General features: G+C 46.2%; 2 protein-coding genes across 2 annotated transcripts in view; both read left to right on the top strand.

Annotated features, from left to right (window-relative positions):
• DDX47 (DEAD-box helicase 47) overlaps positions 1 to 3,114 on the top strand; it is a 14,003-nt gene extending 10,889 nt beyond the window's left edge. Inside the window, exon 12 of the mRNA XM_069581280.1 lies at positions 2,142 to 3,114. Within this exon, the coding sequence (XP_069437381.1) occupies positions 2,142 to 2,273 (132 nt within the window). The 3' untranslated portion in view covers positions 2,274 to 3,114. The remainder of the gene's footprint in view (positions 1 to 2,141) is intronic.
• A 38,559-nt stretch (positions 3,115 to 41,673) lies between these two features.
• Positions 41,674 to 62,715, top strand: GPRC5A (G protein-coupled receptor class C group 5 member A). Its single transcript, XM_069581278.1, has 5 exons — positions 41,674 to 41,843; positions 42,288 to 42,521; positions 56,172 to 57,100; positions 61,410 to 61,468; positions 61,769 to 62,715. Exons 3-5 carry the CDS (start codon positions 56,179 to 56,181, stop codon positions 61,859 to 61,861), a joined length of 1,074 nt encoding a protein of 357 aa, XP_069437379.1. The 5' UTR covers positions 41,674 to 41,843; positions 42,288 to 42,521; positions 56,172 to 56,178; the 3' UTR covers positions 61,862 to 62,715.
• The last annotated feature ends 8,624 nt before the right edge of the window (positions 62,716 to 71,339 follow it).

The following is a 71,339-nucleotide window of genomic DNA, read 5'->3' as shown; positions in this document are numbered from 1 at the left end:
TTTTCATCATTGCACAGGCTTTCTCTAGTTGCAGCGAGCTGAGGCTACTCTCTGGTTGCGATGCGAGGGCTTCTCATTGTGGCATTCTTCTCTTGTTGCTGAGCATCGGCTCTGTGGTGCACGAGCCTCAGTAGTTGTGATACATGGACTCCAGAACACAGGTTCAGTAGTTGTGGCACAGGGGGTTAGTTAGTTGCTCTGAAACTTGTGGGATCTTCCCGGACCAGGATCGAAACCATGTCTCCTGCACTGGCAGGCAGATTCTTCACCATGGAGCCACCAGGGAAACCCCTACAATGCCTTTTCTCACCAGCTTCTATGCAACTTAACTGCATGCAAGACACTTTATCGTGTTAATCCTCAATAAACGGTATTATTTTATTCCAAGTGTAAGATGAGTATACTAAGACATAGAGATGCAGGCAGTTTGCTTTTGACCCTGTAACTAAATGGTCAAATCAGGGTTTGGACTCAGTCTGATCACAGTGACTACATTCATTCCCAGCCACTGTTCGTGGTGGCAGGAACAGTGAGGCAGGAAAACCTTTGAACTTGAGATGAGAAGACGCAGCTGTGAACTGTGAGTCTGGACAAGGTGTCTGACCTCTCAGAGTCAGTCCCTCACCTGTAGATGAGGAAGAGTAGTTACCTTGGGGACAGGGTTTATGAGTATCTGATAAGCCGGGGTGGACAGTGTAGTTCCTGAGAGCAGCTGTAGGGGGAGCAGTGGAGACAGAAGGGTCTAGAGGAGAATGCTTGCCAGTGCCCTGTTACATCCCAGGAGTGCTGCTGTGAGGGAAGAGACTTAGTGCATGGGGCGCTTTCTGAGTAGCTGAGGTATGGGCTTGTTTTTCTGCCCACATGGAAGTCTTGGTGTTTTTGTTTATAAAAAATTTGATGTGTGTTGGAAAACATTTTTTAGAAAATACAGAAAGGATTAAAATAGTGAAACACATAAGCCCCCCCCCCCACAGAAAACAATTGATTACATTTGGCTGTGTTTCTTTAGCTATAATGAGACTTTATCCAATTTGTATATGACTTTATCTAAATGTGTATTGTTTTTTCTGTTTCAACTAATCTAGATTAATGTGATCACGTTTTTTTTCTTTTTCTTTCACATTTTAAACTCTATTCAAAAATCTTCATCTGGGCTGCATGTTAGCACTCATTTGATTCAGTTACCAAACTTGCCTAAACATAGCAGCAGGACTAATTTCTTAGAGTCACTGAAAGTTCCTTCACTACCTTCTGAATTGGCAAGGGAAGTCAGATTATGTGTTCTAGACAATTAGCAGCCGAGGAGGATGAATTCAGTTTTTTAAAAACAGTACCACTTGTAGGTTTTAGAGACTGTTACCTTAGATGCTAGCATCTTAAAATTCTCATGCCATCCCTTCTTAATGATTCTGTTATGAATATGTAACATGCTTTCCATTGATATGTGTTCATGCTTTTCCCAGTTTTATATCTTTTAGTTAATAACTTGTGTTGAGTATCCTACCTTGTACAGCTTTGCACACTTGTTTCCTTAGAATAAATTCCTAGAAGTGGAATCAATTGTTGAGTGGAGAATACACAGTTCAAATTCATACAGAATGGCCAGTTGCTCTCCAGGAAAGCTATAGCAGCTTACACAATGTATGTGACATTGTATATGGGACAGTGTCTATGCCTCCTCCCTGCCCTGACCAGTTCTAGGTATTACCATTCTCTCAAATCTTTGCTAGTCTGCCATATGAAAATGGTAGCTTCCTGTTTTTATTTTTTTATCTTTGATGACTAGTTAGATTAACAGTTTTGTATACTGGGATTTTGGTTTTATTTCTTTGCTAATGTGAGATGTTAGGAAATTACTTAGGGTTTTTTTTGTTTGTTTAAAATAAATGAATTTTCTAATTTATCAAGATTTTATTTATCTAGCTTGCCAGCTACACCAGGTTTCTTAGTTGCAGTGTGTGAGGTCTTTTAATAGTTCCCTGACCAGGGATCCAACCGAGCCCCCTGCACTGGAAGCAGGGACTCTTAGCCACTGGACCGCCAGGGAAGCCGAGGGTTTGATTTGATGGAGCGGAGACCAGGATGTGTTACCCTCAGTGACAGTAGTTCACGATCAACCCCATCCTTTCTGTTTGTTGCAGGAGTTAAGGGAGCACGGAGAGAAGAAGAAGCGCTCACGGGAAGATACTGGGGACAATGATGACACGGAGGGTGCGATCGGTGTCAGGAACAAGGTGGCTGGAGGAAAAATGAAGAAACGGAAAGGCCATTAATCTCTTTTGTAGAGACTTGGTTTCTGCCTTCTGCTCTGTGGAGAGGATTGGAGAGAACGGGACCTCTTCCTCAGGCCAGTCTGCCAGCGTTGCGTCCAGACGGCCCGGCTCCTACAGTACCGGGCCCCTTCCGAGTGTTCGAGCGTTGTTGCTGTGGGACGTTGTCACAGTGCTGATGTCGAGACTCAGACTGGCCTTCCACTGTGGTTACTGGTTCCTGACATGAGGAGCACGTGCTCTCCTGTCCCTTCACACAGACCTGTGCCTTTTTCAGCCGCAAGTCAAGGACTGGGCTAACGAAGCCCTCAGCCTGTAATTGTAGAGGAAAGGGATGTTTATATCTAAAAACAGCAGTACTAAGCAGTCTCAGCTTGTGCTTCATGACTCTGAATGGGAAATCATAAATTTAAATATAATTATAAAAAAAATTCAGACTCCTTCAAGACCTTTTTGTGTTAAAGACTTCATAGAAGGAGACTGCTGTGGGTGGACTTTCTCTGGTTGCGGCTAGCATGGACTGCTCTTCATTGCAGTGCACAGCTTTCTTGTTGCAGTGCCTTGCCTGTTGGGGGTCACTGGCTCGAGGTGCCCAGCTTCAGTAGTTTCACCTCACGGGCTCAGTAGTTGTGGCACATGGGCTTAGTTGCTCCAAGGCATGTGGAATCTTCCCGGACCAGGGATCAAACCTGTGTCCCCTGCATTGGCAGGCAGATTCCTAACCCACTGTGCCACCAGGGAAGTCTTCCATGTACATTTTAATGGAAAGTGCATGTTGTGTTTCTTGAAGTGTTTAGTAAGAAGTGAAAAGTAGATGTCAGTAAAATTCTCTGTGGGAATCAAATGTGGACCATTGATTGCAGGAAGATCTTTGTAAATATGGTGGGTGGGGTGCCCACCACTGGGGGCTAATTCTCCATTAGTGTATTTCCTGTTGGGACTCTCCAGAGCAGCTTAGATAATGGTAGCTCTGTCTCCCTCTGAGCCAGTGGATAGAAGCCAATGGATGATTGCTATTTCAACTCAGTGGAAGACTTTAGAAGCAGGCTGAATTTGAATCAGGTTGCGGGTGGTGGGATTCCCAGGTAGCTCAGATGGTAAAGAGTCTGCCTACAGTGCTGGAGACCCAGGTTTGATCCCTGGGTCAGTAAGATCCCCTGGGAAAGGAAATGGCAACCCACTCCAGTATTCTTGCTTTGAAAATCCCATTGGTGGAGGAACCTGACAGGCTATAGTCCATGGGGTCACAAAGAGTCAGACACGATTGAGCAACTTCACTTTGTGGGTGGTTCGTAAGAAGAGACTAATTATTCTGAAGAAATCTGAACTTTTTAAATAGGATCCCAAACCTAGGGTCTGTGGACCCCTCAGGTACATGCATATTTCTGCAGAGACTAAAAAGGGTAGAAACCTTCTAAAGCTTAGCTGCTTTCTCTGAAGTACTTTAGAGTATGCTTTGCTAGGTTGGGAAGATGGGCCACTAGGGAAGAAAGGTGGATGACGTGTCTTCAGGCATGTTGGTGGGTCCAGACCATAAACTAGAGTCTCAGACCGAACGAGTAGAGATATCCTTGTGAAGGGCAGCAGGCACAGAAATGAATGTGATCCAGGTGCAAATGAGGACGAAACCGTGGGTTTGTATCACTAATCAAGCTGTTCTTCATGCTCCCTGTCCACCAAGGCAAGATTGCGAAGTCTTGAGTCTCCTGGGGCTCTTGTAACAGTGAGTTTCCCTGGTGGCTCAGACAATAAAGACTCCGCCTGCAATGCAGGAGACCCAGTTCAACCCCTGGGTTGGGAAGATTCCCTGGAGAAGGAAATGGCAACCTACTCCAGTGTTTTTGCCTGGAGAATCCCATGGACAGAGAAGCCTACTTGGCTACAGTCCATGGGGTCACAGAGTACAATGTACATGTAACAAAGTACCACAGAGCGGGGCTTAAAAGAACAGCAGTTTGTTGGATCACAGTTCTGTAACCTAGAAGTCCAGGATCAAGGTGTCACCAGGGCTATGTTGGGTCTGAAACCTCCCGAGAAGGGTCTGTCCTTGCCTCTTCTAGCTTTTGGTGGTTGCTGGTGGTCCTTGGCTTGTGAAAACATAGCTCCAGTCTCTGCCCCCATCTTCACATAACCCTCCCTTCTGTGTGTCTGTGCTTTTTACGTGGGCTTCTTGTAAAGATGCAGTGGTTGAGTTTAGTTGTTTTTAGTTGCTAAGTTGTATCTGACTCTTTGTGACCCCATGAACTGCAGCACACTAGGCATCCCTGTCCCTCACTATCTCTCGGAGCTTGCTCAAACTGTCCATTGAGTCGTTGATGCCATCCAACCATCTCATCCTCTGTCACCCACTTCTCTTGCCCTCAATCTTTCCCAGCATTGGGGATTTAGGTCACACCCTACTCCAGTATGACCTCGTCTTGACTCATATTTACAAAGATCCTAGTTTCAAATAAGGTCACATTCTGGCATTCCATGTAGACATGGATTTTGAGGAGACACTTCAACCCAGTACAGACTGTCTTTCTGGACTGCTACATTTTGGGGGGTAGTTTAAGATTGTGTTGTGGAGTACAACTGGTAGGTAGAGTTAATTACAAAGAAAGTGGAGAAAAGACAGGAAGTAGCTTCCCCAGTGGCTCAGTGGTAAAAATCCGCCTGACAGTGCAGGAGACGTGGGTTCGATCCCAGGGTCAGGAAGATCCCCTGGAGGAGGGAATGGCTACTACTCCAGTATTCTTGCCTGGGAAAACTCATGGACAGAGGAGCCTGGCGGGCTATAGTCCATGGAGTTGCACAGTCAGATACTACTGAGTCTGCATGCACACAAGTCTTCAGAAATGGTAGGATGGCTAGAAGTACAGAAATTTACAATGATATCCTCTTAAATGTAAATTGTTTTTGCAGTCAAGGGCTCAAAGGTCTAGTTTTAGAAGTGGAGAAGGAGGTCTCTAGCCTTTCTTCTAGTTCCATCTTGGTGTAATTTCTTAGTTCTGCTTTCCTGATTTAGGACACTGAAGGCTTTAAAATAATCAACCATCTTCCTCCACCTCCCAGTTGCAATCAATTCCCACACCTAACTTATATGACTTAGAGGGATTATCTTGCAGTAGTCAGTGATGCTGCCCCAGAGAAAATTCTCCCTTATTTCTCATCTGAATCATAGAGCCACTTTATACAGTATTCATTGTATCATGATTTCATGATACTAACCAACCTGGTTTTACTTCCTTCCTCTGTGCTGAGCCAAAGTGAAATGAGGAAAGTATCTTTACCTTATGAAGGGAAGGGTCTTAGGATCCCAAACATAGGCTATGCTTTTCCCAGCAGTCATGTATGGATGTGAGAGTTGGACCATAAAGAAGGCTGAGTGCTGAAGAATTGATGCTTTCAAATAGTGGTGCTGGAGAAGACTCTTGAAAGTCCCTTGGACAGCAAGGAGATCAACCCTGAATGTTCATTGAAGTACTGATGCTGAGGCTGAAGTGCCAATACTTTGGCCACCTGATGTGAAGAGCCGACTCATTGGAAAAGATCCTGATGCTGGGAAAGATTAAGGGCAGGAGAAGGGGCGACAGAGGATGAGATCGCTGAATGGCATCACTGATTCAATGGACATGAGTTTGAGCAAACTCCAGCAGATAGTGAAGGACAGGGAAGCCTGGTGTGCAGCAGTCCATGGTGTCACAAAGAGTCAGACACAACTTAGAAGCTGAACAACAGCATAGGATCCCAGTGCTGGTGTTTCACCCAAGTAGGCAGTTCTAAGCTTAAAGCGGGCCCAGAATTCCAGGCTCTCTGGAATTTAAGGGCAGTCTGAGAGGATTCTAGAAGTTGCTGGGAGGGATCTAGACTCAGCTAGATTATTATTTTCTCAGTCCTTCAAAAATGTGATGAAGGACTTCCCTGGTGGTCCAGTGATTGAAAATCCACCTTCCAATGCAGGGGACAACAGGTTCGATCCCTAATCAGGGAAATAAAATACCACCTGCCACAGGGTAACCAGGCCCACATGCTGCAACGAAGACCCAGTGCAGCCAAGAAAAATGGATATCCCAGACTTGGCTGACTCAGTAGGAACATCCGGTTTATAGCCAGAGTATTTTCCAGGTAAGTTCCTACCTGCAGATCTAGCCCCAAATCCAAATCCGAGACTATGCCCCAGGTCCTTCACAGCCCTGGGGAATGAGACCAGAAAGAACTACGGACTGTGGAGTTGGTTACAGAAAATGAAGGCATCCATGTTATCAAAAGCAGGTAACAAAAATAACATCAAGCAAGTACGCTCCAAAGACTTGAATGCAGAATCAGAGAGTAGACAAGTTTTAATCCACATAGTTCTTAAGGTGAAATCCAGCCTTGGGGCCGATAGTAAATCAGGGTGTGAGTCACCCCTCTTTAGCTGGAATGACAAGAGACCCAGACCCTGGCACTAGAGACTCAAGGGCTGCCCACACCCACGTTCCTTTTCATGCCTCACCTGTCCCAGGTATGCACTAAAGACGCCAGCCAAAAATAACTGCAGAAACTTGAACTCTGAGAAATCATACTAACCAGCCTTACCTGGAGTGAAGAGCTGACTTGTGTCAAGTGGAAGAGAGATGGGGGAAAATATGGGCTCATGCATAGACTAGAATCTCTGGGAGGTGGACCTGATACCTGTTCATATTCTTGAAGTTTTTATCTGTTCATGGTCCACCCAGTACCTTCCCAAAGTGTCATCCTTCATTAACCCATGGGTGCCATCCAGGGACTGGAAGAAACTGGAGGGACACGGAGTACAGCAGAGTGTGGGAACACAGTCTCCATCAAGAGACTGTTCATAGCCCTGTGACCTTGCGGAGTTGCTGACCCTCGATTTCTTTCACTCGTTAACACGGAAATAAGAGCATTTCTCCCATCTGCCTCACAGAGTCTTAAAAAAAATTTTTTTTTAATTATTAAAATTTTATTTTGGCTGCGCTGGGTCTTTGTTAGGGTGCCCAGCCTTCTCTAGTTGCGGCATGTGGGCTCTCTGGTTGGAGGTCCGTATGCTTAGTTGTCCTGAGGCATGTGGGATCTTAGTTTCCTGGCCAGGGATTGAACCTACATCCCCCTGCATTGGAAGGTGGGTTCTTAACCACTGGACCACCAGGGAAGTCCTGCCTCACAGAGTCTTGAACCGGGTTTTATTTGTCCTTTAACTCTGTCCCCTTCCTCTCTCCTTTCCAGCGTCTGCTCTCTCGCAGCCACTGTGGCAGGTAGCAGGAAGACAATGCTGAAAAGTTGGGTGCTGTCTGGGCTGAACTCAGTCTTAATGTTGTATTGTGATTGTGCTCGCCCAGTGGGCAGGGACCACAGCCTTCTCGTGGATGTGATTCTTAACATCCTGCAGAGCCTGGCACACAGAAGTTTCAATATCTGTCATTTTCTGTAGCAGACTGTGTATCAGCAACTTCACACTTGTCTCTAGTTTCTTGAACAGTCTTAAAAGGTGGGTATTATTGTCCCCATTATAAGCTAAGGAGCTGGACTATCCAGTTGTGAGACCTTGGGCAAAGTATTCAACCTTTTCTTGTTTCAATTTCCTTATCTGAAGAAACACAGATAGTAATAAAGCTACTTTGTGAGGTTTAAATGAACTATATTGTGGCTCTTCCTTATAATGATTAGTAAGTGTTAGCCATTGTGATTGTCATTATTGTTGGTATTATTACAGATAAGGAGTGGATAAGCATTGATAGCTTGCCCATATAGCTCATAAGGGACCCAATTTGATGCCGTTTCTACTCTATCCTAAATACTTTGTGTATTATGTGTACATGTATGATTTCATATTATTCATTCAGCAAGTGCTTACTGATTGAAGATTGAATCATCGTTTATATTTTTTTCCTTTGAAAAAAATGTATTCCACCTAACAAAGAAGTATATGACACAAAAAGGCTTTCAAACCCATTTGCAGATCTGAACGTTCAGGTGGGAGGCTATGATATTTTCATTTTCACCAGTAGATGGCAGAAGGGAGAAAAATACCCCAGAATGGGAAGTTTTTTTCACTGTGGCCTGTTTAAAGGGCTCTTTGTCTGATATTTGGCCCGCAGTGATGAAGGGCTGGGGGTCAGGGTGGCTATGAGAACCACCTTCAGGTATTTGAAGGTGTCAGCCTTCATGAGGATCTACAAGGCTGACCCAGAAGTTGGGGACTGGGAGATAAAAATAAACTGAAATTCAGACGTTGTAAGAAGAAAAGTTGCATTCCTCTGTTATCTCTTGCTCACAGTCCCAGCCGGCATTCCCTCCTTTTCAGGCCACAGGCAGCTTTGTTCTTTTCCAAAGCCTGCCCTTCCCTCCTGGGATTTTGATAAAGTCCCTTGCCCTCCATTTATGCCCCCTGCAACCCCCACCCCGGTCTGTAACTTCAGAGTACTGGTCATCTTTCCACACACCACCCTGCGTATCCACTTGCCCCACTACATGCTTGTGTTTCTGAATGTAAACTCGCTAAGCCATGAATCCCTCTTCTGTTGTGTGTCTCTCAGTTGTGTCCGGGACTTTGAGACCCCATGGACTGTAGCCCGCCAGGCTCCTCTGTCCCTGGAATTTTCCAGGCAAGAATACTGCAGGGGGTCGCCATTTCCTCCTCCAGGGGATCTTCCTGACCCAGGGATTGCATCCGCATCTCTTGCTTCTCCCGCATTGGCAGGTTGGTTCTTTACCACTGTGCCACCTGGGAAGCCCCCTTTTACTGCATATCCGTCTAGTTCCTCATAGCTCAGTTGGTAAGTCATCTGCCTGCAATGCAGGAGACCTGGGTTTGATTCCTGGGTCGGGAAGATCCCCTGGGTCAGGAAGATCTCGTGGAGAAGGAAATGGCAACCCACTCCAGTATTCTTGCTGGAGAATCCCATGGACAGAGGAGCCTGGCAGGCTACAATCCACTGGACTGCAAGATTCGGATAGGACTTAGCGACTACACCACCACCACCAAGTTTTGTTAAGCCCTCACTCCTTTGTCCAATAAGCCTGTTGCTGGTTAGCTAGTGAGTCACTTGCTTGTCCATTCTGTCCTGAAAACATGTCTTTGAGCTCCAAGTGATGGGGAACTGTCTTTTCGGTTCCAAAAGAAGAGTGGTAGCAGCATGCAGGTGAGGTGTGCCAACTCCACTGTAACTGATTTCTCTGCTGGCTTTTCCCACGCATTCCTTTCAGGGGAGGAGTCCACAGGTGACTCCTGCCCAATATCCAGCCTCGTTGAAACTCCTCAACTCAAGCTGTTCCCTCCAGTGCCAGCTTCAAACCAACATCCTTATTGTGTTTTCTGGGTGGGTCAAGAGCATGGAGACCATGAGAAGATTTCTTATTCAACATGCTTCTATTTGTGTATTTGTAATGGCTTGTTTGTGGTTCTTTACATAAGGATTTGGAGAGCCTGCTGTGTGCTAGGCATGTGCTAGCTGCTTGGCATCTGTTATTTCAGTAACTGGACGTAATGAGTCATTTCTTGAGGAAACATAAAAGCTTTTTCAAGACATTTTAAAACCACAGTGTGGTCATTCCTTGTTCACTCCTTATTCTACATCTTCAGTGATTTTTTTAAAAGATTTTTTTAAAAAAATGTGGACTATTTGAAAGTCTTTACTGAATTTGTTACAGTATTCCTTCTGTTTAATGTTTTGGTTTTTTGGTTCTTAGCTCCCCAAACAGGCTTTAAACCTGCATCCCCGAAAAATCGTAACCACTTGCCACAAGGGAAGTCCCCATGATTTCTTAAATTCATCCAAGGATGTTCAGGAAATTAGCATGGTGAGCTTATACTGACAAAATGAAGTTGAGATTTGATCACATTCTAGTTAATCTGTGGCTTCTGTGTCCATTTCATTGATTTGAGTGGAATTCAAAGGGCTGAGGGTGAGGTAGGGAGTGCAAAAGATTCTCTCCTCCGTAGTTTTATATTTCAGCAAGTCTCTAGAAAATAAATAAATTTGACGTTTGGACTCTGCCATAGTATTCATGTGAAAGTGTTAGTTGCTCAGTCCTGTCTGACTCTGCAATCCCATGAACAGTAACCTGCCAGGCTCCTCTATCCATGGGATTCTCCAGGCAAGAATACTGGAGTGGGTTGCCATTCCTATCCTCCTGACCCAAGAATCAAACCCAGTTTTCCCACATTGCAGGCAAATTCTTTACCATCTGAGCCACCAGGGAAGCTCTAATATTCATGTGAAACCTCACCCTAAATCAGAACTTTAGGGTTGAGAGGACCTTGGTGACCAACCAGATTGTTCATTTTTTCCTCTGAGGATAATTAAAGGCAGTATGTGTACCTTTATATGTTTGTATATATTTTATAATGTGTAAGTTTATGTTTGGTTTATAATGTACTCATAGTTCAGTTCAGTTCAGTCGCTCAGTCATGTCCAACTCTTTGCGACCCCATGAATCGCAGCACGCCAGGCCTCCCTATCCATCACCATCTCCCGGAGTTCACTCAGACTCACGTCCAGCGAGTCAGTGATGCCAGCCATCTCATCCTCTGTTGTCCCCTTCTCCTGCCCTCAATCCCTCCCAACATCAGAGTCTTTTCCAATGAGTCAACTCTTCGTATGAGGTGGCCAAAGTACTAGAGTTTCAGCTTTAGCATCATTCCTTTCAAAGAAATCCCAGGGTTGATCTCCTTCAGAATGGACTGGTTGGATCTCCTTGCAGTCCAAGGGACTCTCAAGAGTCTTCTCCAACACCACAGTTCAAAAGCATCAATTCTTTGGCGCTCAGCTTTCTTCACTGTCCAACTCTCAGATCCATACATGACCACAGGAAAAACCATAGCCTTGACTAGACGGACCTTATTCGGCAAAGTAATGTCTCTGCTTTTGAATATACTATCTAGGTTGGTAATAACTTTTCTTCCAAGGAGTAAGTGTCTTTTAATTTCATGTCTGGGGAGGCCTTACAAATGTACTCACAAGGTTATAGCAATTTAAAAGGAGACACTATTTTTCAAAAAAGTTCTAATACCTGCCTAAGGGGAAAAAAAATCTTTTGTTTTTCAGGATAACAGCTTTTGACTGAAGTCTCCTTTTTTTCAAAAGTGTGGTAGAAGACGTTGAGGGACAAACATGTATTTTAGATGGCTCTGGTCAGTGTAATTTTCCTAACAAATGCCAGTATTGTCCCCAGCCAGGTTCTAGGTGCTATCTTGGGAGGAGTACAGATAAAGTCTTATTTCACAGCTCACCTCTTTAGTGTGTTTGTCTAGGTGAACTCCAACTGATGTGTGATCACCAAGGGCGGTCCGGAAGGAGGCCAAAAGCCCAGCCAGGACAAAGTTCAGGCCAGTATCTTATGTGGGGAAGAGAGCAGTGCCACCTCTGTGCTGGTTACCTGGGTAGGGTTCCAGAGGGAGGGGAGAGGAAGGAGAGTGTGTGTCTCCTGAGACTGATAGTCTGACATCGGCTTGGAGTTTATGGTACTGAGCAGCAGTGCAGTCATTTCCTGCCCCTTCTCCCCGACTCTGCGGACTCCCTGAGTCACCCACTAGCCAGTGGCCTGTGGCCAGGGGTTTCTTTTCCCTCTGACTTCGAGGAGTTGTGGGCAGCAGATACTGGAATTTTTACTTCTATTTATTTTTAAAAGTTCATCCTTTTTGGCCTTCCATTTCTGTATATTTTGATAATGCATATAAAGCATTATTTTAATGACAACTTGTATGTGTACAAGGATGAAAGTATTTAAAAATATGTCAAATAGGGGTGCATATTGGGAAAGTTTGAGACTTATTCTGATAATAGCCCTTTTAGAAATATTATGTTTCATTCTGAAATTAATTTTCAAACAAAACTCTGATATATCTTTATGGTTTAAAAAAATTATTTTGGGAACCTTCCTGGTGGTCTGAGTTCCCAGTGCAGGGGGCTGGGGTTCAGTCGCTGGTCAGAGAACTAGATTCCATATAACGAAATCAAAGATTGAAGATCACACAATGAAGATCCAGTACAGCCAAATAAAATTATTATTAAGAGCAGTTTTGATATGCAGATGACACCACCCTTATGGCAGAAAGCGAAGAGGAACTAAAAAGCCTCTTGATGAAAGTGAAAGAGGAGAGTGAAAAAGTTAGCTTAAAGCTCAACATTCAGAAAACTAAGATCATGGCATCTGGTCCCATCACTTTGTGGCAAATAGATGGGGAAATAGTGGAAACAGTGTCAGACTTTATTTTTGGGGGGCTCCAAAATCACTGCAGATGGTGACTGCAGCCATGAAATTAAAAGACGCTTACTCCTTGGGAGGAAAGTTATGACCAACCTAGATAGCATATTCAAAAGCAGAGACATTACTTTGGCAACAAAAGTCCATCTAGTCAAGGCTATGGTTTTTCCACTGGTCATGTATGGATGTGAGAGTTGGACTGTGAAGAAAGCTGAGTGCCGAAGAATTGATGCTTTTGAACTGTGGTATTGGAGAAGACTCTTGAGAGTCCCTTGGACTGCAAGGAGATCCAACCAGTCCATTCTGAAGGAATCAGCCCTGGGTGTTCTTTAGAAGGACTGATGCTGAAGCTGAAACTCCAATATTCTGGCCACCTCATGTGAAGAGTTGACTCATTGGAAAAGACTCTGATGCTGAGAGGGATTAGGGGCAGGAGCAGAAGGGGACGACCGAGGATGAGATGGCTGGATGGCATCACAACTCGCTGGACGTGAGTCTGAGTGAACTCTGGGAGTTGGTGATGGACAGGGAGGCCTGGAGTGCTGTGATTCATGGGGTCACAAACAGTTGGACACGACTGAGCAACTGAACTGAATTGAACTGTATTATTTAGTATAATAATACAAAAAATTATTTTTAAGAGCAGTTTTAAGTTCACAGCAAAATAGAGAGGAAGGTATAGAGATATGCTGCTGTCCCCATATGTGTATGCTACTGCTGCTGCTGCTAAGTCGCTTCAGTCGTGTCCAACTCTGGGCCACCCCATAGACGGCAGCCCACCAGGCTCTCCCATCCCTGGGATTCTCTAGGCAAGAATACTGGAGTGGGTTGCCATTTCCTTCTCCAATGCATGAAATAGCCTCCTCCATTATCAACATCCCCCACCGGAGTGGGACATACTTTACAATCAATGAACCCACATTGACTCATCATAAATTCCTGAAGTCCATAGTTTACCTTAGAAGTCACTCTTGGTATTATACCTGCTATGGGTTTGGACAAATGTATAATGACTTGTATCTGTCTACTACTGTAATATTTTATTTTCACTGCCCTATAAATCCTTGCTCCACCTGTTTGTCCCTCCCTGTGCCCTAAAAGCCTGGCAACCACTACTATTTTTACTGTCTCCATAGTTTTGCCCTTTTCAGGATGTCATATGGTTGGAATCATGCAGTGTGTGTGTGTGTGTATATATATATATATATGTATATATATATATATGTATATATATATATTGCTATTTAGTCACTAAGTTGTGTCTGACTCTTTGCAACTGCATGGACTGCTGCATGCCAGGCTTTCCTGTCCTTCACCATCTCCCGGAGCTTGCTAAAATTCATGTCTATTGAGTCAGTGGTGCCATCCAACCATCTCATCCTCTGTCATCCCCTTCTCCTCCTGCCTTTCATCTTTTCCAGCATTAGGGTCTTTTCCAAAGAGTCAGCTCTTCAAATCAGATGGCCAAAGTGTTGGAGCTTCAGTTTCAGCATCAGTCCTTCCAGTGAATATTCAAGGTTGATTTCCTTTACGATTGACTGGTTTGATGTCCTTGCTGTCTAAGTGACTCGTAAGAGTCTTCTCCAGCACCACAATTTGAAAGCATCAGTTCTTCAGTGCTCAGCCTTCTTTATGGTCCACCTCTCTAGCTGTTGAGATTAGCTCTCATGGCATGATAGCTCGTTTCTTAGGACTGAATAACATTCCATTGCCTGGATGTATCATAGTTAATCCACTCACCTATCGAAGGACATCTAGATTGCTTCCAAGTTTGGGGCATTATGTATAAAGGTGCTGTAAACATTCCTGGGCAGGTTTTTTCCCCTCCCACTTCTCCTTTAATGTGGTAAAATACACATAAAATTTACCATGTTAACTATTTTAAAGTATACAGTTAAGTAAGTAAGTAAAGTCACCCAGTCGTGTCCGACTCTTTGCGACCCCATGGACTGTAGCCTACCAGTCTCCTCCCTCCATGGGATTCTCTAGGCAAGAGTACTGGAGTGGGTTGCCATTTCCTTCTCCAGGGTATCTTCCCAACCCAGGGATCGAACCTGAGTCTCCCGCATTCCAGGCAGACACTTTAACCTCTGAGCCAACAGGGAAGCCCAAAGTATACAGTTAGGTGATATTATACACATTCACATTGTTGTACAACCACTACCACCATCTGTCCCCACAGCTCTTTCATCTTGCAAAAGTGAAACTCTACCCGTTAAACAACTCCACATTCTCCCCTCCCCTCAAACCACCACTATACTATTCATCCTTATGATCTTGTCTAAATACCTCATGTAAGTAGAATCTATACTATTTGTCATTTGGTTACTGGATTATTTCATTTAGCATAATGTCCTCAAGGTTGATCCATGTTCTAGCATATTGCAGAATTTCCTTAAAAAAAACAAAGACAAGATAATATTTCATGATATGTATAGACCACCTTTAGCTTATCGACTCATCTGTTAAGTGCGCACTTGGATTGCTTCCATGTTAGTCTGCTATGAACATGGGTATACAAATATCTCTTTGAGACCCAGCTTGCAATTCTTTCAGGTAGATATACCCAGAAGTGAAATTGCTGGATCATAGATAATTTTTAATTTTTTGAAAAAGCATTAAACTATTTTCCATAGCAGCTGTACCACTTTATATTTACACAAACAGTGCACAAGCATTCCAATTTCTACATCCTCAGCAAAACCTATTGTTTCTGGTTTTTTGTTTCTTTTTAAAAAATATTTATTTATCTGGCTGCATCTGGGTCTTAGCTGCAGCATGAAGGATCCTTTCTTGCAGTGCACAGACTCTCTACTTGGGCTTCAATAGCTGTGGCACATCGGCTTGGTTGCTCCTCAGTTTGTGGGACCTCAGATCCCTGAGCAGGGATCGAGCCCCAGTCCCCTGCATTGGAAGGCAGATTCTCAACCACTGGACCACCAAGGAAATCCCTAACTATTTTCTTATCATTGTACTGTAACTTGATCCATTTTTAGTCTTCCTTTCTTTCTGCCTCTTTCCTTCCTTTTTTTAAAAAAAATACGTTTATAACTACCATTTCCCCCCAAAGCACCACTTTTGCCGCTTTCCATAAGTTTTAGTAAATTGTGTTTTCATTTTCACTCGCCTGCAACTACTTTCTAATTTTCCTTGTGATTTCTTCCTTGATCCATTGGTTGTTTAAAAATGTGTCATTTGGTTTCTCCACAATTTCATCAATTTCTAGCTTTCCTTTTGTTACCAGTTTCTAACTTTATCTGGTTACGGTCAGATACCATACTGAGCCTGAATCTGTGGCCTGGCTTGCACGGTGTCTTGCCTGCTCTTGAGAATGATGTGTGTGCTGTTGGGTAGGGTGCTCCGTATACTATGTATGTTAGAGTTAATTGGTTTATTTTAAGTCCTCTATTTCCTTGCATTTGTCTGGTGGTTCTATCCATTATTATGAGTGGGGTATTGAAGTTGCCAGTATTTTTTAGAACTATTTCTCTCTCAAGTTCTGCCAGCTTTTGCTTCACTTATTTTGATGGTCTATCATTTGGCATATGAATGTTTACACTTGTTACATCATCTTGCTGTACTGAACATTTTATAACATATAATGCTTTTCTTTGTAAACTTATTTGATTTAAAATCTATTTGGCTGATATTAGTATAGCATCTCTGCTCTCTTTTGATTACTCTTTGGATGGAATGTCTATCTTTTTATTTTCGATCTCTGTGTCTTTGGAGCTCAAGTGTGTCTCTTGTAGACAGCATATGGTTGGCTCATGTGCTTTTATCCATTCTGCTAATCTCTGTCCTTGGAGGGCTTAACCCATTTACATTTAAAGTAATTACTCATAAGGAGGGACTTCTGTTATTTTGCTATTTGTTTTCAGTATGCTTTAGGGGTTTTTTTTTGGTCCCTTATTTCCAGATTGCTGTCTTCTTTTGTGCTTAGTTGATTTTTTGTAGTGAAGTGTTTGCTTTCCCTTCTCATTTCCTTTTAGCTATTGTCTTTTTGGTTACCATGAGAATTACATTTAAAATTCTGAAGTTATAACAGTCTAATTTGAATTTATACCAGCTTAATTTCAATAACATAAAAAATTCTGCTTCTTTAAAGTTCTGTCCCCAGTCCTTTCTGTTGTTGATGTCACAAAATTACACCTTTATATGTTGTGTGCCCCAAAACATGAGCTAATAATTCTTTAAAATGCATTTGTTTCTTAAATTATGTAGAAAGCAAGATTTGAAGTTACAAACCAAAGTTATAGCAATAATAGCTCTTAAACAATTTTTTTCTTTAAATGTATTAGTCTCAACTCATGTAGAAAATAAAAAGTACAATTACAAAACATTGTTATAATAGTACTAGCTTTTATAATTTTCCATGTATTTACTTTCATTGGTGTCCTGATTTCTCCGTATGGCTTCTAGCTACTATCTAGTGTCCTTTCATTCACCTTATAGGAGTCTCTTAAACATTTCTTGCAGGGCAGGTCTACTGGCCACAAAGTCCCTTAGCTATTGTTTATCTGGGAATGTCTTAGTTTCTCCCTCACTTTTGAAGGACAGTTGCCACATATAGGATTCGTAGCTGACATGTTGTTGTTGTTTTAGCATTTTGAATATGTCTATCAGTCCTCTGTGTTCTGGCCTCCAGAGTTTCTGATGAGAACTATGCTGTTACGTCAGTTTAGTCATGTCCAACTCTGTGCAACCCCATAGACAGCAGCCCACCAGGCTCCCCTGTCCCTGGGATTCTCCAGGCAAGAACACAGGAGTGGGTTGCCATTGATCATCTTATTTTATTGAGGATCAATAATATTGATAATCTTACTGTATGTGATGATTCATGTCTCTCTTGATGCTTTCAACTTTGCCTTCAACTTTTAAAAGTTTGATTATAGGGGCTTCCCTGTGGTCCAGTAGTTAAGAATTTGCCTGCCCATGCAGGCAACACAGATTCAATCCCTGGTCTGAAAAGATCCCACATGCTGCAGAGCAATGAAATAGTTGTGCACCACAACTATTGAGCCTCTGTTCTACAGCCAGGAAATCACAGCTATTGAGCCCACGTGATGCGACTACAGAAGCCTGAACAGCCTAGAGCCCATGCTACACAAGAGAAGCCACTTCAATGAGAAGCTTGGTATTACAGCTAGCACCTAGAGAGTATCCCAGCGCAGTCAAAAATAAATGAATAAATACAATTATTTTTAAAAATGAAGAAATAAAGACTTTCATAGTCAAACTCTGAGGAAATTTGTTGCCAGTACATCTGGGGGTGATGAGGAAAGGAAACTGTTTATTATACATGTATGCCCTTAAGTAAGTAACTTTTGAGTTTTGAACAATGTGAATACATTTACCTATAAACAAATAAAAATAAGTGATATGTAAATATTAATATAACTTATTGAATGAATATTCTCAGTTACCTAGGTACTGTGGAGTACATAAATAATTAATCCTGAGATTTCCCTAGTGGTTCAGTAGCTTAGACTCTGCGCTTCCAATGCAGGGGCTTTGAGTTCAATCCCTGGTCAGGGAATTATTGTAAATACCACATGCTGCTACTCAGAGTTTGAACACTGAAACTAAAGATCCTGCACACTGCAACAAAGATTAATGATCCTTTGCAATTAAGATCCAGCACAGCCAAATAAATAATAATAATAATAAAATCCAGTTACTCCCAGTGCTTACACTTAAGAGGATTACAGCCTGCTGCTACTAAGTCGCTTCAGTCGTGTCCGACTCCGTGCGACCTCATAGATGGCAGCCCACCAGGCTCCCCAGTCCCTGGGATTCTCCAGGCAAGAATACTGGAGTGGGTTGCCATTTCCTTCTCCAATGCATGAAAGTGAAAAGTGAAAGTGAAGTCGCTCAGTCGTGTCTGACTCTTAGTGACCCCATGGACTACAGCCTACCAGGCCTTTCCATCCGTGGGATTTTCCAGGCAAGAGTACTGGAGTGGGGTGCCATTGCCTTCTCCCAGATTACAGCCTAGTGAGAGTAAAAAGATAAGTATGCAAGTTACTATAATACAGTGGATGCAGTGATAATTGTCTATATCAAAGAGAGATGAAAAACTACAGAGGCAAATGTCTCCCAAATGGCTTATTGTTAATTATATGAAAGTGAAAGTTAGTCGTTCAGTCATGTCCGACTCTTTGTGACCCCATAGACTGTAGCCCACTAGGCTTCTCTGTCTGTGGAATTCTCCAGGCAAGAATACTGGACTGGGTTGCCATTTCCTTCTCCAGGGAATATTCCCAACCCAGGAATTGAACCTGGGTCTCTTGCATTGTAGACAGATTCTTTACCATCTGAGCTACCAGGGAAGCCCTAGTTAGAAGTGGGTTAGTTATATGATCCATTTGCCAATGGTTTGGGACATTTACCTTTGGTTGATTAGCAGATTTAGGAGCTTAGGCTGATTTGGTTCTGTTCCAGACACCCCTTCCCCTCACTCCACCTCCTACCCTACCTCATCCTTCACCTTTCTAGTCTGGTAATTTGTGTAGCCATACCATAATTCAGTTTTAGAACACTTACAACCCCCAGAGATTTCCTTATGGTCATTTGCCTATTGTTTCTATCAGTTTGCCTTTCCTTGTAAATTTTTTAAAGAGGAAAAAATTCTGAATTCGTATTGTTATTTTCAACTCAGTTTGTCCTGCAGGCAGCCTCTTCTTTTGCCACACCTTGTGAGTCAGGATAGGTTTGGCTGATGTTGAACCTGAACCTGGGATTGTCGCCATGTTAAATGGTGCGTGACCCTCCCACTTGCCTTTGGAAGAGCTGCCTGAGTGGGTGCTAATACTATTCATTCATCTCCACCTCCAGCTCTCTGTTAATTCAGCTTGGAGTGGCCTGGCTCATTTTCCTCTTCATCACCTGACTTTGGAAAAATAAAATGAGTTTCTCCTTTGTAAGTTAGAAGCCAAAACAAATACAATGATGCCTCATTAAAGTTTTCGGATTTAACTTTTATCAGATGCCAAAGCAGAGCACTAACCCAAGTCACTAGCTGCAGGGGATGCAGTGGGATTATGGAAGCTGGGAAATTCTGGAAACAGATGGCACCAGAGCCTGTCTGAGTCCACCCCGATGGTTGAGAGGTAAGTATGGAGAGCAGCTTTGGCTCACTTCTGCACTGTGGAACTGCCAATTTCTGATGACAGTCCCTTCTTTTCACCTCTTGTTTTTCAAATTAGCAAACATCAAGTGGAGAATTCAGGTGAGTTGCCTTAAACCTCTAGCAAGGTGGAGCAGAGAACAACCTCGACTGCCCTGGGCCACACCGCTGCCTGTGAGAGGTGAACGGAGTCCCGGGAGGACCTAAGGCGGTGATGGAAACCACGAGTCCTCTATGCTTCAGTGACACGGCTATGCTACGTGTGGGTTATGTCACACTGGGTGTTTAAGCTCTATGCACTGCTGTGCCTTTCTTTCTTATAAAATGGGGGTGGCTGGACTTCCCTGGTGGTACAGTGGCTAAGAATTCACCTGCCAATGCAGGAGATGTGGGTTTGATCCCTGGGTTGGGAAGATCCCCTGAAAAAGGAAATGGCAACCCACTCCAGTATTCTTGCCTGGGAAATCCCATGGACAGAGGAGCCTGGCAGGCTACAGTCCATGGGGTTGCAAAGAGTCGGACATGACTTAGCAAATAAACAACAACTAACCAAAAATAGACACCAATAAATATTAATGATAATGATGACCCCATAGACTGTAGCCTACCAGGCTCCTCTGTCCATGGGATTCTGCAGGCAAGAATACTGGGGTGGGGTGCCATTTCCCTATCCAGGGATCGAACTCGGGTGTCCTGCATTGCAGGCAGATTTTTCACCGTCTGAGCCACAAGGGAAGCCCAAGAACAGACACCAGTAAATGTTAATGATGATGATGGTTTCTGTTTCTGGGTCCTGAGCAGTTAGTTTCTAAGTGCACTCTGGCCTATGCTCTTCTTTTTATTTTATTTTTTTCAATTTTATAATGTACTTTATTTATTTATTTTTAATATAAATTTATTTTAATTGGAGGCTAATTACTTTACAATATTGTATTGGTTTTGCCATACAACAACATGAATCTGCCATGGGTGTACGCATGTTCCTCATCCTGCACCCCCTCCCACCTCCCTCCCCATCCCATCCCTCTGGGTCATCCCAGTGCACCAGCCCCAAGCACCCTGTATCCTGCATCGAACCTGGACTGGCGATTCATTTCATATATGATGTTATACATGTTTCAATGCCATTCTCCCAAATCATCCCACCCTTGCCCTCTCCCACAGAGTCCAAAAGACTGTTCTATAATCTGCGTCTCTTATGCTGTCTTGCATGCAGGGTTATCATTACCATCTTTCTAAATTCCATATATATGCAGTAGTATACTGTATTGGTGTTTTTCTTTCTGGCTTACTTCACTCTGTATAATAGGCTCCAGTTTCATCCGCCTCGTTTCTTCTTTTTATTTTAATTAAAATTTTATTTTTTATTTAAAAATATTTATCTATCTGTTTTATTTAGTTGGCTGTGTCTGGTCTTAGTTGTGGCACACAGGATCTTCTTTGCCACATGGGACCTTTTTAGTTTCACGTTCAGATTCTTAGTTGCAGCATGCAGGATCTTAGTTCCCCAACCAGGGATTGAACCTGGGCCCTTTGTAGTGAGAGCATAGAATCTTAACCACTGGTTCTCCAGGGAATTCCCTCCTTTCTGTCTCTTGTTACATGGATGGTCAGTGGTGCAGGTCTGTGAGCACAGCGGTGCTGGGCCTCAGCAGTGTGCCCAGAACATTTGGTCTCTTGGAGAACTTTCGGCCCAGTGACTGCCTTCCTGCAGCCCTCCCTACGTGGTTCTGCCCACTCCAGGCCTGCAGTGGTGCCCAAACCCCCTCTGCCCTCCTGTCCACCAGTCTCAGTGGGTCGGCACCCTGGCGAGTTGTTTCCTGCCTGCCCAGCAGTTGTGGACCAACTCTGGTCCGATCAGCCTGGTGAACTTCACCACCCAATGGGCTGCAATTACAGCTTCTCCAACGAGATCAGAAGCCCAGCCTTTGGCGGGGAGCTCCCCTCCACATTTGTCTTTCCTTGGGTATTCTCCTTCAGCCTTGAGGTACACTCTAGAGGGTCTTTTTACAACTTATAGTTGCACTCCTGTCATAGCTTCATAATTCTTAAAAAAAAAAAAAATCTTCTGGCCATGATGCGCAGCATGTGGGATCTTAGTTCCCTGACCAGGGATTGAACTTGCACCCTCTGTGTTGGCAGTGCGGAGACTTAACCACTGAACCACCAGGAAGTTCCCATAAATCTTTATGGTAAACATTTCCTGTTGACATCGGTTTTTGCCTCCTAACGGGACCTAGGTTGATATACATACATCTCTTTGACAGGGAGCTAAAATGCAGAGCCTTCTCTTTTACAACAGAGGTTCTTTGTCTCCTGACATCTTGTTTGATCTCCCAGACTAGGATTCCTTTCATCCATGAATTGCAAATATTCAGTTATGGTCTTGAAGGCATCTTCGTACCTGGCCCTCATTCTGCTCCTGTTGTTCAACAGCTGTCTCAGCTAGATTGCCTTCACCAGCTTATCTTACCTTTCAAAGTTTATTTACATATTTCTGTAATGATTGGAAGATAAATTCTGTGTGGCAGTGAAAGTCTCTAGCCAGTTAAATGATACCACAATTTTCCTTTCTGTGAAAGATCAGCCTGACTCCATGATGCAAGTAGTGAGAAGCAAGGTGTTGAGGGAATGCCCTGGTGGTTCAGCGCTTAGGGCTCTGCACTTTCCCGGCCGAAGGTCTGGGTTCACTCCCTGGCGAAAGAGAAAGAAACAACGTTTGAATGCTAGAGAGCGGTTTCAATCAGAAGTAGCTACACTGCCTGTATCACAGATGGTTGTGAGAAGTAAGTGAGGTATTCTAGGTAAAACACTCAGCCCAGTTCTTGCACCTTGTATTGTGAGTTAACCTCCTCCTTTATTCATTCATTCAGCTCATCCTTAATAAGCAGCTCCCTCATACCAGGTGCTTTTATCAGCATGGAGATATAAGGCTGAACAAGATTCACTTTTGCCCACAAAGAGTGGCTAGTCCAGTCTACTGTTGATAATTTTTATTTAGTTATGGTTGTGCTGGGTCGCTGTTGCTGAGCAGGGGCTCTAGGGTTCGTTGGCTCAATAGCTGTGGCTCCTGGGCTCTAGAGCACAGGCTCAGTAGTTGTGGTGCATGAGCTTAGTTGGGCTTCCCTGGTAGCTTAGCTGCTGAAGAATCCGCCTGCAAGGCAGGAGACCCTGGTTTGATTCCTGGGTTGAGAAGATCCCCTGGAGAAGGGATAGACTACCCACTCTACTATTCTTGGGCTTCCCTGGTGGTTCAGATTGTAAAGAATCCACCCGCAAGGCAGGAGACCTGGGTTCAATCCCTGGGTTGTGAAGATCCCTGGGAAAAGGGCATAGCAACCCACTCTAGCATTCTTGCCTGGTGAATCCCCTGGACAGAGAGCCTGGTGGGCTGCAGTCCATGGGGTCACAAAGAGTTGAGCTGATTGACTAAGCATGCACGCGCTTAGTTGCTCCTTGGCCTGTGAGATCTTCCTGGATTAGGGATTGAGTCCATGTCCCCTGCTTCGGCAGGGGGATTCTTTACCACTGAGCCGCCAAGGAAAGCCAGTCTACAGTTTAATATGCACCAAAGTCTACGGAATAATTCCTCTCTCATACTCTCCCGAAGTAAAGACAAAATGGATTTTCTAGTGAATGGAATATAATGAATAAATTAATTCAGTCACAAAATATACAATGTGGATGTAAAGTCACATGTCTAGAGGAAATTTTCTACTGTGTTAGTTTGACAGGAAGGCTGACAAGCTCGGGTTATTGTTGGACTGTATTCTTTTTCTGTAATTAGCCATATGTGTGCTCACTCAGTCTTGTCTGACTCTTTGCGACCCCATAGACTCCAGATGGGGAAGGGGGGATAGGAGTCTGGAATGGTAAGCAGGGGCCAGAGCATGGCTTTGTAAGCTGTGCAAGGTTGTTTGAATTTTATCCTGGAGTGAATGAAGAGGTGTTGCAGATTTTAAACACGGGAGGGTGGACCAGATTTGGGATTTAGGAAGGTCTCTATACTGAAGATCTCCAGAGTGGCAGAGACTTGAAGGAAGAGAACTAGAGACAGAGATCAATAGGAAGCTGTGTGGCCCAGGAGAGGGACCTGGCTTAAGGTGACGGTTTCAGGGACGGAGAGAGGTGGCCCTGATAAAGGAGACGGTGCTGGTGAGTGACAGGGCAGGGGCTGAAGCTGCTGACTAATTACACAGGAATTTCCTGCCAGGAAATTAACTTTTTCCGCTTGTTTATTTAGGCACCAGTTAAAAGGGTACAATTTGATAGAAGCAGATGAGTAGCTACAAGTAACTGGGTAGAGATAGTTTAGCTAGGAGGGATAGGTCCCATTTCCACTGCTTATGCCTGCAATTACTGATCATTAATTGATGTATCCTCCCACCTCCATGCCTACCCCGCCACCAGGGAAACCAAGCAAGCTAAGTATGATTCTCTCTGAAAGAGAGTTTTTTTCCCCAGCTGTACTGGAAGAGTCACACCCTATCTTTCGTAACTGCCTCGTCTGTCCTCCTATGGGTCAGACTGGGAGTGTTTATTTGCTTTTTCTGGTTTATTTGGTGTGTAAAACACTAGGGAGATCTGATTAGCTACTCTGCTGGGGCATCCTTGGCCTTTCAGGTGCTGTGTTTCTCAAATATTCTTTGGGGACACATGTTGGCTGTGTAGCCCACAGTTCTTAGAAGTTCTGGGAACAGCTGGCAACAGGGGACTCCGGTGGCTGCAAAGGGGACCTTGGGCGAAGAATGAGCCTGGTGGTGTCTCATCCACTGAATTAGGGGATGCTGAAGTTCTAAGATTATGCTTCATTTTATTTTTATTTATTGATATTTATTTGGCTGTGTTGGGTCTTGGTTGTAGCAGCACACTGGATCTTCATTGCGTCATGAGATATCTTTGGTGATGGTGCCTGGGCTCCAGAGCTCATAAGATTAGTAGTTTCCGTACATGGGCTTAGTTGCCCCGTGGTATGTGGGATCTCAGTTTCCCAACCAGGGATTGAACCCACATCCCCTGTGTGGGCAGGTGGATTCTTAACCACTGGACCACCAGGGAAGTCCTAAGATTATGTTTTAAATGACTGACCTCTGACAGGACCCATGCTAACCTCTTGTCCAGGAACACCCCATGCTTGCTCCCGATTCCACATGGGACCTTGAATGAAAAAGTCCACAGCTCATGTCTCAGATCTGCGAGAGCCTCTCCTCACTCTTTTAGCCACTGTGGGTCACTCCCCCAGACCTCCATCCCCCCAACCTTTAAAGAACCCCAGAGGAAGAACCATATACCGGCAGTTTCTCACACCCTGTGTAAGTTCTTCATCCAACAGGGTACTACTCTAAGCATCTCCCAGCTTTACTGGAAGTCCCCTGAGGGCTGATGGTTTTCCATCCCTCGTCCCCACAGCACCTCTCAGAGTTTCCAGGCAATCACTGTGGATGGACAGATCTAGAAGTCTGGAGGAGGTGTTAGCCCCAACCTACAGACTGGGAAGCCGAGGAGGAAAGGGTTAAGCTACCTGCTCAAAGTTGTAAAGGCTGGCCTGGGTTCAGGAGCTGAGCAGAAGGATCCCAGGTAAACAGCTCCCTTCCATGTGTTGTTTCATCTTTCCAGAACCCTGGGCAGCCAGGCCTGGGTTCTCAGTTTGGGGATGTCCATGCCCTGATATGGCTGGCACTTCACAGGTGTAGGCAGAGCAGACTCCAAATGGGGACAATATTTAGCAACTATAGCAAAGGAGAAAAGGAAAGATACAAGCATCTGAATGCAGAGTTCCAAAGAATAGCAAGAAGAGATAAGAAAGCCTTCCTCAGGGATCAATGCAAAGAAATAGAGGAAAACAGCAGAATGGGAAAGACTAGAGATCTCTTCAAGAAAATTAGAGATACCAAGGGAACATTTCATGCAAAGACATCCTGGAATGTGAAGTCAAGTGGGCCTTAGAAATCATCGCTACGAACAAAGCTAGTGGAGATGATGGAATTCCAGTTGAGTTATTTCAAATCTTGAAAGATGATGCTGTGAAAGTGCTGTACTCAATATGCCAGCAGATTTGGAAAACTCAGCAGTGGCCACAGGACTCGAAAAGGTCAGTTTTCATTCCAATCCCAAAGAAAGGCAATGCCAAAGAATGCTCAAACTATCGCACAATTGCACTCATCTCATATGCTAGTAAAGTAATGCTCAAAATTCTCCAAGCCAGGCTTCAACAATATGTGAACTGTGAACTTCCTGATGTTCAAGCTGGTTTTAGAAAAGGCAGAGGAACCAGAGATCAAATTGCCAACATCTGCTAGATTCATCGAAAAAGCAAGAGAGTTCCAGAAAAACATCTATTTTTGCTTTCTTGACTATGCCAAAGCCTTTGACTGTGAGGATCACAATAAACTGTGGAAAATTCTGAGAGAGATAGGAATACCAGACCACCTGACCTGCCTCTTGAGAAATCTGTATGCAGGTCAGGAAGCAACAGTTAGAATTGGACATGGAACAACAGACTGGTTCCAAATAGGAAAAGGAGTACGTCAAGGCTGTATATTGTCACCCTGCTTATTTAACTTATATGCAGAGTACATCATGAGAAATGCTGGACTGGAAGAAACACAAGCTGGAATCAAGATTGCCGGGAGAAATATCAATAACCTCAGATATGCAGATGACACCACCCTTATGGCAGAAAGCGAAGAGGAGCTAAAAAGCCTCTTGATGAAAGTGAAAGAAGAGAGTGAAAAAGTTGGCTTAAAGCTCAACATTCAGAAAACTAAGATCATGGCATCCGGTCTCATCACTTCATGGGAAATAGATGGGGAAACAGTGGAAACAGTGTCAGACTTTATTTTTTGGGGCTCCAAAATCACTGCAGATGGTGACTGCAGCCATGAAATTAAAAGATGCTTACTCCTTGGAAGAAAAGTTATGACCAACCTAGATAGTATATTCAAAAGCAGAGACATTACTTTGCCGACTAAGGTCCGCCTAGTCAAGGCTATGGTTCTTCCTGTGGCCATGTATGGATGTGAGAGTTGGACTGTGAAGAAGGCTGAGCGCCAAAGAATTGGTGCATTTGAAGTGTGGTGTTGGAGAAGACTCTTGAGAGTCCCTTGGACTGCAAGGAGATCCAACCAGTCCATTCTGAAGGAATCAGCCCTGGGATTTCTTTGGAAGGAATGATGCTAAAGCTGAAACTCCAGTACTTTGGCCACCTCATGCGAAGAGTTGACTCATTGGAAAAGACTCTGACGGATTGGGGGCAGGAGGAGAAGGGGACGACAGAGGATAAGATGGCTGGATGGCATCACTGACTCGATGGACACAAGTCTGAGTGAACTCCGGGAGTTGGTGATGGACAGGGAGGCCTGGCATGCTGCAGTTCATGGGGTCGCAAAGAGTCGGACACGACTGAGCGACTGAACTGAACTGAGGAGAGGAGGGGACTTCCCTGGGGTCCTGTGGTTAAGACTCTGTGATTCCAATGCAGGGAGCATTTGACAGCAAACTAGCATTTCAAAGTAAGACTCTGACTGATGCTCATGGTCCACCTCCAGGTAGATGACAGGGTTCTTTCTGGCAGGAGATTTGGGGGTTAGGTGGGCCTTCCTGACACAGTTCATGTCAAAGGCTGGCTTTCACTTAGCCAGAGATGGGAGTAGACTTGAATTGGATTATAAAATGCTCAGGCTCGGGAACACTTGCTGTAAAGTGCCCTCCACCCCAGCCGAGATGTTTGCAATGCAAATTGCTTTTCTCACTCCGGGAAACGGGGCAGGGCCCATGGATGCTTTGACTATGTGTTACTGCCATTGAAGAGTGGAAGACTGGGCGTTTAGTGCTCAGCACCCACGGGTGTTAGATTAGCTAGTGTGAGTGAGTGTTTCCAAGGAGGAGATGCCCCTCTGGGGGGGCAAAACACACTGTGTCTTCTTTGTTACGTCTGGTCTTAGCTTATTCTTCAGCTCGTAAGTCACTTCTATTTTTTAAATTGGAGTATAAATGCTTTACAATGTTGTGTTAGTTTCTGCTGTACAACAACATGAATCAGCTCTACTCATACTTATGTCCCCTCCCTGTTGAACCTCCCTCCCTCCCCCCAACACCCCCACCCCTCCAGGTCATCACGGAGCACCGAGCTCAGCTGCCTGTGCTGCACAGCAGCTTCCCTGAGCTGCCCATTTCACACACAGCGGTGTGTTTATGTCAGTGCTACTGTCCCAAGTCCACCCACCCCTCGCCTTCTTCCTCCCCATGCCCACATGTCCATTCTCTGTGTCTGCCTCTCTGTTCCTGCTCTGTGACTAGGCTCATCTGTACAATTTTTCTAGATTCCACATGTGTGTGTTGATATATAAGATTTGCTTTTCTCTTTCTGACTTACTTCACTCTGTATGATAGACTCTAGGGCCATCCATGTCTCTACAAATGACCCATTTTCATTCCTTTATATTTCAGCTCATAAGTCACTTCTGTGAAGCCTTTCCTGCCTTCATCCCTCCAGGAGAAATCACCCTCTTTCTTTTGAATTCCCAATTATTTACTTCTTTGCATTTAACCCACTGTCTCATAAATCATATGCTTAGATGTCTATCTCTCAGTAGACTGTGAAAGCCTTAAGGACCAGGACTTACTTGACTTCTGTCCTTAACTCCAGAGCCTGGTTCCAGATAAGACAATAAACGTTGATTAAATGCATGCATGAATGAACTGAATGGCTAAACAGTGTGTTTGCTGACTTAAATTACAATATGTACGCGAGTGTGTCTGTGTGTGTATTTGTGTGTATGTACTTAAAATCGCTTAGCTTGATGACTCCTTTCACTCAAGGCAGTCTACCAAGGACACAAACTAAACAGTGATTTCTGAGGAGTAACAGTGCTTGGTAGCAGTGGTAAAGAACCTGCCTGCCAGTGCAGGAGACTCCAAGAGATGTGGATTTGATTCCTGGGTCAGGAAGATCCCCTGGAGAAGGGCATGGCAACCCACTCCAGTATTCTTGCCTGGGAAATCCCATGGACAGAGGAGCCTGGTGGGCTGCAGTCCATGGGTCACACAGAGGTGGACATGACTGAAGTGACTTGGCCAGCACACATGCAACAGTCCAGAGGAATGAGGCTAAAGAAGAGATCAGTCAGTTTCCGGGCCTTCCAACTCAGTCAAGTGCCTTAGATGGAGTAGCTTGGATAACCAGTCCTTTTGTTCGAGAACAGATTGACGCTCCTCGAGCAGAGGGGAGAATGGAAGCGGGAGAGGGTACTTCTGTTCCCCAAGGTCATGGCATGCCTCCATGATAGATGGCAACAGAGAACAGGGACTTCATTTTTCTATGTGTTTACATATTAGTTCATATGTTACTAATATTAGAACATACTCGTTACATATATTTGTTCTTTTCACGAAGTATCTTAACATCTGGAGGCTTATAATAAATCTGTAAAGCAGTCATTCTGAATCATGAGCGAGTTGAAGGTCCTTGAAAATCTCAGAAAGGCATGAAACATCTCCACTGGAAGATGTCAAGAAACATTCATGAACTTTCTGCAGTTTCAAGTTCAGCAACCTCCTTTGTGTAGAGGTCTTTGTGTTGCAAGAATAATATAATCCCTTCACGCAGAAGGTGCTTAATGAGTACCATTGTGTTGTCAACTGAGTTGCTGTTGCTGCTGCTAAGTCACTTCAGTCGTGTCCAACGCTGTGCGACCCCATAGATGGCAGCCCACCAGGCTCCCCCATCCCTGGGATTCTTCAGGCAAAAACACTGGAGTGGGTTGCCATTTCCTTCTCCAATTCATGAAAGTGAAAAGTGAAAGTGAAGTCACTCAGTCGTGTCCGACTCTTAGCGACCCCATGGACTGCAGCCTTCCAGGCTTCTCCGTCCATGGGATTCACTCAGTCGTGTCCGACTCTTAGCGACCCCATGGACTGCAGCCTTCCAGGCTCCTCCGTCCATGGGATTTACCAGGCAAGAGTGCTGGAGTGGGGTGCCATTGCCTTCTCTGGTCAACTGAGTAATGATACTGAAACCATTAGATGTTGTTTAGTGGGACTCCAAAGAGCTCTGGTACCATAGTCCTTTATGTCTCAGCACAGAAAATAATTCAGCAAGAGGCTAAGTTCATTCGAGTATGACCTAAATCAAATCCCTTACAATTATACAGTAGAAGTGAAATAGATTCAAGGGTTTAGATCTGATAGACAGAGTGCCTGAAGAACTTGGGACAGAGGTTCATGATATTGTATAAGATGTAGGGATCAAGACCATCCCCAAGAAAAAGAAATACAAAGAGGCAAAATGGCTGTCTGGGGAGGCCTTACAAACAGCTGAGAAAAGAAGAGAAGCGAAAAGCAAAGGAGAAAAGGAAAGATATAAGCATCTGAATGCAGAGTTCCAAAGAATAGCAGGGAGAGATAAGAAAGCCTTCCTCAGTGATCAGTGAAAAGAAATAGAGGAAAACAATAGAATGAGAACGACTAGAGATCTCTTCAAGAAAATGAGAGATACCAAGGGAACATTCCATGCAAAATGGGCTCGATAAAGGACAGAAATGGTCTGGACCTAACAGAAGCAGAAGATATTAAGAAGAGGTGGCAAGAATACACAGAAGAACTGTACAAAAAAGATCTTCATGTCCCAGATAATCATGATGGTGTGATCACTCATCTAGAGCCAGACATCCTGGAATGTGAAGTCAAGTGGGCCTTAGAAAGCATAACTACAGACAAAACAAGTGGAGGTGATGGCATTCCAGTTGAGCTATTTCAAATCCTGAAAGATGATGCTGTGAAAGTGCTGCACTCAATATGCCAGCACATTTGGAAAACTCAGCAGTGGCCACAGGACTGGAAAAGGTCAGTTTTCATTCCAATCCCAAAGAAAGGCAATGCCAAAGAATGCTCACACTACTGCAAAACTTCACTCATCTCACACGCTAGCAAAGTAACGCTCAAAATTCTCCAAGCCAGGCTTCAACAATACGTGAACTGTGAACTTTCAGATATTCAAGCTGGTTTTAGAAAAGGCAGAGGAACCAGAGATCAAATTGCCAACATCCGTTTGATCATCAAAAAAGCAAGAGAGTTCCAGAAAAACAGCTACTTCTGCTTTATTGACTATGCCAAAGCCTTTGACTGTGTGGATCACAACAAAGTGTGGAAAATTCTTAAAGAGATGGGAATACCATACCACCTGACCTGCCTGCTGAGAAATCTGTATGCAGGTCAAGAAGCAACAGTTAGAACTGTACATGGAACAACAGACCAGTTCCAAATCAGGAAAGGAGTACATCAAGGCTGTATATTGTCACCCTGCTTATTTAACTTATATGCAGAGTACATCATGAGAAACACTGGGCTGGAAGAAGCACAAGCTGGAATCAAGATTTCTGGGAGAAATATCAATAACCTCAGATATGAAGATGACACCACCCTTATGGCAGAAAGTGAAGAAGAACTAAAGAGATTCCTGATGAAAGTGAAAGAGGAGAGTGAAAAAGTTGGCTTAAAAGTCAACATTCGGAAAACTAAGATCATGGCATCTGGTCCCATCACTTTATGGCAAATAGATGGGGAAACAATGGAAACAGTGAGAGGCTTTATTTTCCTGGACTCCAAAATCACTGCAAGGTGACTGCAGCCATGAAATTAAAAGACGCTTACTCCTTGGAAGAAAAGCTATGACCAACCTAGACAGCATATTAAAAAGCAGAGACATTACTTTGCCAACAAATGTCTGTCTAGTCAAAGCTATGGTTTTTCCAGTAGTCATGTATGGATGTGAGAGTTGGACTATAAAGAAAGCTGAGCGCCAAAGAATTGATGCTTTTGAACTGTGGTGTTGGAGAAGACTCTTGAGAGTCCCTTGGACTGCAAGGAGATCCAACCAGTCCATCCTAAAGGAAATCAGTCCTGAATATTCACTGGAAGGACTGATGCTGAAGCTAAAACTCCAATACTTTGGCCACCTGATGCGAAGAACTGACTCATTTGAAAAGACCCTGTTGCTGGGAAAGATTGAAGGCAGGAGGAAAAGGGGACGACAGAGAATGAGATGGTTGGATGGCATCACTGACTCGATGGACATGAGTTTGAGTAAGTTCCAGGAGTTGGTGATGGACAGGGAAGCCTGGTGTGCTGCAGTCCACGGGGTCACAAAGAGTCAGACACTACCAAGCGACTGAACTGAAATGAACTAAACTGAATTAGAATAGGATGCTTGTGAGGCTTATAAGCTGATGGAAGAGGGGGGTGCCCTGTCCTGAGAATTTACTGTGTTACAGTTTTATAATCAAAGGAAAAGTGGGGAGGGGGAAAAGAACTTCTTTGTCTTTCTTGAGTAGACATCATGCTTCCATCATCAGCTCCTCCTACAGGTTGGGCAGAGGAGTTTTCTTGTCCCTGGGTGGTCAATCTAGGTCCACAAATTATTGTTTTTTATGTGTTCGGAGAGTGTATCCTAGGGATTATTAACCTACTGAGCTCACTGGGTGAGATGTGGGTCTCATGCGTCCATTGTTTTATTGTTTTGGGGGCATGCCTCATGCTTCCGCTGCCTGGCTTTGTTGCTAAGCAAGCAGGCTTGGTTTTGTGGTTAAGCAAGCCTGCTTTCTTGAGTAATCATTAACTTGCAGGGGTCTCCCATATTTTTCTACTCAGCATCCCCTAGTGGGATTAACTGTTTAATCACCTACTTTGTCCTTCACTCTGTCCCTGTCAATACTGAGTCCAAGCTGGCTCTGTCAGTAAGTCTACAGACAAAGTGTTGAGGCAAGGAATAAAGACTTTATTTGGAAAGCTGGCAGACAGAGAAGATGGCAGACTAACATCTCAAAATCACCATCTTGTTGGGGCCTGGATGTTAGGTTCTTTTATAGAACAGAATTGAGGAGGAGGTGAGGAATTAAAGTAAAAACGCCATTAATCTTGCAAATATCTCACAGCAGGTTTCCTGAGGTGGGTCATTATGCATAGACAGTACCATTTTCATGAACGGAAGCGATGGGAAATGAAGGTTTAAGTAAAAGAAACAGATTCTTCCCTGTAACAATGCTTGCCGGCGGAACAGCCTTGCAAAAGAGGAACAGGTGACCCTGCACCTCATAACATGATTCAGTATCTCAAAGGAAGGCACCTCCCATCTATCAAACTAAACCAAACCGCTCACTGCCTTCCTTAACTGGCTGACGAATACTTTTGTATTTACAAAGGCAGACTCAGCTTTGGCGGAAGTTCTGTTTCCACTGAAGTGTCCCAGGGCTAAATGACCCATTAAACCATATCTGTCTGGTATCCCTTGCCAAGAATGTGTTTATCAGCTTCTTCCTGGGAGGGAAAAAGGATCGAGAGAAGGCCTATAAAGCAATGAATGCTGGGCCTGGCATCGCATGGTTCTCAACAGATGTCAGGTTAAGACAGAGAACAAAGACTACCTTGGTGGTCCAGTGGCTAAGACTCCACACTCCCAATGCAGGGGGGCCTGGGTTCGATCCCTTGTTGGGGAACTAGATCCCACATGCTGCAACTAAGAGCTTACATGCCACAATTAAAGACCCTGCAATGAAGATCAAAGATCCTGTGTGTTGCAGACCCAGCACAGTCAAATAAATGATAGAAGAAAAACAAAACAAAACAGAAAACAAACAAAACAAAGAGTTCAGAACACAGAGGAAAAATGGGGAAGGATGTGGAATCAGTGGAGAGAGGAGGGGACAGGAGACCCAGGGTCGGGAGCATCCCCTTCTTTGTGTCTTCCAGAACCCTTAAAGTTACAGGCGAGCTGCAGCTAGGAAATGAGTTCCCTGATGAATACTCAGTTAGGCCTCTCAGAATGTATAGAAATACAGCAAGGGCACCAAATCCTAATCACAGAAAACAAGTGGTGAATGGAGGCGTTTGCTACGAGGTGCCAGCCTGGCCCCAGTGAAGTCAATTTGTCAGTTCTTTTCACCTGGGAAAGAGAGAGGAGGGGAGGAGCCACAGCTCCTGCCAAAGCTAAAAAAAGCAAGCTGTTTAAGGCCTCAGGGCAGGACCAGCTGCAAATGAACTCAGCAGGGCGAGGCCGCCAGGGCTCTCAGGGAAAACATGGCAGTTACCCGGCCCTGAGGTCCCTGGAGAGTCAGCCACACATGGGCCGAGGGGGCCAAGGCAGGCGATTCCCTGCAAACGGCCTGACTGTGGAGTGAGGAGGGCCTGGGTGTGTGGACATGGCTCCACATTCTGAAGGTTGACCGATGCGCAGGCCACTTGCCTCTCCAAACCTCCGTCTGTTGTTCTCTTCCTAAGCTGGGTCCGACTCTCTGCATCCCCATAGACTACAGGCTTCTCTGTCCTTCACTATTTCCTGGAGCTTTCTCAAACTCATGTCCATTGAGTCTGTGATGCCATCCCACCATCTCATCCTCTGTTGTCCCCTTCTCCTGCCCTCTATTTTTCCCAGCATCAGGGTCTTTTTCAATGAGTCAGCTTTTTGCATCAGGTGGCCAAAATATTGGAGCTTCAGCTTCGGCATCAGTCCTTCCAGTGAATATTCAGTGTTGATTTCCCTTAGGATTGACTGGTTTGATCTCTTCAGTTTCCTCATCCATAAATTGAGGATAATAACATCTGTACTGGAGAGTTTCTGGAAACATAAAACATGAGACAGAAGACACAAGTGCTGTGGAAACTAGACTCTGGATGCCAGGTGTCACAATTGTGGAAAAGAAAGTGAACTGGTCGTCCGAGTCTGCTCAGATAGCCTTTGCAAAACACGGCTGATGGGGAAGCTTAACAGAGGTTTATTTTCTCATGCTTCTTGAGGCTGGAAGTCTGGATCAAAGTGCTGGCAAGGTCGTTTCATTCTGAGGTCGACTCACCATCTCACTGTGTGCTCACATGACGTTTTTAAAAATTTTAATATTTATTTTTATTTATTTGACTGTGTTGGGTCTTAGTTGAAGCACATGGGATCTTCGATCTTCCCTGCGGCATGTGAGATCTTTAGTTCTGGCATGCAAACTCTAACTTCTGGTGTGTGGAATCTGGTTCTCTGACCAGGGATCAAACTTGGGCCCCCTGCATAAGGAGGCCCTTGGCCTTTCTGAACTTCAGTCCTCTTATTGGTCAAGCTTATTCCCACCTAGAGCTGCTAACCACTGAAACTGCATGCATCATGGGCCAGTCATACTATGCCGTTTTCCTCACCCCCAATGATTAACTAATAGTTCGACATTGCAAAGTGTGCATATATACCTAGACAGCATATTAAAAAGCAGAGACATCACTTTGCTTACAAAGGTCCGTATAGTCAAAGTTTTGGTTTTTCTGGTAATCATGTATGGCTATGAGAGTTGCACCATAAAGAGGGCTAAATGTCAAAGAATTGACGCTTTTGAACTGTGGTGCTGGAGAAGACGCTTGAGAGTCCCTTGAACTGCAAAGAGATCAAACCAGTCAATCCTAAAGGAAACCAAGGCTGAGTATTCGTTGGAAGGACTGATGCCAAAGCTGAAGCTCCAATACTTTGGCCACCTGCTGTGAAGAGCCAACTCATTGGAAAAGACCCTGATGTTGGGAAAGATTGAAGGCAAAAAGAGAAGAGGGCAGCAGAGGAGGAGATAGATGGATGGCATCGCTGACTCAATGGACATGAATCTGAGCAAACTGGGAGATAATGAAGGATAGGGGAGCCTGGTGTGCTGCATTTTGTGGGGTTACAAAGAATCGGATACGACTTAGCGACTGAACAACAACAATATCACATACATATAGTATTAATATGGAGGAGAGCCGTATTTCTTTACAATGAGAAAATAAAATTTCCTAAAGTTTCAATCCAGAAATCTTCCTCAAGGGACCCAAGACAAGCCTTGGTTCTGTGAAACTGACTAGTCACCCCAGAAATTCCTGGGGCCTTCATCTTTACCAAAATGAGGTCGGCTTGGTCTTCTCCCACTTTCCGTTAACTTCATCTTCTTTTCTCAATGCTTACCTTTGTTGGTGCCTGTTTATACTGTTCCCTCCCAAGGCCACACCTGTCGTTTTCCTGAAAAGATGTTTCAAGCAGCGGTGGTTTGGGGCGGCACCAGGGAAATAAGGAAGTGATGGCAGGCAGCAGTAGGTCCAATAGCAGTCTTGTTTTGCTCTGCACTTGCCTCGGGCCAGGGCGGCTTAGAGGTACCACGGGTGTGTGTCCCTGCTGGCGGGGTCCCCTGGGGTGTTGCCCAATGCCACCCCAGAGTCTTTCCATAGGAGTTTCGCTCTGGTTTAAGTCTGTGTTTTTCTTGGAATTAGCCACTGATTGAGCAGCATATGGGAAATATGAGTGTTTAGGTAACTGGACACGAGGGAGAGACCTGACAAGGGCCAGATACCGATGGACAATTTGTCTAGCTTCACGGTTTTGCTTGTCTTTCCTGCACAGACTCAGGAAGCTGCCTTCCTGTCTTCAGGGCTGGAAATCCACAAGTGAGTGCGTGCATGTTACTGAATTGCCAGTGCATCACACTAACTCCATGTGATGCTCCAGACAACACCACGAATTCAGTGAAATCAGCTTCCTTTGTTCAGATGAGGAAACAGATCCTGGAGCTGTTTATAAGATTCAGGGCAGATCTTCCCAACCCCAAGGGTCAAGTCATGGAAATTCATTCTAATGTGAGTCCCTCTCGTCACTGACTCCCTGCCCTGGGTTGTGAACAGCCAGAAAGAGAGACAGAGAGAGAAAGGAGAGAGGGAGGTCAGGGCAGATCCACTGGGCAGGTGCAAGGGAGCTGGAAGACGAGACTGGCAGCTGTATTACGTTTCGCGCCACTGAACCAGTTTGGGCACTTAAGAGGGTTCTCCACTCCAACTTTGGGGTCACTGGTGACACCTGTCTCATGTGGTAGCTTCAGCTCATAACTTTTCTTGGAATCAAGACCCTGAATATGAGCCCAATATTAAAGCCAGTTCCAGAGAAGGTGGGCAAGTGTGAGCTATAACCCCTGCATTTTTAATGGTTTGATCACAAGAGGCAGGGCTGGAGGTTGGCCAGCCCACTGGCCGCAAGCTTGGGTTCCCCAACAGGCTGCCTCCTGGGACCTCGAGTGTCGTGTCTCCTGAGTCACACGTGTTTACCCTCTGCACTCGCCACTTCTCCCCGCTTTGACCTCCTGGAGGTGGGAGGACGGAGCCAAGGCCACGTCAAGACAAAGACCTGGGTCTCCTGCTGCGCCAGGTGGGCTCCTCTCAGCATTTCACAGAACCTGCTGGATGATACACGCTCACCTTCATTCCAGGGTGTTTTGGTTTCCCAGGGCTGCGTAACAAAGGATGCCAGACCAGAGCAACAGAAGTTTGTTCGGGAGGCTGGAAGACTGAAGCCCAGGTGTGGGTGGGGCTGGTTCCTTCTGGAGCACTGAAGGAGAATCTTCTGGAGGCTGTCGTCCATCCTTGATGCTCCGTGGCAGGTGGCAGAGTAACCCCAGCCACTGCCTTCCTGTGGCTCCTCCGTGTCTCTGCCTCGTCGGTACCGGTGTATCTCTCCGTGTCCTCTTCCTTTTTTATTTTTTTCTCCAGGGCACAAGGTGGATCTTTGCTCCCTGTGCATGTGGGTTAAGTCTCTTTAGTCATGTCTGACTGTTTGCAACCCCATGGACCACAGCTCACCAAGCTTCTCTGTCCATGGGGATTCTCCAGGCAAGAATACTGGAGTGGGTTGCCATGCCCTCCTCCAGGGGATCTTCCCAACCCAGGGATCAAACTCATGTCTCTTATGTCTCCTGCGTTGGCAGGCCAATTCTTTACCGCTAGAACCACCTGGGGAGCCCCCTTAGTTCCCCGATCATGGATCAAACCTATGTCCCCTGCAGTGGAAGCATGGATTCTCCACCCCTGGGCTGCCAGGAAAGTCCCCTTGTCCTCTCCTTATAAGGACCCTGGTCACTGCACTGAGGACCCCAGCAGAGGCTGCCCGTCCCCGCCCCCTCAGGTGAGCCACCTGCTTCCTGCTGCAGTGCCTGTCTGCTTCGGGGATGAGTCTGGCCCTCCACTCGCCCTCTGGCCACTGTCTGCTTGTCTGGCTTCACCGCCTGCTGCCCACACTTGGTGCCCATGCTGCATCGCTGGGCAGGGCTGTCACAACCTTTGTGCCTTTGCAGATTCTGTCCCCTCAGCCTGAAAAGTCCTCCCCCTCACTCCTCCTCCTCCCTTTCCACCTGGAAAGCTTACTCATCCTTTAAGCCTCTCCCCTCCCCTACCTCTTGGGAGGGCTACTCTGCACGCTGTGGCGTTTTGTGCCCAGCCGTGGCCCTGTATGTTTCTTCGGTGACACAATAGCATGTGACACAATGCATACTTTGTGTTTCAAAGCTGTATTTTTTCTCAATTTATTTGTTTTTAATTGAAGGATAATTACAATATTGTGTTGGTTTCTGCCACACATCAACACGGGTCAGCCATAGGTATACCTATGTGTGTCCCCTTCCTCTTGAGCCTCCCACCCACCTCCCTCCCAATCCCACCCCTCTAGGTTGTCACAAAGCCTTGGTTTGAGTTCCCTGAGTCATACAGCAAATTCCCACTGGGCTATCTATTTTACATATGTTAGCATATAAGTTTCTATGCTTCTCTCTAATATGCATACTTTTGTTTCCTTATATCCATCTCACCTCTGGGTGGAGCTCGTTCAAGGCAGTTTTCTTATGAATCCCCAGCATGTTATACAGAAGATCATCCCTGGTGGCTAAATGGCTAAAAAAAAAAACAAAAAAAAACAAAAAACAAACAAAAAAAAACACCGTGGAGATTCCCTCCAGGGGTGGAGACTGAGTAGCATCTTTCTCTTACGTTTATTACATTCCCTGCGATGCGTGTGTAGTTGGCTCTCAGATGCTCCTTGTATGGTTTAGCAATTGGATGGAAAAGCCCGGTTAGCAGGAAGCTAGCAGGAGCTGAGGTTCAGTGATCCGTGCTGTTGCATGAGTGTCATTGACCCGAGGACACAGAATTCCCTGGGTTCCCCCCACCCCACCCTGCCCCAACTCAGATGATGCTGCTCCTCCTCCTCCTTCTTCTTTTGACCTTGCTGGGTGGCATGGGGGGATCTTAGTTCCCTGACCAGGATCAGGCCCATGCCCCCTGCAGTGGAAGTGAGGAGTCCTAACTGCTGGACCTCCAAGGAATTCCTCACATGCTTCTTGAATGGGATTTCATGGAGGTCAGCGGCGGTGGGGGCCGGGGTGGGGGCAGGGTTGGCAGTTGGCACCTTCCATCTTGCTGGTGAGGAAGGGTGAGCAGAGAAAAGGGCAGCCCCTGGGCTGAGGTTCTACAGCCCTGAACGCTGAGGGGGCCTTGGTGAGAGGGTCCGAGCACCAGGACACTAGGGAGAGCTGCCTGTGTGACCAGTTCTGTCCTGCAGTCAAGGGTGGGGTCCTGGCGGGGATGGTCGGCCGTGGGGTGGTGGTGGTGAGGGAGGGGTCAGCAGGGACTGTGTCCTTGTGCAAACCCAGGCCCATTCTCATGGAAAATGATCCCTGCCGGCCTTGGGGCTGAATGCAGGTCCTCTCCAACCTTGGGAACAAGCACCCTTATTGTGAGTCTCTCTCTCCTCTCATTTCCAGTCACGTGGGCTTCCCTTCTTGTCCCTCAACAATGCCACCGGTCACTTGAAGCTGGATAACACTCAGGAGCAGAACTCCATTTAGACTCCCTTTAGGTTTTTTTTCTCACTGATTTCTAAGGGCTTCAACCTTGCTCTCCTGACCATCAGCAAGTAAATTATTTCAGCTACTAGGTCTCTCCCTGTCTTCCTTGGGGACATCGCAAAATTAAGCAGCTAGTGACCTCTCCTCAGGCTCCCCCACCTTCCACAGAGCTGGACCGGCAAGGATTCTGGGGCAGGGCAAGGTGCCCAGAGCTCAGCATTTAAGGAGGCACCCACTCTCGGGGCTGAGTTAGTGCTACCTTAAATTTGTGCCCTGAGTGCCTCCTCTCAGTCCTGGATGGACGCTGGGCTGGCAATTGATAAGAGCTTTCCAGGTGGCACAGTGGTAGAGAATCTGCCTGGCAATGCAGAAGACTCAAGAGATGCATGTGGGTTTGATTCCTTGGTTGGGAAGATCCCCTGGAGGAGGAAATGGCAACCCACCCCAGTATTCTTGCCTGAAGAATCCCATGGACAGAGGAGGCTGGTGGGCTACAGTCCATGGGGTTGCAAAGAGACGAGACTGAGTGACTGGGTACACATGGGAAGAGAAAAGGAGGCTAGAAGAGAGAGTGTTGTGATTTCCCTGGTGGTCCAGAGGCTAAGACTCAGCACTCCCAATGCAGGGGGGCCAGGGTTTGATTTCTGGTCAGGGGACAAGATCCCATATGTCGCAACTAAGATCCAGTGCAGCCAAATAAATAAATAAATATGAAAAAAACAAGACACTGTGCATGCTAGTCGCTCAGTTATGTCCGACTCTTTGTGACCCAATAGACTATAGCCCGACAGGCTCCTCTGTCCATGAGATTTTTCCAGGCAAGAATACTGGAGTGGGCTGCCATTTCCTTCTCTAGAGGATCTTCCCAACCCAGGGATTGAACTCGGGCCTCCTGCATTGCAGACAGACTCTTTACCATCTGAGTCACCAGGGAAGATTCCAGAGAAATAAACACAAGACACTATTAGAGAAAAAAAAAAAGGGAGAACACTTAGAGGACTAGGGGGGCAATCTGCAGTAAACAGAAGTGTGGAGACTGATGGGCACCAGCGACCAAGGGCAGCGTTTCCAAACAGGCATGTCCACAAGGCTCCCCTGGAGGCAGCCCCAGGTCTGCCAGCCAGCCAGCCAGGAGCAACAGGAAAAAGAAAAAGCACTCACGCTTTTCTCATTAGTTTTCCCAGAATTTCTTGTGGGAGTTGGGGATCGCAGGATGTTGGGGATAGGGAACCCTCAAAGTCATGACCCCCCCCTCTGCTTTTACCCCCTCTGTCAACTTGATATCTTTTTCTTGGTGTCATGAACCTCATCCCAACCTTGGTGATCCAGACCCCTAAAATGCTGGTGCCCGAAGTTCCCTTAGAGACCACCAGCCCAGGGCTTTTGAGTACCGGAACTGGAGCTGGTTCAATTAGGCCAGGACTGAAAGTATAAAATATTGCACTTTTGAGAACATAGTTTGAAATAAGGCTGTAAAGCAGCTCATTAATACATTTTTTAAAAATGTCGATTACATGTTGAAATGACAATGTCTGGGATCTCTTGGGTTAAATAAAATACATCATTAAAATTAATTCCCCTCTTTTTATTTCTTTTAATGTGGCTGGCTGCTAGAAAGTTTAAATTATACCTGTGGCTGACCTTTGTGGCTTGAATGACATATACACATGACAAGGATGAGCCACTTCAACTTCCTCCTTTAACAGATGAGAAAACTGAGGTCCAGAGAGAAGACCTGCTTTAGCAGAGAGCACAGGCTAAAAAGCGCTGTCACTTCCAGTCCCTGACAATCACAGACACACACACATACACACACATTCACAAGCGCGTGTGCAGGCCTAGGAGCCTGGGAGAGGAGCCCGTGGACTTAGACCTTTGAGCTGCAGGCCTCAAGGGAAGTCTTCCAAGATGCTATATGTTGGCTGTGGTCTCTTGAGAGAGAAATAAAAACTTACAAAGCTGGAGTCACTGTCTCCAAAATACCAGCTTTAAAAAGCCTCTGGAGGGACTTCCCTGGGGGTTCAGTGGTTGAGACTTTGCCTTCCAGTGCAGCAGGTGTGGGTTCAATTCCTGGCCCAGGAGCTAAGATCCCACATGCCTCCTGGCAGGGGCAAAACAAAAAGCAAACCAGAAGCACTGTTGTAACAAATTCAATAAAAACTTAAAAAAACAAAACAAAACTGGAAAGTTGGGGTGCCAGGAGACGTGAGGAAAAAGTTGGGGAGTCCTAGACCTTCCCTGTTCAGTTCGCTTACATGCATAGTACCCCAGGTGTGCTGACCGGGTGTGCTAACTAACCAGCACCTTAAATGCACCCAGCTCCCTCTCTTACATGGCAGTGGGGTAGAGCCTTACCGGAGGCTGGCACCCAGGAGGCAGCCACTCAGGGATTGTTTGACGAGTCAATAAAAGCAGGTTTCAGTGGTGGAGCAGTGGGCAGTGGAGGGAGAGGGAACCAGACGGAAAGGCAAATTCCTTTATTTCATAATTTTATCTGGCATCCATTCTCTTCCACCTGCGTTGTCAAGGCTCTAAGAGGGGTTAGTGAGGAAATGAAGACCTAAGGACCTGTCCTCTCCCTCTCTCCGCCATCGGGCAGCACTGGTGGGTCTGGGGACAGTTCTGACTGGGGGAGTTGCCATGCAGAGCTGGATATTTCTCTTGGCCTCCCTCAGCCTTGACTGCCACAGCGGAGCACTCAGGCGCTGGCCAGTTCCTTTCCCTGGCCTGGCTTCCCAGGGTACCCAGGAATCACATGGGGCTTGCGAACTGTCCAGCCTGTGTCCTGGGCGGACTGGAGCGCCCGGCGGGAGGGCGGGGATGGCTCCCTCCTGGAGGTGACAGCTGGTCAAACGGATAGGGAGCATGTGCTCTCTGGCCCCTTCCTTTACCCTATGCCCTGGGACGTCCCGACGCACGCGGAGCGGAGTGGGTGCTCTGGGTCTCCCCTCCCACCACCACCACCACCCATTCCAAGGGTGACTGTGCCGCTGACGTCAGGCGGCTTTTGGCTCATGCCCTGGCCCGGGGACTTTATTTTCATAACAGCGTGCAGTGCCGTGGAACTGGAATGGGCGTGTCCTCTCCCCCTGACCCTCTCCCGCCCCTTGTCCCTCTGCTCACCCCCTCGCTCCCTCCTCCCTCTGCCGCCTTTATAACTGCTCGGCGCCGCGAGGGCGCGATCCCTGCCCACGGGCTCCCCCAGAACCTCTAGGGGCTACAGTGCTCCCTCCACGCGCGCGAAGCAGCGCCAAGTTCACGCGCCAAAGCCGAGGCATCAGGGTAAGTGAGGCGCACGGAGCCAGAGAGCGTTGGGTTCGGTGATTGAAATCCTCGGGGGTGGGGGTTGCGGAGTAGGGGGAGGGGCGCAGGGAGTGTTAGAAGCTACGGATGCAAGAGGAGAGAAACCCTGGTAATGAACTGCAGCTGGCTCAGAGGGGGAAAAAAAATCCCAGAAAAGGAATTCCTGTAGTTTAACTCAACTCAGATTTTTTTTTTTTTTTTACCCTCCCTGAACTTCCCAGGCTAAGAGGTAGAGAGCAAAAAGATAATCAGGATAAATAGTTCCTGCTCAGATACACTGAACAAACTGAGTAGCTGGAATCCTGGCCCGGCAGGTGAAAGTTCTGGGCTCGGTCTAGGGAAAGAGAAAAGAGGGAGGACGATCTTAGAGGCATGGCAGGGAACTGGCAGGGTGCGCAGCAGAAGGAGATGGTGACCCCTGCTAGTTTACCCAGATGCTGAGAAATGTCCGTCTATTTTGTCCTTTCATAAGTGTGCCCTTCTGAATTTTGCGAAGTAGATTCTAGAAGCCACCTCTTCTCGTGACATGAGCGTGGCCATCAACTCTGCAGCATTCTCCCATCTGCTGTCCCTTGAGTTACTCTGGACTCCTGGGTTGAACGTCCATTTGAGTATCCAGTAATAGCCCACCTTCAGGCACCAACCGGATGGGACTCAGCAATGACCCCCAACTGCCGGATATGGTCCCTTGAACCTCCCCGGGGTGGAAGGCAGGGAAAGCCAGCTCAGTTCAAGGAATTTGTAGGACTTTCCATTCCTGAGTTGTTTCCAGGCTGATGTTTGTACACGCCACTCCTGCTGAAGGGTTTGATTGAATCAGCCAGGGCTGTGGACTCATTCCTGAAGGGAATACTTGAGTTACTTGCGGCCCCTGGGAGGGGTGAGGATGGGAGTCAGAGCTCTGTCCTCTGGTCTTTGTGCTGGTACTGGGAAGGTCAACAGAGGTGTCATCTGGGAGACAGGCTCCTCGAGGTGTGGAGAGGTAGATAGGAACTTCAAGGGCACATAGGAATGAGTGGAACTCAGAGCGAGCTAACACTCTGGGAAGTGCTCTTAGCCTTGAGCTAGGAAGCCCGACTTCTCATCCCAGCTCTGCCGGCTTGTAGCTGTGAAAAGGCTGAGCTGGACCGTGAGTTCCTCCTAAGGGGTCTTGAAAGGGTCCTAAGCTCCCTCCCAGGGCCAGGGCCGAGAGCCCCTCTCTATCTATATATGTCTCTTTGAGCATCCTCTTTGGAGTATGCTTTTTTGTATTCTACTCCTTAGTGAGAATTGAAGGTAGCAGGATGTGAAGAAGAATTTTGTCTATGGTTTTATTCTCATTCTGGGGGTTTGTCGTCAGGTTCATTGTTTTTTAAAAATCTACAGATTGAGCTGAGGAAATGGGCAGGAAATGATGTGTTGGGCCCTTAAAAACAATGAATGGAAGAATAATTTTGCTTGAGGAGTCTTCGCATTTTCTGAGTAGTTTGGTGTGTTAGTTTCTGCTTATATTCCTATTTTGATTGCCTTGTGGTCAAAATATATGGCCTGTGCATTTCTTATTTTAGACTTTATTGTTATGATTATTTTTTGTGGTCTAAAATATGCTGTTTTGTAAATATTTCATGACCACTTCAATAGAAGAAATCATATAGAGAAGTTGGTAAACCAGATTCCTGGCCAAAAACATCCCACAGCCTGTTTTTGTAAATAAAGTTTTATTGGAACTCAGCCATGCTCATTTTGTCTATATGTCATCTATGGCTGCTTTCGGCTACAAACAAAAGGACTGCAAAGCCTAAACTACTTACTGTTTGGCCCTTTAGAGAAAATATTTGCTGATCACAGATATAGAGGATCTGAATTATATTATTAATCATAGAGATCTAATAAAATATAAAGATAGAGTATATTTTGATTAAAGTATCCATAGAACACTTTAAAAATTTACCTTATTGCTATTTATTTTTTTTCTATTTCATTTGCTGAGGAGTGATAAAGAAGTGTTAAAGTCACCTGTAACTGTAATCAATTTCTTTTGATTTCTTTTTGTATTCCTGGTAGCTTTTATGTTATGTATTTTGGTGGTATATTATTCACTGCATACAAATTTATGATGGTTATATCTTCAATGTGGAGCATTCTTAATTATTATAAAAAAGTTTTTATGTCAGCATAATAGCTTTTTGCCCTAACTAAACTTTGTGTGATAATAATAACTCAATTCTCATTTTTCTTACCTTGAACAAGCTATTGTTTAACTTTGTACCTGATACATAATACTTGCTAAATAAACCTATTTTTTTGCACTTATTTTTCCTTTCCTTTCCACTTTTCTGAATCCTGTTGTTTTAGGTGGGGTTCTTATAGGCATAATATGGTTTGATTTAGTCTTTTCAAAATAAAAAACTTTCCATTTACATTTATTGTAATAATAGTTGCTTGCTATTGTCATCTAATTTTGGCCACATAGTCTGCTCTCTCCATCTTCTCCCACATTAGATAATCTATATTGTATTTTTAGATACACTGAGTGTATGGTAGTACCATTCTCGGGGTTTAGAAATACAGGTTTGTAAGGAGAGATAAGTTTCAGACCATAAATATATCACCTTTATATGTGGAAATAAAACACTTGAAAGAAGGTGCCTTTGAGGTGGTATACCAGAAGAGGACTTCATCTTATCCACCTATTTTCTTGATGCTTTTCACACCCTTAAATTCTTGGCATAAGATATTTAGTAGTTTCATTCAAAATATTAAGTAAAAAAAAGTGGTTTCCTGTATTTTATGTTTCAGTAATTTATCGAAAGTTCACATGCATTGTTTAGAATAGAGGAATATGATAATACCCCCCAAAAGTGAAGAAATTGGGATGAACACTGTTCTTATTTTGGGTTGGCCAAAGAAGTTCATTCAGGTTTTTTTGTAAGATCTTATGAAAAACCCAAATGAACTTTCTGGCTGACTCAGTGCTTGTCTGACTCTGCCTGTGTGGGAATGATGATTTATTTTCTCCTAGGTACTACTCAGAAACTCAACTCAGTGATGTTACTCAGATGTTGTTCACATGCCGTTGCGATGATGCATCACTTTTGTGTCATCCAAATCCAGGTGGCTTACCTGGAAGAGGGGATCCTGGACATTTTGTTTTAGATACTTTCCATTTACAGCTAATCCTGCACCTAGTACAGAGGAACGTCTGTGGGACTCCACCCTCATCTTAGGACTCAGCCTAGACTAAAACACAAGGATTAGCACCACATATGCAGCTCCCAAAATCTTTCCATTACTCACACTTACTAATGAATAACTTGCTTTGAGTTTTATTCACACTCAGTGCAAATCATTTGCTCAACAACCACTGTGCAGAGTACATAGTGAGGGCAATGCCAACGAATAGATTTGCTCTATTTCCTTAAAAGTTTGCTATCTGATAGGTGAGTTGGCACTGATATTAATGTATACTGTATCAGGGGGCCCCAACCTCTGGCATCCAATGCCTGATCATCTGAGGTGGAACTGATGTAATAGTAATAGAAATAAAGTGTATAATAAATGTAATGAACTTGAATCATCCTGAAACCACCCCCCAACCACACATTGGTCCATGGAAAAATTGTCTTCCAAAAAACCAGCCCCTGATGCAAAAAGATTGGGGACCGCTGTAATATAAGACGTATCTATGGAAAGACTTGAGTGCTGAAAAATAGTTAATAGTTAATAACTACAATGAGATCACAGATTTAGAATGAGATGGGACTGATAACTAAAAAACCCTCAAGGTAGAGGTAAATTTGGAGTCAAATTTCTAAGAAACATGATACATGAATTGTGATTAGGGGGGGAAGGATCCTTCTGGCAAGGAGAATAATGCATGTGGTGAGGCAAAGAGCCACTTTGTCAGAGAAGGTCTTAGATGAGCCCCAGTTCCCTTCCAGAGAGAAAATACTCTTGGAAGTTTTTCATAGATGTGAGGATGGGAGTTAGGAAGGCTGGATAAAGTAAGTGGGAGGACTATTTGGAGAAAAGCCTCGAAGCTCAAATTGAGGCTGAATCTGTTTTAATAGACAAAAAGGAGATGATATGCTTTTTTTTAAAAAAGATGTTTTTGATGTGGACCATTTTTGAAGTCTTTATTGACTTTATTAAAATATTGCTTCGGTTTTATGTTTCAGTTTTTTTGGCCGAGAGTCATGTGGGATCTTAGCTTCCCGACCAGGAGTTGAACCTGCATCCCCTGCATTGGGAGGGGGAGTCCTAACCACTGTATCACTAGGGAAGTCCCCTGGCAGATCTGTTTTTTAAAAAACTCCTAAATCCAAAAGTCCATTTCAGGTCTTCTCTTCTTTGCTGTCCTGGGAGCATCTTACTCCATCAACCACCCTGGGAAGCTGCTCTTTGGCTCCTGGGAGACCAGCTGGGCTTATTTCTTGTACTAACGCTGGCAATCTCTTTTGAACAACCTCTGCTGATTCCTGCTTGGTTGAGACGATGTTCTAGGGTTCTGTCCTCGGCGCTCTCGCTGCCATATGTGCTCTCTGTATGATCTGGTATCCACAGCCTTCCAATGCCTGCTCTGACCCATCTGTGACCCCTCACTTGTGCTCATAGCCCAAACATCTCTTGAGCCTCAGACTCATATGTCTGAGCACAGGGAGGTCAGCACAACCTGGTGTCGTGGAGCCTGGCTTTTATTTATTTATTTTTTTGGTTGCACTGTATGGCTTGTGGGATCTCAGTTCCCTAACCTGGGACTGAACCTGGGCCATGGCAGTGAAAACCCAGAATACTAACCACTAGGCCACCAGGGAACTTCTAGGAGCCTGGGTTTCTAAAAGTCAGTGATCTTGGGCAAGTTATTTAATATCTCTGTACCTCTGTTTTCTGCACTGTAAAAAGGGGGCATAATCTGGCATGAACACACCCACACTACTATATATGAATCAGGAGATAACCAACAAGGACCTACTGTATAGCACAGGGGAACTCTCCTCAATACTCCGTGTTAACCCATATGAGAAAAGAATCTAACAAAGAATGAATATATGTATATGTACAACTGAATCACTTTGCTGTACACCTGAAACTAATGCATCACTGTACATCAAGTAGACTCCAATAAAATAAAAAACGGGGGCATAATAACAGAGCTGTTGCGAGGATTAAATGATGCCTCCCTGACCAGGGATCGAGGAATGGAATCCGTGCCTTCTGCAGTGAGAGCCGAGTCTTAACCGCTGGACTTCCAGGGAAATCCCTCCAATTCATCTTAGATTCAATAGATCTAAACTGGGCATCTCTTCCCACAAGCCTGTGTTTCTAAGCTCCATTGATTCTGCCTTCCTAAGAATCTCCCACCATTCCTTGCCCATCTCTCTGGCCTCATCTCCCTGGTTTCTTCTCTAAAGCCTTTTTTAAAAAAAAAAAAACAACAACAAAACATTAGGGAGAGTGGGTCACTCTTTCCCGTGTGCCCTCAAGATTCCCCAAACACTCTGTAACCCTTATTTGTGTGCCAGTGTGACTCTGTTGGTCGTCCTGGGGCAGCGGCCACACTCTGAGTCTGAGGGTCTGAGTGATTTGTATTCTTAACACAGCACCTGACACAAAGTAGACACTTAAATGTTGATTGACAGGAAGACTGACCAATTGCAGAACTGCTTACTTTGGAGACTTGTCAGATGTTGTTTAAATAGAGAGAGGCTTAAACAGACTTGTGGTTGCCAAAAGGGAAGTGGGGCTGGGGTAGGGATGAATTGGGAGTTTGGGGTTAGCAGATGCAAATTATTATATACAGAGTGGATAAACAAGATGGTCCTATTGTGTAGCATAAGGTACTGTATTTAATATCCTGTAATAAACCATAATGGAAAAGAATATGAAAAAGAATATAAATATGCATAACTGAATCACTTTGCTGTGCACTTGAAACTAACACAACATTGTAAATCAACTATACTTCAATTAAAAAATTAAAATAAAATAAATAGAGGCTGGAGTCAGGGAGAAAAGCTTCAGGGAGTGTAATAGTGATTTAGAGATGAAAACAAAAGATTAAATTCTAATTAAGACTATTCATAAAGGGATAATCTTCCTGTTACACTGAGTATGTAAATTCGTCTCTCCAAGAATCAGTCTTATCACCTACAAGAGGGGCTGTAGGAATATTAAATGATAAAATAGCTGTGCTGCTAAGTCGCTTCAGTCGTGTCCGACTCTGTGCGACCCCATAGAGGGCAGCCCACCAGGCTCCCCCGTCCCTGGGATTCTGCAGGCAAGAACACTGGAGTGGGTTGCCATTTCCTTCTCCAGTGCAGGAAAGTGAAAAGTGAAAGTGAAGTCGCTCAGTCGTACCCAACTCTCAGTGACCCCATGGACTGCAGCCTTCCAGGCTCCTCCGTCCATGGGATTTTCCAGGCAAGAGTACTGGAGTGGGGTGCCATTGCCTTCTCCGAAAATAGATGTAAAACCATGTTAATAAGTGAATACACATGGAAACATATAAACTCTCAGCATCGAGTCTGGCTCTTAAGGGGACTCCATATGTAACAGTAGTTGCCATTTACATTATTCATACTTATATTGTGACTATTGTTATTACTACTGATGGAATGTGGCAATTCCAGAATAGAGAGAAAATTAAAATGTTAGAAAATGGCCAATTTGCCTGGCTGGGATGGTGTGAAGACTTGGCTTGACTTAACAAACACTTGAGTTATTTTTTATCATTCCCCAGGCAGTTATCCTAAGAGGTCATTATCATCCTCTTCTTTTTATTGAAAGGTTTTTTTTTTTTTTTTTCTGTTTTTAGTTGATTAGTTGTAGTTGATTTACAATGTATTGTTAGTTTCAGGTGTACAGAAAAGGGAACCTGTTATATATATGCGTGCTAAGTTACTTTAGTTGTTACCCCATGGACTGTAGCCCACCAGGCTCCTCTGTCCATGGGATTCTCCAGGCAAGAATACTGGAGTGGGTTGCCATTTCCTCCTCCAGGGGATCTTCCTGACTCAGGGACCATATATATATATATATATATATATATATATATATATATATATATATATATACACACATAGGGGCCTCCCAGGTGATCCTGACCCAGGGATCCAACCTGCATCTCTTAAGTCTCCTGCTTTGGCAGGTGAGTTCTTTACCACTAGCAACACCTGGGAAACCCCTATGTATATATATGTGCTGTGCCAAGTCGCTTCAGTTGTGTCTGACTCTTTGTGACCCTGTGGACTGTAGCCTGCCAGGCTCCTCTGTCCATGGAATTCTCCAGGCAAGAATACTGGAGTGGGTTGCCATTTCCTCCTCCAAGGGATCTTCCTAACGCAGGGATCAAACCCTGCGCATTGCAGGCGGAGTCTTCACCATCTGATGTCTTCTTTTTAGATGACAGAATGAGATAAATCTCATATAAGGAGGAACGTAAGATCAGCTATGGGCAAAATTCAGGGCCATGGGTAATTCCTGCCCAGATTATCTGGGGAGAGTCGCATACAGCCAGCTAGGCAACCTACTAACTCTGGATGTAAGTAACTCCAGACACCCTCCCCACCTCTCTGGGAAAGGAGGAGTCTCAGAGGTTGGAAAGGAGCACCTGAGAGGCCCTTCACGTGCTGGCATTTGACCTTGCATCCCCGTCAGCGCCTGTGTCGGTCAGGGCCACTCCTGGGTCAGTCCTGACCCTGCAGCTCTGTCTGGCAGGCGAGTGCTCCCCTGGTGTCCTGCAGCGGTACTCAGACCCTTCAACCTCACCTCCAGCCCTGGTCTGCAGTTTGGTTAGGAGTTTGGGGCAGACATTCTTTTAATGACAGGAGATGGGGCAGGAAGCAGGATGAGGGGATGGGAGAAAGAGATTTGGGAATTGTCTACAAATTGTTCATCCCTCTGAGATGAACAGCAGAGCTGGACATGGGCTCAGAATGCCTAGTTTAGCACCCAGGTGCCTTTCTTAGAGGAGAGAACAGAGGCTCCAGGAGATGGTGTCCACACAGAGAGGCAGCTGAAACCCCTCTGTCCTAAAGATCGGAGTCAGTAGAGCCTAGGGACTCCCTCCCTCCCTGCTTCCCTCTCGTCTTTCCCCCCAACCCCCGCTTTGGTTTTTCTTTTCCCTATCTCTTTCCTCCGTCTTTCATTTTTTTAACCTTTTGGTCATGCACTGACTCATCTGAAAAGTGTTTAACAAGGGCTGTCGGGGTCTTGGCTGTGGGTGTTGGTGGATTACTGGATGGGCGTGGTTGGCTCAGCTGCTGTAATAAGTGAAGGGGGTCTCACCCTTATGACTCAACGTCCTTGCTCGTGTCTGGGGCTATGCTGAAACCTCACCATCTCCCTCCATAGTGCAGGGTTTAGTCATCAGAGAATTGGGTGGGAGTGAATGACTGGATTCCAGTAAAACCTCTGCTTGGATCTGCTTACTCAGGATCCAAGCTACCAGGAGGCACCTGGAATCACTTAGTAGCCCAGCTGTGGCCAGACTCCTACCTCAGACCCACCTGAGAAGGATGGGTGAGAGGGAGTTAGAGCTGGGGACGAACACAGTGGGGGCTTATGAGGAAACCCGCCCCACCCCACTGTCTCAAGAGTAGCTCTGCTCCCCACCAGATTCTACTTCTATCCACACGCTCACTCATCCATCCTGGTTAGGTGCTTGCCCTCCGCTGGTGGCTCAGCTGGTAGAGAATCCACCTGCAATGCCGGAGACCCCGGTTCTATTCCTGGGTCGGGAAGATCCACTGGAGAAGGAAACAGCTACCCACTCCACTATTCTTGGGCTTCCCTTGTGGCTCAGCTGGTAAAGAATCCACCTGCAATGTGGTTTGATCCCTGGGTTGGGAAGATCCTCTGGAGAAGGGAAAGGGTACCCACTGCAGTGTTCTGGCCTGGAGAATTCCATGGACCATATAGTCCATGGGGTCAAAAAGAGTCAGACACGACTGAGCGATGTTCATTTTCACTGCGTCAGGCGCGAGGCTAGTGGTCACGGAGAGAATTTTAACAGCTCAATCCCTGCTTTAAGGAGGCTTTGAATTTAGAAGACGAAGACTCACCAAGAGGCACTACAGGATTCTGTGATAAATGCAGGCCATGTGGAGGCTCTCTGGGAATTCAAGGGATGTAGCTCTTATCACGGGGCTTCCCTGGTGGCTCAGCTGTAAAGAATCTGCCTGCTAATGCAGGAGACACAATCCCTGGGTCGGCAAGATCCCCTGGAGTAGGAAATGGCAACCCACTCCAGTATTCTTGCCTGGAGAATTCCGTGGACAGAGGAGCCTGGCAGGCTACAGTCTATGGGGTTGCAAAGAGTCAGACATGACTTAGTGAGTAAACAACAGCAATCTCTCATTGGACTAGGGCATCCAGGGAAACATCCTGGAAGAGGGGACCTCTAAGGTGAGGGATGTCAGGGAGAATGTCCCATACAGATGGGGTGGCAGATTTGAAGTGAGATAGTGGGGCTTGTTGGGAGGATAATGAAAAGCACACATATGGGGATGGTGAGGCATGAGGCTGGAGAGGTAGGCAGGGGCTGAGGGTGTACAGGCGACAGCTCATCCCCTGGCCACAAAGAGAGTGACTCTGAGAGCCTGAGCCGGGGACTTCCCTGGTGGGCCAGTGGCTAAGACTCCATGCTCGAAAAGCAGGGGGCCCGGGTTCAATGCCTGGTCAGGGAACTAGATCCCACATACCGCACCTAAAAGAGTCTGTGTGCCCCAACTAAGACCTGGCACAGCCAAATAAATAAATGAAAATAAATATTAAAAAATGATTGCAAGACTTAGACGAGTGAGTTGTATACAACCATGCTTGACCCATTGTGAGAATGAGTTATGAGACCTTCCCTCCTCTTCAGAGCAGGTCCAAGAGTGAATTGTCTCTTTTTGGCCTCGTTTGGCCTTTGTAGGAGCACCTGCTTTCTTGGTCGGACTCTAGGTCTGTCTGCCCACCCTTCCTTTTTTTTTTTTTCTGCGCTGTAAAGCTTGCAAGATTTCAGCTCCCTGACCAGGGATTGAACCTGGGCCACGGCAGTGACAGCATGGAGTCCTAACCACTGGGCCACCAGGGAAGTCCCATAGGTCTCTCTGCCCTTGACTCTGGTTACGAATGATGACCACGTGACCTCTAGTCTTATTTCTCTCTCTCCAGCCCTCAGGTTTTTCTCCAAGGCTGTTGCTTTAGCTCCTGGAGGTTTCTATTCTCAAATGGTGGTACTGCTCTTTTCTTCCTCAAACCCTGCTTTCTACAGGACTTCAGCTCCTCAGAACCCTGTCCCTTTCCCCAGCCCCCATCCTGGCGGCTCATCTGGGCCTTTCCCTGCGTGACCCAGTGCCTTCTCAGTGCAGATCTGCTGTGAGTGAGTTTGTTCAGTTTTATTTCCCTCTGACAAAATGTAAAGTACTAGGGACATTTCAGACCCATTGTTCAATCGCTGTCATGTTAGGGAAGGGGTGGAGGAGGACTGAGAGGTGAAATAGGAAGGAGAGTTTCAAAAAATTAGTCACTCACATTAAAAAAAAAAAATTACCAGGAAGTTTTCATTTGAAAAGTTTTTCAAATTTTCTCAATTTGAGAGAATTGAGAACCATGAACCTTAATTGGTTATTTGACATGAAAGCGTCATTGTTAATTTCTAAAGTGGGATTAAGTTAAAAAGGAGTTTTGTCCTTTATAAATGTATGCTGAAGCAGCTATGTAGAGAATGATATCTGAGATCTGGCTAAAAATGATCTACTGGGGCCTTCCCTGGTGGTACAGTGGTTAAGACTCCTTGCTTCCAATGCAGGGGGCATGAATTTGATCCTTGGTTGGGGAGTTAAGATCTCAGATGATGAGAGGTGTAGCCAAAAAAAAAAACAAAAACCAAAAACATTAATTGCTGAGACCTAGTCAAGGGCAAGTCTTATGGCCAGGCATAGATCACAAAATGGTTTAGGCTAAAAATGGTTTCTCTCAGGTTAAGAAAGTCATACCTGGTTCTCTTTCTTCGGGGACCCCCTACCTTGTGTGCTTACTGTGTTGGACCTTGGTCTGTGGGTGCCAGGAGGCCCCGGCACACAAACCCTCCCTGTATAGCTGCACAGAAGTGAGGGGCTCAGAGGTCCAAGTTGGGGGCCGGGTGTCTCTGCTTGACCACCCCTCTGTGCAGCACCAGAATGTTCCTTTAGTGGAAAACCTCATCAGTCTCTCAAGATTGAGAGTTCAGAGTAAACTGGTTCAGAGTCCTTTATAATTATCAGATAATTATGACAACAATGACTTGTCAGCCAACAGCACTGCCCTGAGGGGTGGGGAAGGAGCAGTGCCAGGGAGGGGCATGGAGGGTGAGAGAAATACCTTTCCAGCTGGCAGCCGCCCTCATGATTACTCTGAGAGGAGTGAGGCGGGGAGGTGGTGAGGGAGGAGAAAGTGGAACCTGGTCCCTTCCCCTGAGGATGCTGCCCTTGAGCTAGACCGGGCCCTTCCTCTTCTGCATCCTGTACCACCCATATCAGACCTTTGGGGGCCTTGTACATCGGGGGTTGCCTGTATCTGAAGCTCATCTGCCTTTCTTTGTGCACTTGCGTCTTATTCTGCACTGCCTTGCGGAGGTGGGACGTGACCCATTCTTTGCTGTGTGCCCTGCATGCGGTTGGGATGACCAGGGTGTTATATCCCTGGGTTGGAGTTCAGGTGACAGATCCCTGGCCAGGGGAGTCCATGGCAAGGCTATGCGGCAGTGGCAGGTCAGATCTGTTTCTTCTACTATAGCAAGAAACATGTCTGATGTCTGTTTCCCCTTTGCCAGCTGATCATCTGGAAGAATGATGGACACATAGTGGTGCTGGTTGAATGAATGGCCGGGTTACAAAGTGAAGCTTAGAGGGGCTTCCCTGGGGCTCAGTAGTTAAGACTCTGTGCTTCTAATGCAGGGGACATGGGGTCCACCCCTAATCAGGGAACTAAGATCTCACATAGCACCCCTGCAACATAGCAAAAAGAAAAAAAAAAACTCCATAAACAGCATACAACAAAACAAAAGCTTTCTATTGTGTCATAGAAACTTAAAAACAGTCAAATAATTCAGAAAAAAAAAATTATAGGTCTGTTGAGAAGCTATTAGGCTCCTCTGTCCATGGGATTTTCCAGGCAAGAATACTGAAGTGAGTTGCCATTCCCTTTTCCAGGGGAACTCTCCCAACCCAGGGATTGAACCTGGGTCTCCTGCATTGCAGGCAGGTTTTTTTTTTTTTTTTTTTTTCCCACCATCTGAGCCGCCAAGGAAGCCCACAAAGGAGCATCAGCTATTGGTAATATTTTCTGTTGGATCGCCTCCTGTTTTCCAGGATGTCATTCCAGGATGTGTCATCCAGGATGTCCCTCCTTATGAGTAGCTAATTAAGAGCTCACTATGGGGACTTTCCTGGTGGTCCAGTGGTTAGGACTCCACACGTTCATTGCTGAGGGCATGGGTTCGATTCCTGGTTGGAGAACTAAGATCCTGCACGGCCATGCAGCACGGCCAACCCTATGACAGGGAAGACTGGTTCCATTTCTTTTGGGATCAGCAATGCCATCCTTACAAATGTTAATTAGGGAAGGAAAATAATGTGTGGCAGCAGAGCTCAAGATGAGGGCTCAGTGGTTAAGAGGGGAAGGCTGACACTCTGCAGAGAAATCAGATAACTCAGATAGTACCTATGATTCTCTTGTCTGAGAGATTGGGAGGCTTACAGATAACATCCATGGCTGGGCCTGAGGTAGAGAAAAACTGGAGACTGTTGATACGATTCAAGTGTTAGCTTTATTATTATTTTTTTTTCATGTTTTTGGGTGCTCCACAAGGCTTGTAGGATCTTAGTTCTCTCACCAGGGATCAAACTCGGGCCCTGCCAGTGAGAGCGTGGAGTCCTAACCACTGAACCACCAAGGAATTCACAAAGTATTAGCCTTATGGTTAGAGAATTCCATGTTCACCAGTTCCTAAGAAAGTACTAGTCAAAAATATCAGGAACCCTGGCAAGTTCTTTGCGACGTTATTTCTTGAGATGTGGCTCAAATACTCCATTCAAAGTTCTGGGTTTCCTGGCTTCAGGGAAAATATTAATATAGTTAAATTGCGGGGAGGGAGGTATGAGGAGTTCTTTCCCTTCATCAGCCTTTAGAATTTGCCATGAGAGGTGGAGAACAGCTAGTAGCTTGATCTAATGTTGTAAATTCAGGGGTAAAACACTGACTGCCTGTGCTAAGTCACTTCAGTTGTGTCCAGCTCTTTGCGACTCAATGGACTGTAGCCCACCAGGTTCCTCTGTCCATGGAATTTCCCAGGCAAGAATGCTGGAGTGGGTTGCCATTTCCTTGAGCTTCCCTAGTAGCTCAGCTGGTAAAGAATCCACCTGCATTGTGGGACACCTGGGTCCAATCCCTGGGTTGGCAAAGGGCTACCTCCTCCAGTATTCTGGCCTGGAGAATTCCATGGACTGTATAGTCCATGAGGTTGCAAAGAGTTGGACACGACTGAGCAACTTTCGCTTCACCTGCCATTTCCTTCTCCAAAAAACCCTGACTAGATATACAAAATTGTTTCTGAATTGTTTCTGGTCCTCTGTGCCTGAGTTTATGGGAGAGAATCACCCCCAGCCCAACTTTGCTCTCTTGCAGGGCCAGAATGTCCACAACAGCCCCTGCTGGTTGCCGCTCAGACCTGGACCCCAGGTACTACAGACTCTGTGATAAGAAGGCAGCCTGGGGCATCGTCTTAGAGGCGCTGGCCGGCGTGGGGGCTGTGGCCTCGGTGGCCTTCATGATTGCCCTGCTGGCCCTCATCTGCAAGGTGCAGGACTCCAACAAGCGCAAACTGCTCCCCACGCAGTTCCTCTTCCTCCTGGGTGTGCTGGGGGTCTTCGGCCTCACCTTCGCCTTCCTCATCACACTCGACGGCGGCACGGGGCCCACGCGGTTCTTCCTCTTTGGCGTCCTCTTCGCCCTCTGCTTCTCCTGCCTGCTGGTTCACGCCTTCAACCTGACGAAGCTGGTGCGAGGGAGGCAGCCGCTCTCCATGCTGGTGATGCTGGGCCTGGCCCTGGGCTTCAGTCTGGTGCAGGACATCATTGCCGTCGAGTATGTGGTCCTCACCATGAACAGGACCAACGCCAACATCTTCTCTGAGCTTTCCCCCCCACGGCGCAACGAGGACTTCGTCATGCTGCTCATCTACGTCCTCTTCCTCATGGCGCTGACCTTCCTCACGGCCTCTTTCAGCTTCCAGGGATCTTTTACTGCCTGGAAGAGACACGGGGCCCATATCTACCTCGCCACGATCCTCTCCATTGCCATCTGGGTGGCGTGGATCACCCTGCTCTTGGTCCCTACCATCGGCCCCCAGTGGGACGACACCATCCTCAGTTCAGCCTTGGTGGCCAATGGCTGGGTTTTCCTATTGGCTTACATTGCACCTGAGTTTCAGCTGCTCACAAGGCAACAGAACCCCATGGATTACCCTGTGGAGGATGCTTTCTGTCAGCCTCAGTTTATGAAGCAGAGCTATGGCGTGGTGAACAGAGCTTACTCTCAAGAGGGGATCATTCAAGGTACAGAACCTGGTTGGGTGCAGAATCCTTTGTGGAAAAAATGGATAGAATAAAAGAAAATCATAAGATATTAGTACTGTAGGGAACATGCAGGACATGCTCCTGATAAAACATAAGTTCTGCAAAACTCAGGTCTTGCTTAAAATCATCCAGATGGTTAGAGACAAATAGAACTAGCACCGGCCTCAGGAGCCATTAGTACTTTTTCTGTTTTTGATGTAGGTCATTTTTAGGCTTCCCTGGTGGCTCAGCGGTAAACAATCTGCCTGCAGTGCAGGAAATGGGCGTTCAACCCCTAGGTCAGGGGGATCCCCTGGAGAAGGAAATGGCAACCCACTGCAGTATTCTTGCCTGGGAAATCCCATGGACAGAGGAGCCTGGCGGGCTACAGTCCCTGGGGTCACAGATTCAGGCACTGCTGAGCGCACAGGCACAGACCATTTTTACAATCTTTACCGAATTTATTACAATATTGCTTCTGCTTTATGTTTTGGCCTTTTGCCCGCGAGGCATGTGGGATCTTAGCTCACCCACCAGGGATTGAACCCGTGCACCCCCTGCATTGGAAGGTGAAGTCTTGACTACTGGACCACCAGGAAGTCCCTATCTAGTACTTTCTATCCAATACCATGTAGGTTTCTCGGAATCAAAACAAGATGGAGCAAAGGAATGGCAAAGGAGTGTTTAGAGAAATTCCCAGAGACAAGTGGGTGAGATGATGGTGTCCTTTATAAAAGACAGTTGGGCAACTTTTATAGAAATGTGGAGACTTTGTGGATTTTTAAAAATATATATTTATTTAATTGTTGGCTCAGGTTTGGCCAGTGGCGGCTACTCTCCAGTTGAGCGCAAGGCCTTCTCATTGCAGGGGCTTCTTTTGTGGCAGACCACGGGCTCTAGGGCACTTGGGCTTCAGGAGTTGCAACACGGGGACTCAGTAGTGGTGGCTTCCAGGCTCCCACGCGCGTTGACTCAGTAGTGGCACACGGGCTTAGTTGCACCCAGGCATGTGGGACCTTCCCAGGTCAGGGGTGGAACCCACATCTCCTGCACTGGCAGGCAGATTCTTTACCGCTGAGCCACCAGGGAGGTCCCTGCTTTTGTAGGTTTGAGTGCACAAAGCCCAGCCATGCAGTGGCCACAGAGCACAAGTGGGGGAAAAACTCTCTTCTCGTAAACCAGCAGGAATCTCCATAAAGTTTCTGAGGATTTCGATGTAGCCTGGGGAGCTACATTTTCTTGCCTGTCTCTCGCCTGCGGGAGGGAATTTTGCTCTTGTCTGGAATGGTGAGCAGCCAGACTACACTAAGAGCCAGAAGTAGCCTTTACTCATATGCCTCTGTGCATCAGTCTCTTGAGTTTATATCAGTCTCTAGACTTCCCTGGTGGCTCCGCTGGTAAAGCGTCTGCCTACGATGCGGGAGACCCAGGTTCAACCCCTGGGTCAGGAAGACCTCTTGGAGAAGGAAATGGCAACCCACTCCAGGATTCTTGCCTGGAAAATCCCATGGACAGAGAAGTCTGGTAGGCTACAGTCCGTGGGGTTGCAAAGAGTCAGACATGACCGAGTGACTTCACTTTCACTTTCGTATGCCTCTGTGCATTGGTCTTTTGAGTTTATATCAGGCTTCCCTGGTGGCTCAGAGGTTAAAGTGCCTGCCTCCAATGCAGAAGACCCAGGTTCGATCCCTGGGTCGGGAAGATCCCCTGGAGAAGGAAATGGTAACCCACTCCAGTATTGTTGCCTGGAAAATCCCATGGATGGAGAAGCCTGGTAAGCTGCAGTCCATGGGGTCACAAAGAGTCGGACACGACTGAGCAACTTCACTTTCTGGGCCTAATCAGGGAAGGGGAGAGGGTTGGGAATAGGAGGGAGGGTCCTCCAAGGCCAGGTTCATAGCTCCAGCTAGTGAATTTTTCTGCCCTTGGAGCCTATGGTACACAACCTGCTGGTATTATTTCTGTAGCCCTGGTTCCTCTCCTGTACCCCGGGAAGTCTGAAGGGAGGGGGAGAACCAGGGGGCAGGGCAGAGGGGATATTTTCCCACCCATCTCCTCTTGTCCATTCCCAACGCTTCAGTCTATCACCCCATGCCTGAATCCATGTTATGGGTTCTTAACTGGCCTGCCTTCCTTTAATCCTTTCCCTTCACTCCATGGACCACTATCAGCACCCTCTCCCTGAAATACTTTTCTGCCCACCCCCTTTCCTGCCTCTATGCCTCGCTGGCTCCCCAGGATCCACTGCATTTACCAAATCCTTGGTGGGCTTCCCAGGAGGCTCAGTGAGTGGTAAAGGATCCGCCTGCCAATGCAGGAGACGCAGGAGATGCGGGTTTGATCCCTGGGTCAGGAAGACCCCCTGGAGAAGGAAATGGCAACCCACTCCAGGATTCTTGCCTGGGAAGTCCCAGGGACAGAGGAGCCTGGTGGGCTACAGTCCCCGGGGTCACAAAGAGTCAGACACGACTGAGCAACTGAGCACACAGTACTGGTGAGGCTTTTCACAGCCGGAACCCCACCATCCCCAAAGCTGTGCTCTCCGTTCCAACAAACCAAGTTCCCTGCACTTTTCTGTCTGCCTGTCTGGGTTCAAAGACTGTCTGTCCCTCCTTATTCTCTTTATTCAAAGAGGACATGTCCCTCCTTATTCTCTCGCTTTTCCAGTGTCCCTATTCCCCAGTCTCACTCAGTCTTTTCTCCACCCATCTAGCTCTAGACCTTTGAGATGCTGTTATCAGAGTCTGTCTCATCTTGGAGTTATTTGCGTAGCTGTCAGATATTCCGAACTCTCCAGTGTCAGCCTTAGGGCAGGAATCGTTCTGATTAATCCTTCTATTTTTCACAATATCTCACATACCGAAGGTGGTTAGGTATTTGTTGAGTAAATTGAAGAGGTAAATTTGGTGGGAAATAAATGGATTGCTTTAAATTGCATTGTGTTTGCATATCTATCTGCCCTGTGAAGAGTTGGCCATGACTGAGCATGCACTCAAGCCTGCATGGGCAGCTTGGGAGATCTTGGTTCCCCAACCGTGGATGGAACATGGGCCACGGCAGTGAAAGGGCGGAGCCTGACCACTGGACTGGAAGGGAATCCTTAAATGGTTTCTGTGATGAATGTGTGTGTTTACCGGTCTGTTCCTGAGTTTAAATCCCTCTGATTTTGGGCTTCCCTGGTGGACCAGTGGTTGACCTCCACTGTAGTAGCATAGGTTCAGTCCCTGGTTGGAACTTCTATGCCACTTGTCCATGAAAAAAAAAATCCCTTTGATTTCTCCCAAATAACAGAAAATGATTGCTCATAGATCCTATCCCTTCACAAAATCATGGAACTTCCACCTTTCCTTGTCGGGCAGGTAAAGAAGTGGATAAATCCTCAGTAAAATTCCCTCTAGATACACCTCTGGTCAGATCTATGCCTGAAAACACTAGCTTCAAATGTGCTTTTGAAGTGGCCTAGGACAAAGAGCCTAATTTATTTTTTAATTGAAGGATAATTGCTTTACAAAATTTTGTTGTTTTGGGTCAAACATCAACATGAATCAGCCATGGGTGTGCATATATCCCTCTGGAGGGTGTTTTGGAAGGCATTTCCCTAGTGATTATACGTGGCTGGTTGTTCATTTATTCAGCCAGTTTTGGGCTGACTCTGTGCCTGGTCCTAGGCCTGAGGACAGTTTTCTCTGGCACAAAACTGACCATTGAGGACGTCCTTGGTGGTCTGATGGTTAAGACTCTGCACCCCCAATGCAGGGGGCCAGGTTCAATCCCTCGTCAGGGAGCTAAGATCCCAGGTACTGCAGCTAAGACCTGGTGGAGCCAAGTGAATAAATCAATATTAAAAGAATTAAAAAGAGAGTAAGAGAGCTCTTTAAAAACAGACAAACAACAAAACAAAACAAAACCCCTGATTGTCTCCCAGGGAGACAGAATTAAATGGATATGCACAATGGCACCCCACTCCAGTACTCTTGCCTGGAAAACCCCATGGACGGAGGAGCCTGATGGGCTGTAATGGGGTCGCTAAGAGTCGGACATGACTGAGCGACTTCACTTTCACTTTTCACTTTCATGAATTGGAGAAGGAAATGGCAACCCACTCCAGTGTTCTTGCCTGGAGAATCCCAGGGATGGGGGAGCCTGGTGGGCTGCCGTCTATGGGGCTGCACAGAGTTGGACATGACTGAAGCGACTTAGCAGTAGCAGCAGTAGCAGCAGCAGCATGACTTAGCACCTGGGGTGAGCACGGATTGGGGCACAACGGAGGGGATCCTCATGTTTACCTATTCCTCTCCGTCTGTTTCAGGTACTGAAGAGACAGGGAGCACGCTCTACGCACCGTACTCCACCCATTTCCAGCTACAGGTAAAGGAGCCCTTTCCCCTTTCTTGTCGGCAGTGTTAGTGCCCCAGGAGCATCTGTCCTTTGGGAATAGATGATATTGCCACTCTGATGGCCTCTGGATGTCACCTAGAAAGGATGACGGGTCTACTTTTCCTGTAATCTGCCTCTTGAGGTTAGGATAGGAGACCCGAGCACAGAGCAGGGGAGGACTGAGAAGAAAGGGGAGGAATGTTAGAATCCTGCCTGGGTTGGAGTAAGAGGTGCTATGGAAATGGCCGGGAAGTGGACTGAGTTGAACAAGACGAAATGCTTCCTTTTCAGAATCGAGATTCCCCAAAGGATTTCTCCATTCCTCGTGTCCAGACTCGGGTTAGCCCTTACAGTGACTACGAAGGAAGGAAAGATGTCAGTTAACATGACCCAACGGGTGAGATGTCAGCAGAAACAGCAGGGAGTCCACAAGGTGAAGGCTGAGTCCTGAGTCTTCCCAGGAGCATCACAGAAGATCTCTCCTCCCACATCCTCTGTCCTGGGGTTGATGGGGCTGCAGGGACCACAGTTCTCAGCAGCACTGCGGCTGTTCCTTGATCCCATCCCAAGGCTACTTCTCTCGAGTGGGAGTCTCGGGCAACTCAGGGCAACTCTTACCATCCCTGCCATTTTACACGTGACTGAGGCTCTGGTCACTGACCCACACGCTGACCTCTTCAGCCTCCGATGCCAACTCTTCTGACTCTGGGCTGGCTTTGTGCCAATTGCTTGGCTCAGAGCAGAGCTGCACATCTGAGCAAAACCAGCAAAGGATCATCTCTCAGCCCACTCTGCCCACATCTACAGTGGAAGCCAACTTACTGGTACCTCCCTTCTTGCCTGGCTGGGACAGGCTTAAGAGTCACCTGAAATTTTCGCACCTCTGTGATGCCGCCTAACCAGGGTCCCTAGCGCCAGCTCTCCCAGACGTGCTATTAGTCCTCAGACTTACCTCCCTGCTGTGCCTCACCAGGGGCCGTCCCTCCAGACTGCACCAGGGTGTACAAGCCCAAATTCTCTTTGCCAGGAGAATGTGTGCTGTTTTGCTCTGAGTTCCCATCCCCTTGCTCCTCAGCCTCTGTAAATAGAAGTACCCTGTGTTCACCCTCTGCATTCTGGAAGTGGGTATTGTCCACACACGGGCAGGGGGTTGTTTCTTGTAAAATAAGTTATTCGCCATTCTTCCCTCCAGATGCAATAAAAGTGTGGCCACAGCCATGTGAGCCGTGGGCGCCTGACATTTGTCTTTATGTGGGAGCTGAAGTTCAAGGTTCGGTCCCACTGGGTGTGGACTTGAACTTTCTCCACGTGTCTCTCCTCCTCCTTGTGTCTACAAGTGTGTGTTGCCCAGTTTTAGGGGTGAGTGACAAAGGTGAGGGGGGAGCTGGGAAGGGTCAAGAATCTGAGGTTTTGCTCCAAGTAAACAGAGGAGTGGCAACTTCAGAATGGAGTTTGGCAGCCAGGGTCAGACCAGGAGGAGACCTCAAAGCCAGTGTCGCATTTCATCTGAGGTTAAATTGTAGGAGGGGTTAAATCCAGCTCTCTAATAGAATTAGTTCATAATCTCTCTCAGAAAAGACAGGCTACCTAACAATTATCATTTGCTTAATCCCAGAAACAGCTTTGCTGGGTAGGGCAGTATAAAATTGCTTTTGGGTAAAGAAGAAAAACTGAATGACATTTATAAGATCGATTGCTGAGTTAAGGATTTACCACCCAAAAGCCTGACGCTCTGCTTCTCATCACAAAGAAAACCCAGCGTGGGGAGAGGTGTGGTGAGGTTGGAGGGAATTAATGACACACTGAATTAGGGAGATGGACATTTCACAGAGATTTAGCTGATTGCTTCTCACATGACTTTGCACTAACGTCAGCCCAGTTTTGTATTGGAAAGGGGAGTTACAGGGGCTTCTCTGGCTTCCCTTGTGGCTCAGCTTCCTGCAATGTGGAAGACCTGAGTTCAATCCCTGGATTGGGAAGATGCCCTGGAGAAGGGAAAGGCTACCCATGCCAGTATTCTGACCAGGAGAATTCCATGCATGGAATAGTCCGTGGGGTCTCAGAGTTGGACATGACTGAGTGACTTTCACTTCACTGTGGCAGTCCAGTGGTTAAGACTCCACACTTACCACTTGCCCCACAGTGTGGCCAAATATATATTAATACATATATGTAATATATATAATACGTGTGTGTGTGTGTTGGTTGCTTAGTCGTGTCCGACTCTTTGTGATCCCATGGACTGTAGCCTGCCAGGCTCCTCTGTCCATGGGATTTCCCAGGCAAGAACACTGGAGTGCCATTTCCTTCTCCAGGGGATCTTCCTGACTCAGGGATTGAACCCGCATCTCTTATGTCTCCTACACTGGCAGACAGGTTCTTGACCACTAGCGCCAGCTTCAATATATACACACACACGCACACACACACATATAATATATATGTATATATATATATATACATGTAGGGCTTCCCGGGAGGCTCAGGTGATAAAGATCTGCCTGCAGTGCAGGAGACCTGGGTTCACTCCCTGGATCGGAAAGATCCCCTGGAGAAGGAAATGGCTGCCAACTTCACTATTTTTGCCTGGGGAATTCCATGGACAGAGGAGCCTGGCGGGCTACTGCTCCCACTTGCCTCACATGTAGCCAAATATATATTAATATCGATATGTAATATACATATGTATATATATATATATACATGTAATATATGTAATATATATGTAATATCTATCTATAAAATACTCTACCCCAAAACAGCAGAATACACATTCTTCTTAAGTATGCATAGACCATTCTCTGGGATGGATCACATCTTACACCACAAAACTAGTATTAACAAATTGTAGAAAATTGAAATCATAACAGGTATTTTTTTCTGATCATAATGGGATGAAACTAGAAATCAATAGCCAACCTCCCCACCCAAAGGAAAACAAAAGGGGAATTGCAAATGATGATTTGGACCCTTCTAGGTTATTCTAGTTTTCCCAAAGAGGCCATAACCCAGTGAGGTTTGCTGTGAGGAGAAAACAATATAATTTCATGCATATTATCAGTGTGGGTACTCAAGAAATATATGTATTTCCTTCCCTCTTTTCAACAATTTTTACTTATTTAGCTTTTTTCCTTTTTGGCGGTACTTTGAGGCACGTGGGACTTCCCTACCAGGGTTGGAACCTGTGGCCCCTGCAGTGGGAGCTGAGTCTTAACCACTGGACCACCAGGGACGTCCTCCTGCACTCTCTTCTTTTCTTCTGTGTCTGTGGCCTGTCAGCCAAGCAAAGGGAGCTGCGGGACGGCGAAGCCACCACTCTGGATTTGCTTTCTTTTTAAGGAAAAAATGTGCCAGGCCTTTGTAGCCCCTCAGGGGTCATCCTTAAGTCACTGTCTTCAGAAACACAAGAGGGCACGAATATGGCGCTTGTCGCTAGAGACTGCTTTCTCTTCCGAGGGATAGTTTGGACACGCAGACCGTCCTGTCTCTGAGTTCTTTTTCTTGCGCGTGGTGGAAGAATGTTCCCCATTCAGGCAGCAATTGTTGCAACCCCCACCCTCCCTTCCAGAGGCTAATCTGACTTCAGGTGTCCGTGTTCTGCACATAATTAAACTCTTTTATTAATAGGGACACCCCAGGGACTGGAGGTTGGGACATCTGAGAATCAGTGTGTGACTGGAGAAGAGGGTTTCACAGCCCTTCCCCTAGGTCTCCATCGCCACCTGGGCTGAAATAGAATGGGCAAATTGAGCCCAGCCTGGTCCTTGAATGATGTCAATTGATTGATGGCTGGGACCCAAGACGGCATCTCCTTGGAACTAAACGGGTGATAATGAAATAAAGCTCAGCCACCTTCCCCTCATCTATCACTGTCAGATGAAAAACAGACCGAGTCTCATCTCCGCCTCTCACTTCAGGCTGAAGCCGTCGATAGCCGCCATACCCGCTTCTTCCACTGGATGGCGCTAAAGCCTCAGGCATCAGCCCTCAGGGACTCCGCAAACGTCCACAGCTATTCTACGAAGGGCACCGGGCAGGGCTGCAGCTATTCAGCAGACTTGAGGCAAACGTGCATTCCATTTAAAAAGGCTTGACCGTGTGAGCTGTTTGCATCCTCCCTCCCGCCGTCTTTAAAGAATCCGCTCTCCATCTTCTTTGCCTGAGCCCCACTGCTCCGTGTCTCATTTTTGTGAAACTCTCCTTGCAGGCAGATACTGGCCTCGTGTGTTAGTCTCTCTGACTCTTTGCGACCCTATGGACTGTAGCCCACCAGGCTCCTCTATATGTCCATGGAATTCTCCAGGCAAGAATACTGGATTGTTTTGCCATTTCCTCCTCCAGGGGATCTTCCCCACCCAGGGATTGAACCTGGGTCTCCTGCATTTCTGGCAGATTCTTTACTGTCTGAGCTATCAGGGAAGCCCTTATTGGTCTCATAGGCTATTATTAGTGTCGAAGAGTATTTATGCGGTGAGAACACTCGGTTTTGTCCGGAAATGTTTACCAAAACCAAGAGTACAGTCTGGCCCTGAAGATGCAGCAGTGAAACCCCCACCCGGTGCATTCTGGGTTTTCCACCTTCATTTCTAGACTTCTCATCATCACAGAGAACTGAATTGCGCCCCTCTGACTTCTCTCTTCGGCCACTTTCCTCCTGTTGCTACTGGGTTTGCAGGTTTGCCACTGTCCCAGCCCCAGCCTGAAACATGGGGTTATTTCAGAACTGGAGGTGGCAGCTTCAGACAACTCTTTCTCAGGTGTTGGTGGCTGAGCCCCTGAATCTGGGAGCTCAGCCTCCAGTGTGTAGCCTGCTGCTTCTGGAAATTCACTGGTCCTCCTCTGGTCACAGTCTCTCATCCCTTCTGTTGGGGCAGATAATGCTTGGTACCCTTGGTGTCAGGGTTTCCACGTATGCAGAGGAGTTTGTGTGGCAGAGGATGGGCATCTGACCCTGGTTTCTGCCACCTCCTGCTTGCCCCACTTCCTTGACTCTTCAGAGTGGGACACTCCAACGCCTAAAACGTTAGCATTTGCAAAGCTCACGGAGCTTCCTTAGTTGGTCTCCATAGCCCTCATTTTACAGATTTAAAGGACTTAAGTTGACCCAGGCCCAGATTTCTGGTTCTGTCTTCTTTCTACTGTCACGCTTGTGTGGTCCGTGTTAGACACCTTTTTTTTTTTTTTTTCCCCCAAAGAGGGTGTTTGAAGAAAGACTCATAAAAATGACCACAGTCAGTATGTATCTGAAGCTCCCCTCTCATCTTCCTTACCTGGGAAGTTTTCCTTTGCTGCTCCTGTTTTCTCCCCTGGGTGTGGAAGCTGTAGGGAGAGGGACTGGCTGAGGACTGACATTTTCTGGGTCACTCCAGGTCACTCGTCCACAATCTCCTAGCCACACGAGTCTTTGCCTCCTAGGGAGGGGCTTCAGGGCGAGGCAGAGGTTCCAATCTTCCCATTGCTGTGAAAATTCTTCTACTTCCTTGAGTCTCATCCTCAGTCAAAAACTCATGCATAGAGATTTCCCTGGTGATCCAGTGGCTAAGACCCAGTGCTCTCAATGCAGGGAGTCCGGGTTTGATCCATGGTCGGGGAACTAGGTCCCATATGCTGCAATGAAGCTTGAAGATCCTGTGTGCTGCACCTAAGATCCTCAGCAGCCCCAAAATAAATACCACCCCCAACCCCCACACCCATATCCAGCAGCTTTTTGCTTCTTGTGGATTTACACCCACATCGGCAATCTCTTACTCCTATGGGATTTCTTTTCCTGTTTAAAATTGTTTATTTATTTGGCCGTGTTGGATCTTCATTGCCGCGTGCAGGCTTCTCTTTGCAGTGGTTTCTCCTGTTGGGGAGCCTGGGCTTCAGGGTGCGTGGGCTTCAGCAGTCGTGGCTCCTGGGCTCTGGAGCACAGGCTCAATAGCTGTAGCGCACAGGCTTAGTTGCTCCACTGGATGTGGGATCCTCGCGGACGAGGGATCGAACCTGTGTCTCTTGCATTGGCAGGCAGATTCTTTACCATTCAAGCCACTAGGGACGCCCTCTTTTTCTTGTTTTAAAAAATTAAAGTATAATTGCCTTACAATATTATATTAGTTTCAGGTGTGCAGCATAGTAATTCCATACTTTTGTACATTACAAATTGATCACTGCCCTACGTGGTTTCAGATGGCATATTTCAGAGGCAGTCCTTAGGAAAATGTGGCAAGGAACTGTTGTGTCCCAAGCACCAGATCCAACCAGGATCTTCAACAGAAAAGACGAAGCTTTAATGGAATTTTGTTACTACAGCTTAACACCAAACTGTCTGGTCTCAGCTGCTTTGTGTCAGGTTCCCTTGCATAATACAATCTACCAAAACTGCTGGATTTTTATCAACTCGATTAGAGCTCCAAGAAGCCAGTGTAGCTACACCCTGAACTCTGGGATGGTGGTGGAGGTTAGCACCGTATCATGTGATTATGTAATGCCACTACTTTTCTTTCTTACAAGGAATAATTCGAGATCAACAGTTCTTTTACCCACAAGGAATCGAAATAGAAAAAACATACATTGTTTCAGCATATCTTTATGAACAAGCTATCTTCGTGAAAAAGAGAAGGATAATGATCATAGGGTTAGGCCAACTCATAAGACAAATATTCAAGAAAAGGTCATTTATTAGCTGGAGGTCTCTAGTGGTTTCCCACAGGGCTCTGTTTTTGGATCTGTTTGGATAACATTTTTACTGACCACTTAGATAAAAATAAAGCATATTTCTCAAATTTTGCACAAGATAAAACCTTAGGAGAGACTGAAATAATAAAACCAGAATACAAACATATTGCAATAGACTGGAACAAAGATCCCAGACCCAGAATTAAGTTTAATAGATGTAAATATATTCATGCCTCCAAAAGAAATTACATAAGTATAGCTTGGAAAGGCTTGGTTTGACAGTCATTTTTATGGAAAAAAAAAAAACCAAGCAAAAAAAACAAACCTGGTAGTTTTAGGTGTTGATAAGACTGATGAGGACTAGTGATGTGACTGAGCAGATAAAAAGCCAACTCAGTCAAAGGTAGCACTGATACCATTGTGAAGTCTGTGTCAAGGCAGGTGCTATTCCCACCGCACTGGGGGCAGGTTCTACCACGTCAGAATATCACATCAGTTCCTCTGGGTCTCACTGTATGGAGGAGCTTCTAAGGGAGGAGCTGTTTTTAGAACTACATGATCTATAGCACGGTTGATGGAGCTGGAGATGTTTCATCTGGAAAGAAGAAGACTCTGCAGTGTGCGTGACCATCATCACGGCTAATATTTACTGTGCTCTCCCTCAGTACCAGGCTCCACTCTAAGTGCCTTACTTGTGTCGTATACTTCTACTAAAACCATATGAGTTATGATGATTATTACCCCCTGCCTTTATCTGGTTCAGTTCAGTTCAGTTCAGTCACTCAGTCGTGTCTGACTCTTTGCAACCCCATGGACTGCAGCACGCCAGGCCTCCCTGTCCATCACCAATTCCCAGAGTTTACTCAAACTCATATCCGTTGAGTCAGTGATGCCATCCAACCATCTCATCCTCTGTCGTCCCCTTCTCCTCCAGCCTTCAATCCTTCCCAGCGTCAGGGTCTTTTTCAAAAAGTCAGTTTTTTGCATCAGGTAGCCAAAGTATTGGAGTTTCCGCTTCAGCATCAGTCCTTCCAATGAATATTCAGGACTGATTTCCTTTAGGATGGACTGGTTGGATACTTCCTTTATCTAATATCTGTGGAAATGGAAGCACTAGGAGGTTAACTAATACCTGTGGTGACACAGCTGCCGAGTGGGGGGCTGGGAGTCAAAGCCAGCCCCAGACTGCCTCAACTGTCTGTAACAATGGCAGCACAGCACACGGCTCCAGAGTTAGCAATCTGGAGGCAGATCCTTTCGGTTGTTTAGTCGCTGAGTCGTGTCTGACTCTTCTGCAGCTCCATGGTCTGTAGCCCGCAGGCTCCTCTGTCCGTGAGATTCTCTAGGCGAGAACCCTGGAGTGGGTGGCCATGCCCGCCTCCAGGGGAATCTTCCCGACCCAGGGACTGAACCCGTGTCTCTTGTGTCTCCTGCACTGGCAGGCGGGTCCTTTACTGCTGAGCCACCGAGGCAGAAATCTGAAGGAGACAGACCCTGGAAGAGCTACCTGCAGAGTGGTGGGTCATCTCTTGCTGGAGGTGTTCAAGATCAAGGGTGCTCTGCTGAGGATGATGTGGGTGACTTCTGTGTTAGGAGTGAGGCTGGACCAGGTAACCTCAAGGGGTCTCTGGACTCTGGACTCTCACTGTCCAAGCTGCCATTCTTAGGGTTTGATTCTAAGATCCGTGGAGGGGTTATCAGTTTTCCACACCGTTTTCCTCCCCCACCCCTGCACTTCCTTTGCCCTCAGGTGAAAATAAGAATGTCTTCATGGCTTGGATGTGCCCTTACCTTGTAGTAAGTGTAATTATTGGCTGTCACGACCCACCCCTGGCAGGCAGCTGTATTTTGCAGAACTCTTCTTCCTAGCCTTGCTTCCTAGAATGGACGGTGCCTTGCAAATAGAGTTTGCTTTAGAATGGAAGGTGCCTTGTAAGTAGAGTGAATAGATCCCCGCCTCCCAAAATATTTCCATTCAAATCAGTGGCAAATCAGAAGGCTGTTGATTGAATAACTGACAAGGGATGCCTGCCACCAACTGTCTCCTACTGACCCGTCCCTGTGACCTTGGTTCCCACAATCTCACCCGTCCTTAGGGCTGTGTCACAACGCAACGTCATTACCTCCTTTTCTCCAGCTTCCTAGACCCCTGCTTTTCCCAAGGTGTTCCATCAGCCAGAAATGCTTTCCAGTCTGAAAAACTGGAAGATGGTGAAGAGATCTGAGCGTAGAATCTAGATACCTAGCTGAGGTAACCCCAGGTGGGTTTTCGCAAGTTGGTTTGGTTTGGACCAAAAGCATCGTGTGTGCTCAGTTGCTCCGTCATGACTGACTCTTTGCGACCCCACGGACTATAACCCTCCAGGCTCCTCTGTCCATAGAATACTCTAGGCGAGAATACTGGCGTGGGTGGCCATTTCCTCCTCCAGGGGATCTGCCCAACCCAGGGACTGAACCTGCGTCTCCTGTATTTTCTGCAGTGCAGGCGGATTCTTCACCACTAACCCGCCGGGGAAGCCGCTGAAGCCTTAAGTAGGGCCTTCCAATCAGTTCACCTACTGGGACACTTGGGAGCTGATATAAATAAGTGAAGACACATGGGGGTAAATGGATTCTGCTGGACATTGCAGAAAGAGCCAGTTTGGGCTCTGCTCTTCTCAAACTTGCCTGCTGCCCGTTGCTTAGCCCATCCTTGTCATCATCCCACTTTGTACCTCTCTCCTATCTCTGGTTCTGATCCTTCCAGTTAGAGTTCTTAATGTTTTTTATTTTTTGTTGTTGTTTTGGAGTGTGTGTGTGGCCATGCCTCGACGAATGGGTATCTTAGTTCCCTGACTAGGGATAGAACCTGTGGCCTCTGCATTCGAAGCTCAGAGTCTTAACCACTGGACCACCAGGGAGGTCCCTGTATTTAATGTTTTAATCATTCACACTGAGATGAGTTTCTCTCTTAGTCCTACCCTGGAGGGAGCCCAGCTCTACAGGCTCCCTGGAGTCTTCCCCCAGCTCTTCCCCTTTGCAACATTTGCATCTCAGCTCCCATGCTGCTTCCTTAGTAAGGCCTCGCCCTGCCAGTCTATTTAACGCTAGTGTCCCATTGCAGCTGATCCTCAGAGTCACCGGTCTGTTTGCTTCAGGGCACTTATCACTTACAACTACATTTCTTTCTCATTTTACTTGTTTTTGGCCCACTATTCTGAAAGTT

Source organism: Ovis canadensis, chromosome 3, assembly GCF_042477335.2.
Source record: "Ovis canadensis isolate MfBH-ARS-UI-01 breed Bighorn chromosome 3, ARS-UI_OviCan_v2, whole genome shotgun sequence".
Taxonomy (NCBI): Eukaryota; Metazoa; Chordata; class Mammalia; order Artiodactyla; family Bovidae; genus Ovis; species Ovis canadensis.
This window is presented reverse-complemented; position numbering and strand designations above follow the sequence as displayed.

Bases quoted from the DNA above. Each gene is read 5' to 3' on its own strand.
- GPRC5A (XM_069581278.1), top strand. From the start codon at position 56,179: ATGTCCACAACAGCCCCTGCTGGTTGCCGCTCAGACCTGGACCCCAGG. The intron at 57,101-61,409 runs GTACAGAACCTG...CGTCTGTTTCAG, and splicing joins TCAAGAGGGGATCATTCAAG to GTACTGAAGAGACAGGGAGC. The intron at 61,469-61,768 runs GTAAAGGAGCCC...CTTCCTTTTCAG, and splicing joins CCACCCATTTCCAGCTACAG to AATCGAGATTCCCCAAAGGA.